The sequence below is a fragment of the Haemaphysalis longicornis genome, unplaced genomic scaffold (genome assembly GCF_048455015.1).
Source record: "Haemaphysalis longicornis isolate Haplotype H1 unplaced genomic scaffold, Haemaphysalis longicornis Haplotype H1 scaffold_13, whole genome shotgun sequence".
NCBI classification, from domain to species: Eukaryota; Metazoa; Arthropoda; class Arachnida; order Ixodida; family Ixodidae; genus Haemaphysalis; species Haemaphysalis longicornis.
In genome coordinates, this window is record NW_027526233.1 from 34293162 (window position 1) to 34365250 (window position 72089).

General features: G+C 45.9%; 1 pseudogene; it reads left to right on the forward strand.

Moving 5' to 3' along the window:
* Nucleotides 1-2074: 2074 nt before the first annotated feature.
* On the forward strand, nucleotides 2075-50099 carry LOC144163772 (uncharacterized; annotated as a pseudogene).
* Nucleotides 50100-72089: the final 21990 nt, after the last annotated feature.

Consider the following 72089-nt stretch of genomic DNA (forward strand, 5'->3'; position numbering starts at 1 on the left):
TCCTCTTAGCCGCTCTGCTCGTCTCGTGCCGGCTCAGGAAGACAGAGGCAACACTGTCGCTCCAGGAGCTCTAACCAGCTGTGATAACGCCGCTCTCCTCCCCGCCACTCAGCTCGTCTCGTGCCGGCTCAAGAAGACACCGGCAACACTGTCGCTCCATGAGCCCTTAAAGGGGAAGTGTGCTCTTCTCGTACCGGCCCAGGAAAACACCGACGACACTCTCGCTCCAGGAGCCATCTCATGGTCGGGGCTATGTCTCTCCCTTGTTGCGCCGTCCACACCCCCACTGCGCATGCGCGTCTCTCCTCCATTCTCCTCTCCTCCAGCTGTATAAAAGCATGTGCGCGCGCGGCGCGGGGTTCAGTCTGCTCCGAGACACCGCCTGCGCTGGTTCTGCTCCGGTGCAGAACCTACACGGAACCCCCATGCTTTGCATCCCCACGTAGTTCCCTTCGGGCAAATGGTGTAATTTTGTTATTGTGATTAAGTTAGTATAATTATAATAATAATATTACTAGTAATATTATTTGATTGGTCGGAAATTCAAGAACTTCCTGATTGCAATGCACAGGTCGAACGGTTCACCGAAATTGTCAAAAGCGGTATGGACCAATTTATTCCCAAGTATAAACCAAACCACTTCAAGCACCCACATTGGTTTTCGAAAGAACTTCGTACGACTCTTAAATTAAAAGACCGCTGCCACAGAAAGTATAAGAAAACCGGGAGTGACGAATGGAAACAGAACTTCTGCTCTTACCGTAAATTATGTAAAAACCTTTATGAGCGGAACCAGCGCTCCTATCTCGATTCTGTAGAGAGTAGTGCGAATTCTCAGCCTGAAACATTTTGGAGATACATCGGTCCCGTAAGAACAACTCACATGATCTTATCAATCTTGTAGATTCCTCTGGGGAAGAAGTTCATAATGTCGCCAACCACTTTGCTCAGCACTTCAGTGCCACATGCGGCCAGCGTGACGTCTCTGAAATGAACATATTGTTAAATCGCGTACAAGGCTCCAGCTTAGTGCTTTTGGACGAGCAGTTGGTTTTGGAGAGCCTAAAGCGCATAAAACCGTCATTGTCATGTGGAGCTGACGGAATACCTCCAGCTATTCTCAAAACATACGGCAGCATTTTTGTACCTGTGTTGACGGTGATATTTAACCAGTGTCTGAAAACAAACGTGTTCCCTCTCGCGTGGAAAATTTCTCGAGTCCGTCCTATTTTCAAGTCAGGCTCCAAATCGGATGCAACAAACTACAGAGCAGTTTCTCTCCTTTGTGCTTGTTCCAAGCTGTTTGAGACAGCGCTGTACAAATTACTGTCAAGTTCTGTACAGAATTTTCTTGTAAGTAACCAGGACGGCTTTATATCAGGAAGGTCGACAACAACTAATCTCTCCTGCTTTATGGAGCAGGCCTCGGCAGCCATTTCTGAGAGGGGCCAGCTCGACGTTGTCTACTGTGATCTGAGCAAAGCATTTGACGTTGTCTGCCACACGCTGTTACTTAAAAAGCTTTTACAGGTAGGAATTGATACACCACTCGTGGCATTGTTGGGTAGTTATCTAGATAACCGGTTCAGTTTCGTTAGCGTTAACCCATTTGGCGCCAATGTTCCCATTTGGGAACACAACACGTCTTCAATTTCGGAAGCTATAGTTAATGAAGTATACAAAAAAAGTGCTAATATTTGCTAACAACCACTTTAAAAAAGCTCAAACTTATATTCAGAAGCGAAGAAAATTCCTTTTTGGTTTCGTACTTCATGTTAAGCGGTGACAACTTCATGGGAGTTTTCACGTGAACGCCGCGCTGCGCCGCGCGGACAAACTCGGCGGAAAAAGGTAAGTTTTTAATAGCCTGGTCAGAATCTAATTATTGTATTTTCTTTTTGAATGTGTTTGTTATTACGACACGCGAAATGGAGTACCTGTGTGCATGGATAACGTATATATGAGGAGAAATGTTTGCATGTTCCCAATTGGGAACGTTGGCGCGAAGAGGGCTGTGGGAGCAGCCGTACTGCGGGTGAGTGTTGTCGTCTTCAACACCTCTTTTTTCTCCCAGATGCCTCGAAAAAAGTTTCTCATGCTGGAGAAAGCGGTGGAAATGGTTCTCCGCGACGATTCTGCACAAGCTGCTGATGTTGTGCTGCTACCTCCCCCGAACGCGGACGATATTCTCACGGATGAGGAGGAGGGCGACAGTGATATCGCCGTTGTAGCCTCTCTACCGAATGATGTTGCGGGTGAGGTTGAAGTTCACACGGCTGATGACGACGAATGTGGAGGAACTCTCCAAGAAGCAGCACCCCCGAGACCGAAAAAAGCATCTCAAAACTTCCCCAACTGGAGGCGAACTACTCAGTATTCGGGACCGATAGTAGAAACTCAGTTTCAGCCACTGCGAGTGACCCATGCCGAGCTTGTGGATGAGGAGCCCTTCAATCTCTTTGCCCGCCTACTCAACATGGAAATTGTAGGTTTCATAACTGAAGAATCCAATCGCTATGCCAAGCAACAGAACGACCACAGCGTCAACATAACTGAAAAGGACATACTTGATTTTGTCGCCATTATCTTCTTGAGTGGCTACCACAAGCTGCCACGCTCTGACCTGTATTGGTCGAAAGATGAGGACCTCAGTGTTCCTTTGGTAGCAAGCACAATGAGCCGCGCGAAATTCCGGCTAATAAAGAGGTATATCCATGTATCGGACAGCGAAAACCTTGAGAAGGGGTACAAGATGGCAAAGATAAGACCTCTACTCAGGCTTGTCAATAGCTCCCTTCAGCAGTTCGGCATTTTCTCGGAGAATCTCAGCGTGGACGAGCAGATGGTGCCGTATTTTGGTCGGCACAGCTGCAAAATGTTCATAAAGGGGAAACCAATACGATTTGGTTACAAGAAATGGATCCTTTGCTCGTCATCGGGTTATCCCTTCAACATTGATATCTACTGCGGCAAAAAGGACGATGATGATATGAATGTACCACTTGGAACACGCGTTGTTTTGAGCGCTCTAAAGTGCATTGATGTGCCTACAAACCATGTTATTTTCATGGACAATTTTTTCACGTCACACGCTTTGCTGCAAGAGCTGAAAGAACGTGGATTCCGAGCAACAGGAACCGTGAGGGAGGCCCGCCTCAAGAAATGCCCACTTCAGGATTCGAAGGAACTAGCCCCTCAAAGCAGAGGGACTTTTGATTTTCTGTGCGATGGCGACGTCCTGGCTGTGAAGTGGAATGACAATAAGTGTGTGTGCGTTGCCACAAATTATCATGACATTAACCCAACCGCCACAGCCACACGCTACAGCCAAAAGGAACGAAAGCGAGTACCAGTGCCCCAGCCGAGAGTCATACAACAATACAACAAGCACATGGGTGGCGTCGACTTACTTGATAGGTTCATCAGCGACTATCGTCCTTGCCTGCATGGTAAGAAGTGGTATTGGCCGTTACTCAGCAATACGCTAGTAACATTGCGCGTTGCAGCCTGGAGGCTGTACACAGAACTAGGAAGTCAACCGCCACTTGACCAGTTTCAGTTCACAAGGCTCGTCGTGCAAGGTCTGCTGACCAAAAAGCTAGTCACCAGAGAACGGCCTGGCCCTTCAGGTGTTCTTGTTTTCCACAGCAAGGAAGGCCATGGCCATCATTTGGTGCCGTTGGGAAAGCAGAGCCGCTGCCGCCAGTGCACCAAAAACACACGAATGAAGTGCCAGATGTGCAGCGTCACCCTCCACATTCACTGTTCGGCTGCCTACCATGAGGGAAAATAAAGCGCGCATGGAGTAACACGCGTTGCTGCTGGCCCTGCGGGGAGGATGGAAACCACCCGAGCATCGGTACGCTTAGGGCCATTGTTCCCATTTGGGAACACTGTGTATTTTGTAAACTACTGATGTCAGTGAAATAAAATAGTTTTTCCATGTACAACTCTACCCTCTAGCCAAGCTGAAACAGTTTTTTTTGGTTTTTTCTGCGCCACATCTAGTAGCGGCGTTTAATGGGTTAACGGGCAGACGTCTGCTCTGTACAGATCAACAAGCGGTGTGCCTCAAGGCTCCGTGTTGGGACCTCTCTTGTTCTCCATTTTTGTTAATGATGTGTCAGCCGCAATTAAGATGTCTTCTTTCCTTCTTTACGCTGACGACATTAAAATATTCAGACGGATTGAGTCCATTAATGACTGCATTGCCCTGGAGCAAGATATATCCTCATTTTCCAAGTGGTGCTCAGACAATAGATTAAATCTTAACTCTACCAAAACAAAGGTCATGTCTTATAGCAGGAAAACGAACCGCACTTTATTTTGCTACAGTATTAACGGGGGTTACTTGCCTAGAGTTGAAGAGATCAGAGACCTCGGCGTGCTTTTCGACAGTGCCTTAACTTTCTCACCTCATGTCACTCAACTTACTAGGCGGGCGCTACGCTCTCTTGGGGCTGTATGCAGGTTTTCTCGAGAATTCCGGTTTCCTTCTTCATTCCTAAAACTATTCAGAACGCTTTGTATTCCGCAACTAGAATATGCTTCTGTCGTTTGGAATGGAACCTGTAGTTCCAACTGTCAACGTATAGAGCGTGTACAAACCAAATTTTCATCAATATTTAGGCATCGTTTTCCTTCGGAGCCTATCCCTATAACTGTTTCTCTAAGTTCCCGGCGGACCCACTCACACCTTCTTTTCATGTACAAATTGCTTCATGGTATTATTTTATGCCCGGAACTACTTGAATCAATCAGTTTTCGCGTTCCACAAAAAGCTACAAGGCTCGCCCACCCTTTTAAAGCAGCTGGAGCTCTCAGCACACGTTCTCCTCTTCAAAGGATGCAGCATCTGCATAATGTTCACTCCGAGAAGCTCGATATCTTTCAGCGTCCTCTTCGGGAGTTTTTGGCCGGGTTGTCAGCTCTGACACACTAGGTTCATCTTGGCAGTGCTATTTTTCTTCACTTATCGTCCTGACGTGTGCATTGACCTCACCGAGCTTGTTCTTGTTCCTGGTTATTCATGTATTGTGCTTATACTGCGACTGTTATTATCGTAAAATTTTTCTTTTTCTGCCGTTTTTATCATTAAAAGTTGCCATATTCACTTCATGCGTCCATTTGAAACTGAAAATGTACGCTTCCAGAATCTTGTAAAAACTTTCTTCTTTTCACTCACCCTTCCGTATAGTTACGCTTATTGTAAGATGTCTTCTTGCAATTGACCAGACATTACAGTTTCTATTGATTGAATAATGTTGCCTAAAATTACACTATGGCATTTTTACTCTTCTGTGAAGTTGTAGTTTCTGCTTATTTTTTGCTCACTCACTGTTCTTTTACCAGCTGTTGATGCATTTCATTGCTGTCTTATACCTTTTCTGTGCGCCAGCACGACTTGATTGTGTAAAGTCGGTTGGATTGCACTATTTTATTTCTAATCTTGTGTGCCATATTTTGTAGGTCTTTCTTTCTTTTCTTTTTTTTTTGCTCACTGAGTGTTTATTAGCAAATTGTTGATGTACTACAGTGCTGCATTTTCCCCTCGGAGTGCTCCAGCTCGAAGGCCTCCGCTGTTCCTGGGCACTATAATAAACATTGATTGATTGATTGATTGATTATTATTATTTGTAGTAGTAGTAGTAATAGTAGTAGTTGTTGTAGTAGCGGCCATGGCTCCATTTTTGTGGTTTTATTTATTTATTTGAGATACTGTTGTCCCTTACAGGCTGTTACAAGAGTGGGCAAGTACATCATAAAGAACACTCAAATGCACAAAAACTGCTCAAATCACAGTGCAAACGAAGGACAAAAAAACTCATATAACTTTAGAAAAATTTCCAAGTGTTTCACAAAGCTATCAGTGGTATTTGGTAACACAAACACTGGCGGGTCAAGGTTATATCAGTCTACACAAGTTTAGACAAGAAAGGAATGCTTATAAATATCAACCCTTGGAGATATTTCATCCCCTTTTATCCAATTTCCACCATACCTTGCCCTGTTTCTGACTCTATTCAGGAAACGTGGCTTTTCCTTGTGTCCTTACTTTAGTGGTAGTGTTGTCCACGTTGAATTGATTTGTGACATCCTTATTCACCATAATGAAATGCAGCGCGAAAAAGGACGGGACAAAAGAAGAATTAACGACGACACGGCGCTGACTCACAACTGAATTTATTAGTAAAAACACACACATATATATACTCAATCCTCGTGGCTTCCTATCATGTTTCTCGCGATTGCAGCAAAACTACAACGTTGTCAAACGATGCCTGCCAAATACCACACAATACGCACTGCACCAGACAGTAAAACAAGAAATCACTCCATCACGTTGGCAAACGCGATAACACCACTGATACAAATCACGTGCCGAGGACTACCCTATTGTGCACTGCGACCATTCAAGAACACATATTCACTCTCGCCTAACGACATTGACGGAATGCTTACGCACTCTTCTCCCTTCTTTCTAATGTGATACGCTTCTATAATTTCCCGCACACGTTGGTCCTTATGTTTAGCAATTACAACAGTGTCTTCAAACACAGGAGCACACCCACACTTGGCACAATGCTGAGCAGCTTGAGAATGCTTGTCACCTTGCCATGTGCGTTTGTGCTCCAAGAGCCTCAGGTTAAGGCAGCGCCCCGTTTGCCCGATATACACTTTCTGGTAGCACGAAAACGGGATCATGTACACTACTGCCACGCTACAAGGAACGCATGGCGACACGTGTTTGACTTCGCAACGTGTATGCTTGGCGGCTCCTGATATATTCTTATCAACTGTGTTGCACAATCTACTTAATTTGTTTGGGGCAGAGAACAACACGTTTACTCCGTACCTTCCAGCTACATTTTTTAATCCATGTGATAATCTGTGTACGTACGGCATGACAGAGAATTTTTTTCTTTCTGGATTCAAGCTCACAATTTTCTCGAGTCAGAGATCCGCATTTCACCCATTTTTGAACTTTTTCTACCGCGAGACGCAAAACTTGCCTATCGTAACCAGCCTTACCCAACCTTTCCATTTGCGCACTAAAACTGTTAAGATACTTAAGCGAACAAGACTTTGCAAATACGTTGCGCAGATAAGAGAAAGCTATGCCAGCCTTCACAATTTTAGAATGCCCAGAGTTAAAGTTCAGTACCGGCTTTTGTGACCTAGGGCTATATTCCCAGCATACTTGACTAGCCTGAAGATCCAGCTTAAGATCCAGGAACTGGATTTGGTTGTGTTTTGGAAGTTCGAACGTGAACTTGAGCCCATGGCCACACTCCTTGAAAACTTTCAAGACATCAGGTTCCCTACTAACAATGTGACAAGGTTCTGTGACAATAAGGAAATCATCGACGTACCTAAACACCTTAGTGCACATGAAGTGTAGGTTACGTTCAAGATCCCTGTCAACTTTGCATAGAAAAATGTCACTCAGGACTGGTGCTACCTTTATAACCAATGCACATCCCGCTTTTCTGCGTGTACAATTCATTGCGCCACTCGACGAAAGTGGAATTAAGGTAAAAGGTCAGAATCTCTAGAAAACTGCCGACTGGCACACCGCTTGCACTGACAAACTTAAACTCATCATTTTCTTCTGTGATGCAAGCTTTTATAGTTGCCAGGAGCTCGTTGTGTGGTATGGCATAGTACAAATCCTGCACATCCACACTAAATACTCTGCAAGTGCCAGGATTTTCCTTTTGTAAAAACTCCACTACTTCTTCGGAGCTTGACACCTTGTACGGATATTCCAAGCATAAGCAATTTAAGTGCCTCTGCAGGTACGTTGACACGCAACACTGCCATGCCTTATGCTCTGACACTATAGCACGGAACGGTACGTCCGCTTTGTGTGTTTTGGCAGAAAAGAACACTTCTAAAACACTTCTAAAGAATTGTACACGCAGAAAAGCGGGATCTGAATCGGTTCCAAGGTAGCACCAGTCCTGAGTGACATTTTTCTATCCAAAGTTGACAGGGATCTTGAACGTAACCTACACGGCATGTGCACTAAGGTGTTTAGGTGCGTCGATGATTTCCTTATTGTCACAGAACCTTGTCACATTGTTAGTAGGGTACCTGATGTCTTGAAAGTTTTCAAAGAGTGTGGCCATTGGCTCAAGTTCACGTTCGAACTTCCAAAACACAACCAAATCCAGTTCCTGGATCTTAAGCTTGATCTTCAGGCTAGTCATGTATGCTGGGAATATAGCCCTAGGTCACAAAAGCCGGTACTGAACTTTAACTCTGGGCATTCTAAAATTGTGAAGGCTGGCATAGCTGTCTCTTATCTGCGCAACGTATTTGCAAAGTCTTGTGCGCATAAGTATCTTAACAGTTTTAGTGCGCAAATGTAAAGGTAGGGTAAGGCTGGTTACGATAGGCAAGTTTTGCGTCTCGCGGTAGAAAAAGTTCAAAAATGGGTGAAATGCGGATCTCTGACTCGAGAAAATTGTGAGCTTGAATCCAGAAAGAAAAAAATTCTCTGTCATGCCGTACGTACACAGATTATCACATGGATTAAAAAATGTAGCTGGAAGGTACGGAGTAAACGTGTTGTTCTCTGCCCCAAACAAATTAAGTAGATTGTGCAACACAGTTGATAAGAAGATATCAGGAGCCGCCAAGCATACACGTTGCGAAGTCAAACACGTGTCGCCATGCGTTCCTTGTAGCGTGGCAGTAGTGTACATAATCCCGTTTTCGTGCTACCAGAAAGTGTATATCGGGCAAACGGGGCGCTGCCTTAACCTGAGGCTGTTGGAGCACGAACGCACGTGGCAAGGTGACAAGCATTCTCAAGCTGCTCAGCATTGTGCCAAGTGTGGGTGTGCTCCTGTGTTTGAAGACACTGTTGTAATTGCTAAACATAAGGACCAACGTGTGCGGGAAATTATAGAAGCGTATCACATTAGAAAGAAGGGAGAAGAGTGCGTAAGCATTCCGTCAATGTCGTTAGCCTAGAGTGAATATGTTTTCTTGAATGGTCGCAGTGCACAATAGGGTAGTCCTCGGCACGTGATTTGTATCAGTGGTGTTATCGCGTTTGCCAACGTGATGGAGTGATTTATTGTTTTACTGTCTGGTGCAGTGCGTAGTGTGTGGTATTTGGCAGGCATCGTTTGACAACGTTGTAGTTTTGCTGCAATCGCGAGAAACATGATAGGAAGCCACGAGGATTGAGTATATATATGTGTGTGTTTTTTCTAATAAATTCATTTGTGAGTCAGCGCCGTGTCGTCGTTAATTCTTCTTTTGTCCCGTCCTTTTTCGCGCTGCATTTCATTATGGTAACTACGAACCAACTGGCCGAACTTGCCATCCTTCTACATCCTTATTCATTTGCGGCTTATTTCAACGCCTGCGCGCACGCTTGACCTTGGCTCTGTATTGAATAGCTAAACAGGTGCTGAAGGAGTTTGTGAGGACACCACTTGTCCTGTTTCTACATCGAAGCTCAATTGTTTTATCTAACTGTATCCTCTGATCGCATCCGTAGTAAAATCGCGCCCCTACCTGTTTGCGAGAATATCCACCACCATAGCAGATCATCAAGCTCTAGCAAGAAGCTCTCTTTGAAAATCTGCAAATGCGGGATTGGTTGCAAGACGCAGTTTCTTTAGAAACACTTTTTTTCTGCCGTCCGCAAAACCACCGTCGGCACGCAAACCACGACTGTACGTTACGTGACACGTTCAACAATTCAGAATAGTCTGTTGGAGAGGGAAGCGTGCGTTCTAGAACCCGTAATATCCAACATATTAACTACCTTATACGACTGTACATAGTCTCATCAAGGGTAAAAAAAGACGAAGAAGAAAGACTGCTCGTGCAGCACGAGGGTGCGATGTCTACTATTTTTTTTCCCGCCATTGAACCTGCGTGTTCCGACAGCCGCTCGGTCTCTCGTCTCCATAAAACGATGGTGCCGTTACCACGTGTGATGGTGAATGGTCGTTTGTCACGCGTTCGTGCGCTGTTCGACGAGAAAGGAGGTGACAGCACACGAAAGCCTGACGAACGTCCACTCACCATCACAATTTCTGGCGTCCGCCACAGGACAAATATTTCTCGCTACATCTGAGAGCCTCAAGCTGTTCTTGTGTATAGACTAGAATGGAAGGATAGAGAATGTTAGTGGATTTAGGAAAGGATATGGGTCTGAGTGGAGGGGCGTTGCGGGCATGGGTGAGCGATGAACAAAACGATATGGGGGCATAATGAACAAAAGAAAGGGAAGAGGCTCGCATAGCAGCACAGGCTAAGCATGAGCGAGAAATGGCTCGCATGGAGGCTGAGACACTCCTCCTTGAATAACGACGCCGAGGTTCGGAGGCGCAGCGTCTGAGCACGAGTTCGGTGGATGAGAGTGTAGGTTACGGTGAGAGTTTTAAATGCCCGCACAAGATGATTCCTCCCTACAATGAGGGGACGAATGAACTGGACGCCTACATCCAGAGATTTGAAATGGTTGCCACGAGCCAAGGGTGGCAAACACACAAGTGGGCTTTGTCCTTGAGCTTGTGCCTTACGGGAGAAGCCTTGACCGTGATCGGATGGATGCCTGCTGAAGACAGCACGGACTACACAAAGCTCAAGCCAACGCTGCTCCAACGGTTCCGATACACGGAAGAGGGATACCGGTTGAAGTTTAGGGATGCGCTGCCCGAGAATTTCGCGGGAAGACTTCACGCGCGAGAAAACGACTTGCAGATAAGGGTGTACGCTATCATTTTCAACTGTGCAGTCACAAAGGGTGTACATTTTGAATTAGTACCCTACATGTCCACCAACAGTTTTTTGCAAGCGTTCAGGCGGTTTGTTGCAAGAAGAGGTAGACAAGCTGTAATATACTCGGACAATGCAAAAACATACAAGAAAGAAGCGAAAGAAGTCAACAGAATGATTCAAGCCATCCAGGACGAGACATCGCAGGATTTCTGCACCACATGCAAGATTCAGTGAAAAACAATTGCAGAGCGCGCCTTAGTGGGGAGGCTACTACAAACGCCTAATACGGATCATCAAAAGATCAATGAGGAAGATAATAGGAAAAGCAACGATCCCCTCAGAAGAACTGTGGACGATAGTCGGCGAAGTGGAAGGCGCGCTAAACAACCGTCCTCTTGCCTACGTGCACGCAAAACCTGACGAACCCCTCCTTACAACACCGGCTGACGTGACTGGAGGAAGAATGAACCTTCAGGAGGAAGGAAAGTGGACGCAAATCCAGGACATCAAAACGACTTGGAAAAGTCGGTGTCGCACCATTCGGTTTCAGTGAATCAGATGGCACTGGGAGTACTTGAGGGAAATTGCAGCGATGGTTCGCACCAAGACAGTAATAACCAGACGCATGTCAGTAGGGGATGTAGTTCTCCTGGCACGTCATAGACCAAAAGGAGTCTTTGAGAAGTGTTCAGTTTAGAAGGTGTATCCCGGACATGACGGAAAAATTAAGGCGTGCCAACGCCCCAATACCAACAACGAGCTACTACGTCGGTCTACAAGACACATATACCCTATCGAAGATTGCTTTAGTAGACGCGCCGATTCCCAGATCATCTGGCGCGGGCGGGAAGCTGTAAAATATTCTCATAAAGGGTCAAAATGAACACGAAGAAGAAAAGCCTACTGATGCAGCGGGATTGCGGGATCTGTATCATTTTTTTCGCCATTAAACCTACGTGGTCCGACAGCCACTCTGTCTCTCATCTCCACACACATAAAGGTTTCTGGACCTTCATTAGGTTAAAAAATTCTCGGCGATTTTCACAATCGTGAAACTTAGGGAGTGGCGAAGCAAGGAATCTAGAAGTGCATTCTTTTCGGTTTTCGTTTTTTGCAAACGGAGATGAAACCATTGGGGGGTACAGGTATACAACTTTGCTGTAAAAGTCTAAAAAGTCTTTTGGCTTCGAAGCACGAAGTTCTCTAGCGCGAGGTGTAAACGAGTTTCCCGGTGTTTCTTTTTGGTACGCATTACGAAGCGCTCCAGAGTGAGGCATAGGCGAGTGTCGCGGTGTTATTTTAGTGCTCGTTTGGTTCTAGCGCGAGGCGTAAAAGACTCTTCCCGAATTTCATTTATGTATTTATTAATTTATTTACCTTATGTTCCTTAATGTTCTAGAGGGCATTACAGAGAGGAGTAATATTCAATTCAATTCAATTCAACCTTTATTTCCAACAAGAAGTTTAGGGTTTCCAGGCGAAAATAAAAAGTAAAGACCACTTGCATCAGGATGCTGTAATTGTACAAACACAAACATTGTATACATCATCAACACTATGCACAAACACTAAACCACTAAGTATGCAGCACCGCGCAGATATATACAAAGGCATTATACAAATCTACACAGGTATTGCACGTAGCATAGGAAACATAACAAACTACCGGTGGTAATTCCATGCCAGCTAAAATAGCACCTTGAAAGGAAAATAAACACAGTGGCAAAAAAGTGTCACAAACTAGGCAAGAGTGAAGTAAAAAGTGAAATTTTTCCTTAACTGGTCAATATCGTCAGTACGCATTAGGGCTGGTGGCGGGTGATTCCACTACGATGAATTTCTGTGAATAAAGAAATTTGAATACGATACAGTGTGGCATTTCGGGATAGCGACTTTTCAGGAATGACCTGTGCGCAATGAAACGTCAGGTGGGGGGAAGGTGAGATAAGATAATTTTCAAGGGTGGCGTTCAATTTACAGATTTTAAAGAAAAGACACATGCGCGCTAACGTCCTTAGCACTGTGAGTGGTTCAAGAGGAAGAGTTCTTTATTTGCGTTATGCTTGATTAACGGACATAATCGTGAAGGATAAAACGCGATGCTCGTTTCTGAATTACTTCAAGTACATTTATCAGCGATTAATTGCGTGGATCCCAAACTCAAGACCCGTATTCGAGTTTTGAGCGAGCAAGTGACCTATACAATAAGTGTTTAACCGAAGCGGGGGCCAAGAAAAAATGTCGCCTAATAAAACCAAGCATACGGTTAGCATTCAAGATAATCGATGAAACGTGCAAACTCCAATAAAGGTCTGCTGTTAAGACAACCCCGATGTATTTTTAAGACGACACTAGTAGCACTGAAAAGATGCTAATATTGTAACAGAAAGGGGTAAGTTACGTTGGCATAACAGCTGTATTACTGTACATTTAATAATATTAAGTGCCATATGCGAAGTCGTGAACAAATTATCGATACCGTGAGGATAATGTTGAAAAAAAACGTCGTTAGTATTTTTTCATTTCGCCGTAAAACCAGAGTCATCTGCAAAATGTTTTGGAGAAATAAGATTGTTGGGCAGATGATTAATATATTTAAGGTAAAGCAGCGGACCCAAAACTGAACCTTGTGGATATCTGAAGTGACAGGAAGAGTTCGATAGTTTAGTCTTTAACTTGAACAAGTTCAGAGCGATTTGTTAGAAAACATTTATTCCACTTCAGAACACTGAAGTCTATATTCAGTTGGCCTATTTTGCGAAGAAGCAGGCTGTGGGGCACTTTTTCGATCACCTCAGTAAACTGTATAATTATGCAATCAGCCGGGGAACCGTGTTCAAGAACAGAGTGAAGGTTGTTTGTGCAGGCTACGGACTTCGTTTCACAGAAAAATATTTTTCTGAAGCGGTGTTGTTCAGGTACAAAAAATGAAAATGATTTAAAAAATTTGCATGTGAGAAGCGATGACGTGTTCAAATGTTTTACAAGAAATACTCGTTAACGACAGATGCAGCTGTGTCTTGCGTCTGGAAAAGGGGATACGTCACCGCTGCTGTCGTCACCGGAGGAGCGGAATATGAGGAGCACTCAGCGGCCATCCACCTTGGGCACGACACCGTTTCGACGATGGTTCGCTCACCCGTGCTGTTATTCCAGGCAGTTCTGCTATGGACCTCCTGTCCTTGGCCGCATGGATCGGAGCTTGCCGCTACCGGTCACCAATTTCGGCCCTGGAATGCATCCCAGCTCCCGCCGCCAGCGTTGGATGCAGCTGTGTCTTGCGTCTGGCAACGGGGATACGTCACCGGAGGAGCGGAATATAAGGAGCACTCAGCGGCCATCCACCTTGGGCACGACACCGTTTCGACGATGGTTCGCTCACCCGTGCTGTTATTCCAGGGTAGTTACCGGAACTCTGCTGCTTGCGTAAAGAGTAGCAATCGTTGTTTGTTAGCGGTGTCGTGCCCACCACAGTTGCTTGATGTGAAAAAGCATGTAACTTTTTTTTTGTATCATTTGCCATCTGTTCTGTCAAATCTGCTCTTGATGCTATCGGGGGACGTGGAAGCCAACCCCGGTCCGATGAGCAAAGCGGAGGCAGAGGCGTTTGATTCCGCGTTAGCAGCAATACGCAAGCTGGAAACTGGGCTTGGGGCTGTACTCGCTGACCTAAAAATCGTCAAGGATAACCAGGAGGTTACAAGAAACGAAATTAAGGCACTAACAACGCAAATTGCTGCGCTCGGACCAAACGCTTCTTCGTCAAGTGCTACCGCTGCCCCTCCAAGTGACAATGCTTTAAAAACTATCGCTACCCAGCTTCAAACGATAACATCTAGGTGTGACGATGCTGAGAATCGCATGCGAAGGTCTAACTTGCTGTTTTTTGGAATTGAGGATGACGAAAAAGAAGATTGGGCGGGCTCTGAGGAAAAAATAATCACTTTTTGTTCTCAAAAGCTTCCAATTCCTACAACGTGTGCTCAATTCGAACGTGTACATAGATTAGGCAAGTTCACGACAGAAAAAAGCCGGCCAATAATTGCGAAATTCACCTCATTCAAAGACAAGAATAACATACTGGGTGCAGCTCACAAACTAAAAAACAATGATTTCGCTATCGGTGAAGACTTTTCCTTTTCTACTCGGCTAGCTAGAAGGAAATTAGTATCGTTTGCCCGAGATCTATACCAACCTTTCAAGCTGACTGTTGACAAACTGCACATCGATAAAAAAACGTACTTCTGCGACAATGAAACAGACACCGTCGTCCTATGTAAAAGATAGCTAGAAGGTGCCACGCGCCCTTAAGTTGCTAATCGGCCTCTGTCACCTCACTCACGTTCGTCACTATCAATTGCTTTTACCAATATTCGGAGCCTACTGCATAAACGTAACCAAGTCTGTTCCTTCTTAGACGATACTAATGTCGACATCCTTGCCCAAACAGAGACGTGGCTGAATCCTGACATAAACGATAGCGAAATTCTCCCTGATAACAAAGCATATAACATATATCGTAATGATAGGACTAACAAAAGAGGTGGTGGCGTTTTGCTAGCGGTTAAGAAAACCATTTCTTCATACCTTGTGTCGTTTGACTCTGCCGTCGAAATCATATGGGTTGCTTGTTTAATGTGTGCCACTTAAATACTAATAGGTGTTTGCTACCGCCCTCCTAATTCTCCGTTTTCCTTTCTCAATGACTTGCGCACGAGTGTGGCTACGGCTACCCAGTTATGTGCTGCCGATGAAACGTATCTCTTGGGCGATTTCAATTTCCCGGACATTGACTGGTTACATCTATCATCATCCTGTCGCGATTCTTTAGAACTAATCAATATTACTTTAGATTTCAATCTCTTCCAAGTAGTTAATGAACCCACCCGAGGATCCCACATTTTAGATTTATATTTACAAGTGCTCCTGAAAGCGTTGACTCTGTCTTGAACAGAGATGGTTTAAGTGATCATAACATGCTAATTATAACTCTTAACTTACCATTACCACCTCCCGGATTCAATGTAAAAAAAATTACGACTATAACAAGGCGAATTACAATAAAATGAACAAAGAGCTGGAGATATTCTATACTACAGAACTAATGCCCTCCTTTGAAAGTCGCTCGATTGATACTAACTGGTCGCTTTTTCGAAATAAAATATCTACTTTGGTTAAGAAATACGTGCCACTCATATCCATCTGAAATGATAGAGCTAACCCATGGTTCAGTAGATCTCTTCATGCACAAATAAACAAGAAGAAACGCTTATACAAAAGCGCCCGAGGCTCGGGTACCAAGGAGGCCTGGCAGAAGTACAAAGAGTGTCTGGCAAATTACTCGTTGGCCATATCTACTGCTAAAAATAAATACTTCTCAAATGACCTACCTTCTATCCTAAAAACTAACCCCAGAAAATTTTGGCAAGAAATATCCCCCCCGCGCGATACTAACAAGATTGTATTACACGATGATGAGCACATTCCCATTCCTGAAAGTGACTGCCCCATAGTATTTAACACATTTTTTTCATCAGTATTCACTAGAGAAGATTATTTCAGCGTTCCTTGTTTTGATGACCTAGACTGTCCATACAAGCAACCAATTTCCATAACTGCCGAAGGAATTGAATGTCTTATAAATAACCTTAAACTATCTACCTCCGCAGGAGTTGATAATATTAATTCGAAAATACTAAAAAATACCAAGTCTATTTCAAGTAAGATTTTGTACCACATCTTCTTGCAGTCCTTATCATCCGGACAGTTGCCGAGCGACTGGAAAACGGCTAAAATTGTGCCAATACATAAATCTGGGAATAAAAATTCACCCGACAACTACCGTCCTATTTCACTAACGTGCATATGTTGCAAATTGCTTGAACATATTATCGCTTCTAACATTTACTCTCACCTCGAAACCAATAACTTTTTCTTTGATAACCAGCACGGCTTCAGAAAAGGTTTTTCTTGTGACACGCAGTTATTTGAATTTACCACTGACTTGCACAATAACATGGACAATAACTTACAAACTGACTGTATTTTTCTTGATTTTTCTAAAGCTTTTGATCGTGTCGCCCATTGCCGTTTAATCTCTAAATTGTCCGCCCTTCGACTAGATTCTTTAACATTATCTTGGCTTCGTAACTTTCTTTTTATGCGGGAACAGTTCACGGTAGTAAATGATTATACGTCGCCGCTGTCCCCAGTCACTTCGGGTGTGCCTCAAGGCAGCGTTCTCGGTCCCCTACTCTTCTTAATATTTATTAATGATTTGCCTTCACGCGTCACATCTTGCATGCGCCTTTTTGCTGACGACTGCATAACTTACCGGAAAATAAATGACCCCACTGACCACGTAACGCTTCAAAAAGACCTAAACCTTATCTGCGATTGGTGTAACACATGGCAAATGTCTTTAAACTTAACTAAATGCCAGAAAATATCCTTTAGCCGAAAACACAATAACTCTAACTTTTCGTATTTCCTGAACAACCATTAAGTTTCTGAGGCACTAACATATAAATACCTAGGCGTGCTCCTAACGGCAAATCTTTCATGGTCCACCCACATTATTGCCATATGTGCTAAAGCCACACGATCATTAGGATACTTACGCCGAAATTTGCATGCTTCTCCGTCTAAGATTCGTCAACTAGCCTATAAAACATTTCTATTACCACAACTAGAATTCACGTCCTCAGTTTGGTCCCCCTATCAAAATTATTTAGTTGACAAACTAGAAGCCGTACAAAATCGCGCAGCCCGGTTTATATCCAAATCAGATGACTTCAGTTCAAGCATAACAAAAATAAAACATAATCTTTCACTAGAACCATTGCATATCCGACGGCAAATCGCGCTTCTATGCATGTTCCACAAATACATTAATCGTGCCAGACCCTCCCCATTATCCACTGTAACCCCTCTTTCCACATCACGCAGATTATTTAATAAACGCAGCTTCACCAGAATCTACGGCACCACAAACTCTTTAAATTCATCTGCTCTCCCACGTGCTATCCGGTTGTGGAACGATCTGCCTGATAATATCGTATCGCTGACTAACCCAGAAACATTCCGTCATCAGCTGCACAAGCATTTCTACATGTGAAACCACCAAACAGGAACGCTGGCATTCCTTTCTGTTAGCACCATGATGTTTTCCTTTTTTTTGCGGTTGCGGCTACCACACTAGATGTTATTATTGCTTGTTCTTATTGTCTTGCCACTCTTGCTAGCTGTTATCATGTTCTTTTTTTTCTTGTTTCACTGACGTGTTGCTGTATTATATATCTAGTTTTTGTATAATTTCTCTTGTTATTTTTTGTTTATCTGCTGTTTTTGCCCCCCTTACCCAATGCCCCCGGGCCTGTAAGGTATTTTGGATAAATAAATAAATAAATAAGGGGCGATAGCTCGAAGCCGAATCTTTGTCACCATGGTTAGGGAGTGCAATAAGTTTACCTATTTTGCTGTCACCTGGAATCTCCCCTGATGGAAGAGGCCTAATAAATATTTCGGACAATAAAATAGCAGAATAAACTGAGGTAATTTAGGCACTTTTGTATTCATATCATCTGGACCACAACTAGAGGACAACTTTACGCTCTTAATTATGCGTACAATGCCAACCAAATCAAAATAACTAGGATTCATGGGGAAATCAATATGACTGTGACAATGACGGGTTAGTACAACTGGAAAAGGCTTGACGTACCTTGACTACATGAGGCGACGCTTACGACGACTACGAGGACAGGAGACACCAACAGCCCAGCACCTAAGGGGCTTTGCCATTTAAGGAGGGAAGCACGCACTTCTGACCGCTGAAAAGCAAACTTGTTAATGCCAGTAGACTAGCATCGAGCACGGCGGCTCGATGGTTTGTGACAGGTGAACGAAATTATGCAATTTTGTTGTCACTACAAATTACGGCGACGGCAACTTTAGCTTTTGATTCTACAATTAAACAGCGAGGCATGCTGATGATGGTGACCTTTTTGTTAAGCTGATATATAGAGCAGCAAGAGCACAATAGTGCTCAGGAGTAACACATCATTGTGTCCGTACTAATGAACCTAATTTTTTTTTAATTCATTTTTTTGATGTCTGGAGTACTCTTTGATCATAAACATGTTTTCGCAATCTTCAGAAAGGATAGTTTTGGCCCTCAAAGAGTTAAGAGGTTTGCATTGGCGCAGGTGCACCGATTCAAAGGAGGGGTACCTGTTGATGACCTACAGTAAATTGGAATAAAATCGGGCCTTTTCAACTGCTCGATTGCATGAACTTCCGAAAGTAAAAATGCGTCTCCTGTGCTGTATCAGTGGCAAACTTTTGGTAAGCTTCCGAAAGAAATGTCAAAGGATTGAATATCGTTAGTTATGTAGGCACGGGCAACAGCGCCACTAGAACGCCTACCGCAAAAACCCTCTTGCCACGCGGTAATTCTCCTTTATATTTTGAAGCAATAAATTCAGAAGGGAGTTCGAAATAATATTGCTCTAGGATGTGTCTCTGGCACTTTTAGGTGCAGTTGGGAAGGTCACTGCTACGTCCAGTGCCTGTAATTTGAAGATAAATTTCAAAATATGCGTTTTACAGCAAAATGTATTTGAAAAAAAGGCCTTGTATTGGCTTCCCTCACAGCAATTGTCGCCGAAAGCCTGTAGTCTTCTTCAGCTGCAGCCACAAAATTCCCCCTCTTCTACACCTTGGACACGTCTCACTCATCCTTCCCAGCATCCCATCTCGTTTTTTCCAAGGTAAACAAGGTGGAATGTTGCTCGAGCAAATTCAATTTATCTTAATTCAACTGCTCGACCACCATATATGACATACTTCAGTAACTGTTCGACTTGGAATGCCCCGTCGCGGTGGAGGCTGAATCGAACTCTGTTTGGATGTTTATTTGAAAGTATTGTTTTGAAACTATGGCAAATATTAAGCGCATATCTGTTTTTAAATGAAAGAACATCACACAGAGCAGTGATGAAATAATGTCTGCCTAAAATATTGATAATCTTTTCTTTTTGGTCGAAAATGAAAAAGTATGCCACCTGATAAAAAATTTGGTAGTTTGGAATGGTTCCGCAAGTATAAACATCTAGTTTTACTAATACTTTATCTTTTGGCCGGTTGGCTCAATAAGGGGCAGATAGAGATGCATACCGATTAACATACGAAAATTGTCGGGTTTCCGGATCCCATGAGAAACTGCCGTCTTTAAAATCTATTTTCATCGCAGTGATGAAAAGTTGCACGACATATATCCACCCTATCATGATACTCTGGCCTGTGGGTATTTCATTGCACTAAACTTTCCTCCACGAAAGACCCCTTTTTTTCTTGAAGTGTATCCATACATTTATATTGTTGTGCACTCTCATTTTCACAGCACTTGGCTTAATTTTGGTGGCCGGCTTTGCTGGGATTAAGACGTAATCAGGCGCCCTCGTAGGATGTGACCGTGTGACACACGCTTGCGTCCTTTTGCAAACCGTCCTCACAATAAAAAAAAGATAAGCCAGGTAACTGGTTGACCCATGCGCTGATGGGACGCACTTCTCCAAAGACAGTAAGGCTGTGTTCGGCTTAGTGGAGAACAATTGCTTTCCGTGGAAGCCCTAATGCATGTTACGCGCGTGCATACTTAATCCTAAATGGGCTCCCTTAAACTACAACATTGTGAGGAGTCTCGCCGTTAAATGTAGAAGGTATTTTGGCTACGCATGTTTTAGTGTTGTTTACTTGTCTAATGGCTGAGAAGCCGAGCGTTCACGAGAAAGATCGACCCAGTCGGGGATAAGGTTCCACTAGGCGTGTTTGCCTGTTGAAATGTGAAAGCCTACGCGTGAGTGGCTTCGTCACTCGCCGTCCTTTCCACCACGCTTCCCACTTTATGTCTCACATTGACGTAAGGGACAGATAGGGCTGTGACCATACACTCATGGGATCTTTGTTTGCTGAATCCATTTTGCAATGTCTCTTGTTAGTTTGGGGGATGATATTTTATGCAGCTACTCGGCGCAAGCATTTTACAGGCCTATTCGAACACTGGCTTATGAAGGAGGTTGTTGCGACATGGGCGGGGCAGAATGTGGGTGTTCAGGCAAGGCGAGGCGCCAAGCATTCCAGAGTAAACGCAAAAGTACCCTTCCTTTATCAACATTAAAATAAAATCAGGGAATCCGCCAAGTTCACCTGCGTGGAGAAGTTATTTGGCAAAATTGTGCTCCCAAATGACAAGGAGGAAGAGCAAAAAGTGAGAAAGCACATGAGGATAACAACGCGCACAGTCTGCGGAGCTGATTTTGTCATAATCAATTTTCGACTTAACATTCACACAAAACGGTGTATTTCTGTTTAGACTTACATGGTATCAATCAATCACTTGCGTGCCATGTATTTGGCTCGACGTTTGTAACGCGGACTTGCAATGTATTTTTAGAACATGAATTTTATGATGTAGCAAACACTATTTATTATATTCGTCTGCAGTTTTATCAGTATTAAACAATGATTTTTGTGTTTGCAGCACCGCCGCGGTGGCTCAGTGGCTGTGGCGATGTTCAGCTGTGCCCAAGGGCGCGAGTTGGATTCCTGACCGCGGCAGCCGCTTTTCTGATGAAGGCGAACTGAGAAAACGGGCGTGTGCACGAGATTTCGGCTCCCGTTAAAGATCCCCGTGGGCCGAAATTACTCCAGAGCCCTCCAATACGGTGCGCCTGATCGCCTGTGGTGCACCGGCTCGAGAAACCCAAGAATCAATCAATCATTTTGTTTGCGTACGTATATAGAAGTATCCATTAGGCGCAATAAGTGTTGCCCAACGAAAACATGCAGTCAAAACATGAATAAAAATAAATGCGTAATATAATAACAAACTAATTACTGGGCGAAACTAAGGGCGTAGTTCATTAGGGACAGTAGTCCGAAAGGAAGCTCATTGACGGATAATTATGCTTCCAATTCTTGCCTTGGACAAATTCGGTACAATTCCGGGGAAAATTTCCGTTCTGCCTACACAAAGCTTGAAAAAAAGTGCCACTTCTTCCCTGTGCGTCACAAATGTATTGTCCCAATTATTCTCGCAAACGAAAACGGCAAGGTTATCTGTGCAGGTTTTCTGTCCCAGCGGTCGTATATGTCTGGGTACACCTCCCCTAGTTGTGTGGGTTGGGAAAATATGGTCAAAGCGGCTAAGCTGCGAGCTCGAGGCATGGTAAGCCCAGTTGATACTGACTCGCAAAGAAAGAGCTGCTGTGGTTCTATGCATTAACCAGTGCAGCCACAACTCTAAACGTATCAGCAAGCGAGCAGGGCCAAACGTTGAACTCTCCGCTTCTGGGAACCTGTCCAAGCTCCGCCGCATCGTGAACTGCGCACAAAATAAATAAAGTTGGTGTAACAAGATACACCAGAATAAGTTCGGGTGTATTGAATGATTGGTTTAGAAGACTCCTCTTAATTACACGAAATATATGTCCCCAAGGCCGGCATAGGTATAAACGATAGACTGCGGGAACTATAAATATTGCCACTTACGCATAGTAACGGGTACCTTTAAGTACATTGCCGTGATTGAAAATGTGTTTTTTTTTTTCATTTTAAAGACAACCGAGGGGCTCGCCAGGTGGTGTATTTTGCTTATTCGGGAGATTACAGAAGCGAGGGAAATTGCAAAAGCGGGTGATAAGTGAATAAGCATTGCTTCGATGTTTTCGCTTCCGAAGAAATCGCGTTTCTTGACGAGAACTTACCGGTCGGTGGCTGATTGCGTGTTACAGTGAATGCGTTTGCGTTTTTGCTTTTATCTTCTTCTTCTGTTCTGTTTGTTCCCGCCTGCCGAGGCGATGCAGTTTATATGCGGCACGATAATAAACTTATTCTGTCATTCAGGGCTGTGTGGTGTCTTTCTTCTTTTTGTCCTGTCCTGGTTTTGCCCATTTGTTGCCTTCATGTCAAAAGAACATCCTGGCCCTTCCTGCCTCCCCCCATATTGCTTTAGTAAACGTCTTAATCAAGCGAAAATTTTTACCTTTACCCCCAAATGGGACTGTCGCAACTGTTGATCTCAACAAAAAGCTCCCGCGATCGAATAAAAATGTAACTTGCACTGCACAGAATCAAACCTATAACGAATAGAGAGACGGAGCGAGAGCCCGTTGTCTGACCGATTGAGCTACAAGCCCACGCACAGACGGAGACATGCGGTGCACTCAGCGGCCACATCTGCAGGTTTACCCCCCGCGTTCTCGCTGAATGCGATGTGTAGTGTCACACCACTTCCCGCGCCGCTGTGCGCTCCACCGTCGGCACGTGTAGAGGCCGTGTGCAGGCCTTGCGCACGAGCTACGAGTAGTAAAAATTAATTTATGGTCACACCAACGCGTTGCATATAAATTATCATCCGTCTCTGCCGCCGTTCCTGTCGCCTGCGTAGGCGCTGGCAGAGGCGAAACAGAACGGCCATCTTCTAACACCGGGTTCGAGCTTCCTTTCATTTTGTATAAAAAATAGATTTTACTCGTGTGCTTCGCAAATACAACTCAACCAGCCACTGTTCATGAATCCTGCATTGATTCAACCTGAGCAGAAAATATTCCTTTTAGTAATAAACGGTGTGATAAAGTGCGTTTTACTTGTCTGTGCTTTCATTTTGTGGTAAAGCCACGTCTGTGAATTTAAGTGGCGTCAAATGGGTATCGTTATGGGTGTTATTTTCAGCTTCGCTTTCCAAGCACCTTCACAGAGTGGATTGGCGCGCATTATTTTCTGATTACAGCGAAGCTTTACTATTCTCAAAGATGTCGTCCGTAAAGCGAAAAGGGGGGAAGTGAAACAAAAAAAAAGCGCTTTCCGCGCCCGGAATCGAACCTGGAACCCTCGTAGTATGAAGACGGCGTCTATCCCTTATCTTCAGTTCGACATGGTCAAAGTGGTTTGGGTATCGTGAGTGCTGCAGGGAGGTGCAAAATTAAACACATATACTGCCGCCCCCCCCCCCCCCCCCCCGTGTGAAGACGAACATGATCCGTCACGGAAAAGCTTCACGTTCCACCATCGTCGTCGTTAGATGGAAGGGTGCCCGATTTCATTCCATCCTGGCTATACCTGAAATTTTCTGATGTTTTAGAACCCCGAAAGCCTGCAAGCCTTATGGGCAGAGAAACCTAGCGTACAAGTAAAGGTTGGCCCATTACAGGCGACGCGAGAATTCCAGCGATCATTTCAATATTTTCATTTATTTGAATATTTGTTCGCAAGGTAAATATTTCAGATAACAACATACAAGCGTAAACACGTAAACGCACCACCGTCATTGTAAACGCCGGGGAAAGAAAATATGTGGAGTTACTGGAAATGAAAAACATTCGTCCACTTTCGTAATCGGGATGGGAATACTGGGGATACAGCGGAGCTCATGGTCTTCACAAGCTCTAACTTGGCTTTTCGCAGGTCCGCCCACCTCATTGGTAGATCGGAAAGTGGTGCCGCCGAGCTCACGCCATCTCTCTCAACTAGAACAACACCTGCACTACAGAGCTTGCCTCATCACTAGGCGCAGCCAGTCCTCGACGCGCGCCACCCCACCCGAACATCTGTCCACTTCAACTGAGCCAAAGTCCAAAATAGCGGCCGCACTGCAGCGAAAAGGTCATGCTGAGGGCCCCGAATACGATGATAGTGCAAACGGATGGAGGCCGGTTTTATGGTGCGATAGACACAGGTTTGATACCAAGCACGAGAAGCGTTGCTTTCTTATGTGCAACCTTCATCTGCCATACTGTTTCCGCAATTCCATAGCAACCACTTTCCGCTGGTAATCAGTTGTCTCCCCTCATTGCCGTGCCATGACAGATTTCACGCACACTTCGGCCACGGTAATGATGGCAGCCGCATGATTAAGAACGAGGAAGGGTTTTTTCGAGATTGAGCGAAGAGCCTAGCAGAAAACGGTTGCACTGCCAGAATTGTTCGGTACACACCAACAACTCTCGCTCATTTTACCACTTTTCACCTTGATAAGGCGCTGATCTATAGTAGTCTGCCGATGCTCCGCGTTATCACTAAAAATTCGCCGGCTGTACGCCAGGTCAATGTAGCGTTAAAAATGACGATAGGCCAAGAAGCGGCAAAAACAAGCGGTAACTTCCCACAAAGGCATAAAGTGTCCCCGAATGGCAATTGTGTGGTTTTTAAACGACTTTAACATGAAAGGTTTGTATTCCGTTATACACCACGATATTGATGACGTCAGATCCGCCACAGAAAAGACGCCAGGACAGGAGAAGCGCCAGAAACACAGGAGAAACGCCAGAAAAAGTTTCATTGACGCGGATGGTGCTGCAGTCTAGGAGAGGTTAATATTATCGCGAAGACAAGGACGATGAAGTTGTCTTGAATGAGAAACACGTTTATTGGAGCGAACTTGTGCTCCCCTAACAACTCAAAAGAATACAGAGGCGGCGAAGCACCGGTCAACAAAGTTACTTGCACAGGCGAGTGTCGTCGAATCGAATGCCCTGGCGTCCGCACTGCAGGCTTTTTATCTTTCGGCGCGCGTGGTTCTCGAAACGTCGATTAGCATCGAGAACATAGTAGATCCAAGAATATTATTCTGGGCTGTTCACGTTAGATCGGAATGCTCTCCCTATCACGACAGATAACACATGCGGCACAGAAAGAAAGAATGGAACACGCGCTTCCCTTGGCGCAGAGATAACACAGACCGGCGCAGCCGGGCGGTAAAAGGAAAACACAAATAAACAAACCCAATTTATGGTTCGCGGCATTACCCCCCCCCCCTCTAAGAGTGCATCGACCCGATGCTAACATAAGCGACAGTCCGAAAAAAAAATAAAATTCGTTATCGACCGTAGAAAGGTTTTAAGCGAACCACGTGGACGACTTCGGGCCGCGTGCGTCGTCGTGATGTTCCGCAATCACCATCGGGTATCACCTCGTAGGTAAGTTGGCCGACACGTCGTAGAATCTGGTAGGGTCCGAAATACCGTCGCAGGAGCTTCTCACTGAGTCGGCGTCGTCGGATGGGAGTCCAAACCCACACACGATTCCCTGGTTGGTACTCGGCGTCTCGGCGTCGGAGGTTGTAGCGGGCCGCATCCACCAGCTGCTGGTCTGTTATACGAACTCGAGCGAGCTGGCGGGCCTCCTCCGAACGTTGAAGATATCCGTGGACGTCGGCGTTGAGGTCGTCGTCTTCTACATGCGGAAGCATGGCGTCGAGCATCGTAGTCGGCCTTCTACCGTAGACAAGCTCGAACGGCGTCAGCTGCGTCGTCTCCTGGATAGCCGTGTTGTACGCAAACGTGACATACAGGAGCACTTCGTCCCAAGTCTTATGTTCAACGTCAACGTACATTGACAGCATATCTGCGATTGTCTTTGCGTTTGTTTATTTGTGGTTTCCTTTTACCGACCGGCTGCGCCGGTCTGTGTTATCTCTGCGCCAAGGGAATCGCGTGTTCCATTCTTTCTTTCTGTGCCGCATGTGTTATCTGTCGTGATAGGGAGAGCATTCCGATCTAACGTGAACAGCCCAGAATAATCTTCTTGGATCTACTATGTTCTCGATGCTAATCGACGTTTCGAGAACCACGCGCGCCGAAAGATAAAAAGCCTGCAGTGCGGACGCCGGGGCATTCGATTCGACGACACTCGCCTGTGCAAGTCACTTTGTTGACCGCTGCTTCGCCGCCTCTGTATTCTTTTGAGTTGTTAGGGGAGCACAAGTTCGCTCCAATAAACGTGTTTCTCATTCAAGACAACTGCATCGTCCTTGTCTTCGCGACATCTGCTAGAGGTGCTGGGTAACATGATCATCGGCAATCCTTACAGCAGCCCGTCGTTCGGGGTTCGGTTCCGGCATCATGGAGTGATTGGGGGACAAAGTTATTGACTTGGTCTGCAGATCGATTATTGCACCGTTGTCCATCAAAAAGTCCATTCCAAGAATTACGTCGCCGGAGCAGTTAGGCAGAATGACGAACGCCGCAGGGTACGTTGTGCCGTCTATGGTGACGCGCGATGTGCACGTTCCACTTGGCGTCACGAGGTGGCCTCCTGCTGTGCGTATGTGCGGATCGTACCATCTGGTCATAACTTTCTTCAGTTTAGACGCAAATGGTCCGCTCATTACCGAATAGTCAGCTCCCGTGTCTACGAGGGCGACTACGTCAAAGCCGTCGATGGACACCTTGACGTCAGATGCAGTCTTCCTCGAGTTCCGGGTTCGTCGGGGCGTCGTATCTCTGCTTGTACGTGTTGACGGTCGGGCAGTGTGCATCGTCGTTGTCGTCGTCTTCTCAACGGACGTCTCGGTCAGGTCGGGTACGCGTCGCGCCGTGTAGCTCTCGTCGTGTTCAGGTGTCTCGTTAGGGCTAGGTCGGGTCGTCGGGATGAGGGCATGTCGTGAATGATGGTCTTCAGCGAGTCGCTGCGTCGTTGGAGGGTTTTCATTTTTCCGCCGTTGTGCAACTTTACCTCCCGAAGTTGCTGCTTTTAGTTTCCCCCGCGTGGGCTGGGGGACCTTCCACGTGAGAAGTCAGCAGTGCTACGGCGGTACGGTGATTGAGACAGGTAGGGCGACGGTGAACGGTTGAAGCGGGCTGGTCCTCGGTTGGTGTTGGAGAGGTATTCTTCGATCTCAGCAGGGCGCTGGCCGTATCGGGGGCGTGGGGCGTCGACGGAGAACCCTCGCAAACCGAGCCTCTTGTAGGGACCGTGACGGTATATGTGGTCGGCCTCTCCGCAGTGGTAGCACAGCGGGCGATTATCGGGCGTTCGCCACACGTCGGTCTTCCTTGGCGTCTGGTATTGGTCTACAGGGCGTCGGGCGGGCGGCGTTGGACGGCGGTATGGCTCGGCCTCTTGACGACGGGTTGGAGCAGGGCGGGGTTGACGAACAGCCGAGGAGTAGGTCATGGCTTGTGGTTCTCGGGGTGCTTCCGACGGTGTAGAAGTTCCCAGTGCGTTTTGGACTTCTTCTCGGATTACGTCGGTCAGGGAAGCCACTTGAGGTTGCGGCGTCGTTGGAAAAAGCTTCCGAAGCTCCTCCCTGACCACTGCTCGGATGGTCTCTCGCAATGTATCGGAGCTTCCATTTGCGGTACCGCTGGTCTCCGAGAACAGCGCGTTGACAGGGCGGTCGTACTGCCTCGTTCGAATTTCTAGCGTCTTCTCCATCGCGGCCGCCTCAGACGCGAATTCCGCCACTGTCTTCGGAGGGTTACGGACTAGACAAGCAAAAAGCTCTTGCTTCACTCCTCGCATTAGAAACCTGAGCTTCTTTTCCTCGGTCATTTCAGGGTCCGCACGATGAAAAAGTCGCTTCATCTCCTCAACGAAAATCACGACTCCTTCGTTGGGGTGCTGCGTTCGAGTTTCAAGCAAAAGCGCAGCTCGCGCTTTTCTCACCACGGTAGTGAAGGTCTAAAGGAAGTCCCTCTTGAATTGAGTCCAGTCGGTCAAAGAGCTCTCATGTTTCTCGAAACAAGTTCGAGCAGCATCTTCTAAGTAAAAGAAGACATGCCGGAAAGTTTCTTCGTCGTCCCACCTGTTGAAGATGCGGACGCGCTCCAGCATCTCCAACCATTCTTCGGGGTCTTCTGCGGGTGCTCCCCGGAACGATGGCGGTTCTCGGGGCTGCTGCAGGATGATTGGCGACGTTTTTTCTTGCACCATGGAGTTGGTTGCAGCGTTGCTTCTCTTGGGCCCTTCGGGCAGAAGACCGAACTCCGGTAGCAATCCTTGCAGTCGGGGGCTTTCTCTGGTTGGACTGGATTGGCGGCTTGGAGATGTCGTAGAGAGCATAAAGGCTTAGTACCCAGCACCTCTACCAGATGTCGCGAAGACAAGGACGATGCAGTTGTCTTGAATGAGAAACACGTTTATTGGAGCGAACTTGTGCTCCCCTAACAACTCAAAAGAATACAGAGGCGGCGAAGCAGCGGGCAACAAAATTGACTTGCACAGGCGAGTGTCGTCGAATCGAATGCCCCGGCGTCCGCACTGCAGGCTTTTTATCTTTCTGCGCGCGTGGTTCTCGAAACGTCGATTCGCATCGAGAACATAGTAGATCCAAAAAGATTATTCTGGGCTGTTCACGTTAGATCGGAATGCTCTCCCTATCATGACAGATCGGTTAGCACAGATCGGTGCACCGCTTGGTACACCAGATGGGAATGGCTATGGCTGTATGCAACGAATGTGAGAATTCTGGAGACAGCAGTGAGAAAGAACACAGGAGGGAACAATCTAAAATGTCAAAAAAGTGTATATGCATTTTCGGTTGGCCGGGCTTGAGGACAGGTATGATCCAGGTGATCATCCAGGTATGCTCAAGGTGCTCGCTGAGCCTAAATAATTTAAATTAGAGAGTTTGCTAACCAACTATTTTCGCTCAATCACCCCTAAAAAACAAGTACGTGTTGCTATCAGCGCAAGCCGAGAACAGAAAATTCGTATTAATAACGCCATCGTGAGCGTACCAATAAAAAACTGCTCATCCATTGGCGCCTGCTCAGTGACGTAGCATGTGAGCGCAGAAATATCTCATGACTGTTACTTCGTTTCTTCGATTGTTGATTTTCTGAAAAATTTTGCCGCAACTCATACTTCACTAACGTGGTTCGTAAGTGCAATCATTCAATTCAGCGACGTTTCCTTGGTCCGTTTCACAACGTTCAAAAAACTTGCTATATACGTGAGGGTAGTTTGCGGCGTGCAGGCGTAGGCATGTTTTGCGATCTTGTGAGCTAGCGTGCAGAAGTGGGTTCGGGCGCGTGTAGAAGTTCGAATATTACCGGAAAACATCGCGTTTTTTTAACGCGCCCGTCCTGTCTCATAGATTTTCCCTTCTCCTATAAATTTCATCCTCTCTTAGAGAGGCGAAATACCTCGTGTCTAGACTCTGAGAGTGATTCAATGTACTGTGACGTTACTTCCTCGATGCCGCCAGAGGAGACCCCACCTGCGCTAGTAGTGAGGCCAGGGTGGTAGGGGTAAAATCGATTGAACAGATATGAGGATCCACCACGCTTTCGGTGAAAGATTCACGTTGTTCAAAAGGAAGCGGCTTTTCTACAAAGCGTGCTTCCAAGCTCTCGGTGACAACCGCATTGTGTCTGCCGTTGACATCGACGGGAAATAGTTGTCAGGCTGGTGGATGACGCAGTAGGGTTCGTTACAAAGGCCCTGAGTAGCTTCAGTGCAGAGTCAGGAGAACAACAAACTCACAGAAAGTCGCAAGCTTTTCGGAACGTGCTAGGCAGTGTTGTACGAAATGGTGTTCCAAGGAACGGCGTTCCTGAAACTAGTTTTCTTTGAGGAGAACAGAGGAATGCTAGCGTTCCATTACCATTATCTGGAACTGTAACGGTAACTCGTTACGTTTACGAAAAAAATGCAGAGGGGACGTCGTTTTTTCTGAAAACGTTTCATCAACAGGATTTAGCTGTTTTTGCGGCCGAGGCTTTAGTGCGGAAGCTAGTACAAAAAGCCACAGGACACTACGGCGTTTCTTCCTATAAGCTGCACAATTTTCACTACCTTCCGCAGAACGTACTTCCTCAAAGGTTGAAGGCAGAACAATAACCACGCACCGCGCCGGAGCCTGTCGGGCGGGCTGCAACGGGTGCGCACGGCAACGTTGCTACGCCGGATGCAGATGCGCATGAGACGGGTGCTCCACTGCCGCTCTGATCGTCTTCTGCCTGCGACCATTTCTTTTGTACAGAAGATTGGAAAGGGGAAGCCGAGCAGGAGAAGACGTGACCGCATCGTGTCTATCGCGCGCCTGTTCTCTGCAGTACAGACAACAGAGCCAGCTAAATGGGACGCACGAGACGCCTCGGCTGGCTCGCCAGCGTTGTTCTCACCGCGTGTAAAAACAAGGCGTCAAGTTGCAAGCCTCAGATTCTTCAAACATGGCCGCTGCCGCCCAACGCAAGGCGGGAGCTATCTGTTCTCATGCGCAACAGCAACCATCCCAGAGCCTGAAAGCCGAGTTTAACCTCGGACATTCAGTTGCCCCACGGCACGGACATGGCGTATGAACGCGCCGCCGTAAACGTTCTCACGTACAGGACGGACTTAGTTTCTTGGTGTGCCAGATGTGCTTTCACGTTCGGGTTTGAAAATTTTCTGGATATTATTGCACCACCTTTGAGGATGCTTTGCGGCTGCTTTGTGGCTGCTTTTTTAGGGGAGACGAAAAGCAAAACGCCCATGTTTACGAGATTTCGGCGCGCGTTGATGGTCACCAGATGGTCAAAATTTATCCGCAGCCCTCTACTGTGGCGCGCCTCATCGCCTGCGTTGTGTCGGCTTGTTATAAACCCTTCAACCAATCAATTACGCACCCGTTCCGTCCGGGGCTTCAAAAGGGCTCCCATGGCGAGCAGAGCCCGCGTAGCCAAGCTGGTACCAGCTCCGGTGCGCAGGTTTCCTCAGTCCTGACGGCGAGGAGCTAGAGGCCAAACCTAAAAATTGTTCAATGCATGGCTAAAAGAATGGTATCAAGTTAAAGAGATAATGCTGCAGCAAAAAGGCGAAATTTCTGAATTCGGGAGAGCAACACTCTGAAGCACTGTTGTTGACGCACTAGCTCCGATGCCCGCGTGAGCTCAAATTTAAGGGGCACACCACAACGGTCAAAGCTCTGCGCCCGACACCACAGAGTGGTTTACGGCTGCCAAAGAAAATATTAACAAAAAGAACCACTAACCGCGGAAACCGTAGGTTGCTTGATAGCGCACGCCTATGAGCACATGCGTAGGCGTCTCATGAGCCTGAGGGATTGAACCAACTTATCCTGAAGTACAACGCACAAGTACCCTCAAGAGCTTTGGTGGAACGGCTCCTCGGCATTGCCAACGAAGCCTTTACGAAAAAGACAGGTTCGGGGTATCAATCAGAGGTATCAAAACCGAAGCGCGAAGTGTCTTCCAAACAAGGACTGTCATTTTGTAATATAAATTATGGTGAGACAAATGTATGATGCGGTAAGTGAGGTAAGCTTTCGGAGAAGGATTACCGCAACGAGATTCCCCGAACCGGACGGGAGCTGAAGGATTCGTCATTGGATCAGACTTCGGAGGAAGTCACCTGACGTTCAGTTTGAGACAGTTGCACTGCTCAAATTTGCTGGGCGAAGTTTCAGTTCGTTACGCGTCCGAGCCGGGCGACTCGGCGGCTGGTATGCGTCACTAGGTTAGCGACCAAGCTTTGTGAGGCGCTGCACGCGTTAACAAAGGAAAGGAAATTTTGTTGGCGTGGAGCACAAACATAGGCCTGCGCGGTATGATAATACTTTACGAGATGTCACCCGAGAGCCGATTCCCGGAATGGGTTCTGCTTGTAGTTTGGCGGTTTTCATTTCTGTTATATTTGTGTTTTGCAGAATACCTTTGAGTTTCTGTATTCGCTCCAGTATTCTAGCTTCGCTCCAGTATTTTTGAGATTCTCCTATGAAGGATAAACATTCGTATGATACGTACCAAGCAGCGGCCCCTACACGCGCATCGCACAGCAGGAAATAAAGCGGCTGTCCTCTATTTCTTTCGTTTCCATTGACTTTTAACAGATGAACCTTTTTTTTCTGTGCCTAACGCATTATATTTCTGCACCGTCACAAACGTCTTATTAGTAGGTTTGGGGATGTTTGGGAGGCTCACGAAAATGGCGGGGATATTTTTTGTCGGCTGCATGGCATACATTCTCCACTTCACAAATTGGCTTATGTTTTGGCTTCATGCAAGAAGGCTGATATCCCCCGCGTGTGTTGTTTATTCACATGCAATTACCATGAGGTATTTGCTACACCATCGCAATCGCGCCCCAGACGACCTTATCTAGAGTACTCGAAGGCCGCTCTTGTGCTCTAATTTCTATTGTAACCATCGTTACCATGACGAACTGACTTTTAAACCAAACAATTAGGAAATGATTACGGTGTTGAATGCTTGATATACTGGCTCACAAGTGCAATAAATATTATTTGTGCATATATTAGAAGAATCAAGACCGATGTCTATTTCAAAGCAGCTCTTCATTGTGTTCCTACACTTCCAAGCGTAAAGAACAAATTATGGTGTATTAGGAATGGCGTTCTATGAATTGAAGAAAATTCCTCTTATTCTGTGGTCCTGGACTGAGGACCCCGCTTACTAATCAGAGCGATTTTACGGTTAAATAGTTTTCTGCTCCTCCTGCACCTCATCCTCTTGAGTGCTGTGTTCCCATAAAGCATATCTGAATATTGGGAAGATATGACTGGGGGAAATGTACTGAAAAGTACTGACTTCAGGTCTGAACAACCACAGTGTTACTGTATCTTTACCGCAGACGTGAGTCGTTTTCCTCAATGAACCTCCATATATACTGCTTAGAAGCCTGGTATAAAGCCACCACGGGCCTGTACACAGTGAGTTTATGGAAATCAACCTATGTTTTTGCAGCCCATAGTGCATGTCGGCATACTTTCATACCATGAAAACGTAAAGCGATGAGATACAATACTTTCGAGCGTTCGGTAACGTTGCAAAAAGTGTTTCACCTTACGAATGATTACTGGGAATAGTAATGCCAGCCCCCAAACCTTATAATTTGTGTTGGTATTGTATTTTCGCTGTTATCGATTAGTAGCAGCTGGTTGAGTTCTTTGTTCGAAAGATTGTTCAATACAGAAACTGATGCCTAGCTCCGACTCGGGGCGCTCCGCACAGCACCAACTTCGCAAAAAATCGGACGACACCGGCAATGTTTCTTCGGTATCCGACGTTTCTAGCGGTATCCAAAAACAACACTTTAACTCACGCCTTGAGCAAGTGTATTTGATTTTAAGCCTAATATTAGGATGGAAGTTACGCACGCGCAAAATCTGGTGCTGGAAAGCATCAGGCGTCAATCGAGAGCAAAGAAACAGCCGGGAGGCCGAGCCCACGTGAAGCAGACGACCAATGCGAGACTCCCTAAGCCGACGTCACGGAGGTGAGCTTCGCAGCGCCGCCAACGGTCGTGCTCACAGCCAATAGTTCCCATAACCCGAGCTCACCTGAGCAACGCTAGCCGGTGGCGGGCTGTCGTGGCTGAGCTGGCTCTCATTGGCTGTCGCCTCACGACAATCGCAACAATGCCACGACTGCATCTGGCTTGCCAGTCGCACGTCATGAGCCTCCTCCGACCAGCCAACGACGCCAACACCGCTCCTAGCAATAGGTCGTATACGAATCGCGTACGCCAATCGTCCATGTGTCTCGCTTTTATTGCGGTAGCATCGTCCGTCGAAGCTCTCCAAATCCCAATATAACCCATAAAACTGGGAATAAACAAGTTCCTTTTAAAGAGTTTTGGTGTTCTGCTATCTGGTTAAAACAAAGAAACAGCCGAATTTTTCTTTGATTTCATAATAAGTAATGTAAGATCATGCATTCCAAGGGAACATATCATGGCGTATTCTTCATGGTTCCTATGCGCATGGTAGTTATTATTGTGTAACGCTTAGGATTTGTTGTTAACACAGAATGCACCCGTTCTCTTTGAAACCGCTTTCGGGTACATGATCAAGAACAAATTTATGCCTTCCACCTATTCCACTGGAGAAACCGTTATACGCAAAGAGCAGTCAGGCAGAAACACTCTAACTCCACTACACCACACAGCAGTGCAGTTCCTGTGCAGTGATTTTCAGCTCGTTGTAACGGAGTTAATAAAGGCACTGTGATTTGGGCGAGTTGGTGAATGTTCATAATTGACAATCCAGCGCGCAAAAACACCGCACAAAAAAAAGTCCTGTCTAACTCTCGTTCTTTTTTGTGCCGTGTTTTTGCGCGCTGGATTGTCAATCATTAATAAAGGCAATCGAATTGTAACGGAGTAGGAGAATTTAATAAGCAAACGAAAACTTTCTGGCATTTTGCGATCATCCCGAATCTACTCAGCCTTTCATATAAGGGGCGCATGAAATAAACTTGATTAACACAGTTTCGGGTAGACTAGGCTATATAAGTGCGTCAAGGGGGGGAGGAAGATTAATTAGTGGAATGGGGGTGTTTTTAAATTTGGATCAGAAGAAATATCGATTTGCGGATAGGGACACTGAAGCCAAAATAAAAGTCGCGCTAGATCAATATATCAGCTCACCGAGTAGGGGGGTATCAATCTATTTTGCAGGTATTTTCTCAAATAAGGTTGAGAACAGCGAAAACGGCAAGTCAGGTGTTTCCACCCCTAGGCAATAACGCGTAAATTTCACCGGAAGTGATTAAAATTGCGAGGCAAATATTTTACGCTACACCTTCTGAGGTTGAAAGGAAATATTAACTTGAAGTTTGGTAGTGCCATTATTGAGCGTCGGCGAACAAAACGAAAGCTAGAAAAAATATGAAAGCCCAGCCCATATCTCACGCGGTGACCTCAAACACCAAAACACTCGTTACGTTTCAGTGCAATAATCAGCCAAATAATTGTGCGACCCTTACGTAGTACGTTGCAGATAGCCTCATTTATTATGATCCTCTGCGAGCATTGGCTGCGCTAAGAAGCATGAAAAAGATTATTTTAGATATGGTCTGCATTTTAAAGGGTGCGCTACGCCTGGCGTACCCAACGTGTTCCCTAGCTACCACTGAATGGCGCTAGTCGCCGAAACTTGGGGCGGTTCTGTTATTGGAGAAGGCGTGCGGAACGATGTACGCACAAACGGTTAATTCGACGACAAAACAGAAAAGTTCGCGTGGTATAAAAAAACAGTGCGCTTTTCTTACAGAATGCGTGGAATACTGAGCCCGGGTTCCACGAAGAAAAATATCGCTGAATGATCTGAAGCAGCCAAAGACGTCCCATTTCGGGAAAGAACAAAACCGTGCGGTACGTTGTAGCGTTGTAGACGTTTGCTTATATTCGGTGATACATAACCAAAGCACTGCTTGTCTGCAGCTTATCGTGACAGATACAGCGGCTGCTTCATGGAAATGCTGGTAGAGAAATGAGGAATGAGAATTCGTCGTTTGCTTACAGACTTCTCAGCAATTAATGCATCTGTGTCACGGAAGAAGCGCTAAAACGGCTAGGAGAAGGTCAGATTTCAGTTTGAAATTAAAATGCTACTTTCTTTCAGTGTCCCTTTAATGTGTATGCGTGAGTCGGGCCGACGCCGACATTTCCATGGTCTTTGTCATGTACAAGATTTCGCAGCAAATGTTTGAGCCTCCCCGCTTTACCAGTCATACAATTCATTGGGGTGCAAAAAAGCCGAAAGGTTTCACGTGACGACTACATAAATGTTTTAAAATGTGTTCATGCACGTGTTGTGCTTCTCGTGGTATTTATGAAACGTCTTTCTAGAGAAGTATTAATATGAGTTAAGACTTTAGGAAGTAACGTAAAAAGAAATAAAACGAGGGGGGTTGAACTAGTCTGATGCAAAGGAAATCCTCAATCCCTTCTCTTCTCGTGTGCTGCAGGCCTGCCGCCTTAGAATATCACTGCCACTGCACTGGAGGTGACTATGCTACTAGCTCTAAAAAAGTACGCCATGGCTGTCACCTATTGCTGAAGCTTTTTTAGCAGATTCTATCGACGGTGTTCCCTATAGCAGGTGGAAAGTGAGGAGAAATAAATGCTTCTCTAGGGCCCCCGCCACGATTGACTGGTGGAGGATGACGTCGACACCATAGTTTGTGCATTAAAACACTGCTAAGGCATTTGCAAAAAGGTAATATCGCAGTTTACACTATAGCTACTATAGGTACATCGGTACACTTTTGTCAACCATTTTTACTGCGAAATCACCACTTGCATACTTGAGCGAAAATAGTGTGCTTCGTCTGCGTGCGCATATACGTTTGCGTGTATTTGCGTATGTCTGTTAGCAGCGATACGTCTGTTAGGAGCGATAAGTCACCAGCCCGCCAAAGAGGATTCGTTCTTGGTAGTAGACTGAGTGCCCGCCTTCCTGCCTACGAGCCAAAACATTCCGGCGCGAATTCGTCACTTGGACACGAATTGCAGTCAGTAACGACCCGGCCAATCCTTTGAGACTCCGTGGTTCTAGTGTCAATACATTGTCACCAAATGAACACTTGATGTACTCTCGATGGCACTAGTGTAACTAAACAGTGACACTCGTTGGTATCAAAAAACGTTTCTGGACGTACGGGTCGTCTGCTTGCCAGGGGAGCTATCCTCCTGCCATGGAGGCTGCCCGCCTGTCGGAAGATTCGGGTGGGGATGCCCTGCTCGAAGAACGGTGTAACGGTCCGTATCTGGTCAACAGAAGGGGGAGGGCAAGAGGTGGCATCGGGGCGCTGCCAACTCACCAGGAGGCTACATATGGGCCTGCCCAAAAGTTGCGGAGAGGATCCATTATTCAAAGGTGGGGTGCTGCCCATTGCTCGTCCACCGGGAGAGTGCGGCTAAGTAGAGCCATTGTCGTTGTTTGTAGTTAATAACAAATGCGGGCTTATGAGCGAAAAACAAAAAAATTATTTTTAGTCATAAAAATGTTTTGTTAGTCATAACTTTGAGGAACGTTTTATCTAAAAATAAAAATGCGGCAATAAAGGAAAATGTTCATATGTTTACGCACATGAATAGCAATAAGTATATTTGAAAATCCTTTATTTTGCTTCAGGTGGTGTAATTGTTACTCTTCCATGAAAACTATGCTCCACTGCATTTCGATTTTGATTACCCCCTTACCATCCAACAAAACCTGCATTTTTTCTCCGACCCCATTCGAGCAGATAAAAACCGTAACGGAATGGTGATCCAGAACCAACCGTGGAACTAAACCCAAGGTCCTTAGCCAACACCCAAACCGAATGTGAACCGACACCGATAAAATTTTGGTACGACATCATGCTGTCAACACCAGGATGAATTTAAACTCTTCAGGGCAACGGGTTCCAAAAAGCTTTAGCCATTACTTTGGAATTCCCAGAGCCACGCCCTTCCTTCCAATATTTTGGACATGAACAAAATGACTTCAAGCCCATCCAGACGGAAAGCAAAACAGCTAGTTTTCTCGGAAATAGTTCTTTATTGATGCCTCGTTCAATACTTGTCACCTTGTTTTAGGTTTTGCTAAGGTAAAGGTTAAAAAGAGAAAGGCGCTGCGGTGAAGGCCAAACTGACATCAAAATTACCCCAGGGACCGAAATCCTAGTTTGATGAATTACTGTAAATAAAAAAAAAAACTAGCGAACTATTTTATGTATGTGAGCTCAATAATATTCAAAAGTTATTTTAACACATAAGTACATTTTTCTGCGGTAAATTTAAATTTGAGTTGCCAGATGACCTAATTAAATGTCATGCCTGTAAGCCGCTACTACCTGCATCGCAAGCTCAACGTTCCGTTTGTGATTTCGTAGAGCACAAATGGTAAATAAAACATACAGCAAACGTTTTACCATAAAAATGTAAAGTTCAAATGGTTAAACGCGCCATTCGCTATAGCCTAATAGGTCCCAGTATTTCAGGTTTCCTTATCGTAAGTCATGCGGAACGCAACTTTAATTTTGAATCACAATTGTATATAGATCTCGATGCCATTATCCCACACGGTTGTATAACGGGCACAGAATGGCTTCTTACATAACTGCTATTTCTTTAATGGATCGTCGACAAGAACAGATAAGAGCGTTATAAACTAACTTACGTAAATGATGACCCCGTGTTTACGGTAAATGATGTGTATTCATTTTATTAGATGCACAAAAACCCGACGTCATCATTCCAGACAAGGCGGTGTATAAGGAAAACGGCGCTTTCGACTACCGCTGCATTGACTTCCGTGCCACAGATACCAATTAATGAATCCATCTCTACAGTTCTTCCCGCAGGTGACTACGCTTTTGGAATTGCACCACCGTATCAGTGTGTCGAACAGAAAAAAGTACCAGTTCGGTTAGGGTTCTGGTTCAGGCGAAATCATTTGGTTCGGGTAAAGTTCCGGTTCGATAAAATCACGTGCCTAACAGGTTCGCGAATCGGTTCGATGAGTTGAAATATCACTGCAATTAAAAAAAAACATTTAGTAGATTTAAACGACAGTCATGTCAATATACAAACAAAAATTCTCAAATGCTACTGTTCTCCAAGGGCAGCGGCGCAATAAGAAAGCGAACTTTAAACAATTACGAGATATAAGAAGAACAGAGGAAGTGGCAACGATTTATCAGCTACTTTCTCGTCAAGATTTTATGTTTGTCCTAGCAACTATTTATAAAGCCATTACCGAGAGATATGACGGTGGGATATATTATCTGCCCTTTCCTCTTTTGTTGAAATAGCAATCGTCGCCACGGAATCGCCCATCAAGCTAACTTTAAAGCCTTAAATTATGGCCTGCGTGCTGGCGCGTTCAAATACCAGCGCTTAATACCAATGGCGCACACTTTTATATTTGTAACAAAAAAGAGAAATGCCTACAACAGGCACATAAAACTACCAAGGAATTAGATTATTTGGTCACTCTGAATAACTTGTTAGCTGTAACCTGAAGGAAAGTGCTAGCCAGACTTTTGTTAAAAGTAAGCTTTAGGTAACGCTCAGTCACTGCAGTATTGCTCTGACCACTGCAATTCCTTTTGCGATAGCTGTACCGGATGTGTGCATTACAATCAGTATGTCATTCTACCGCCTTACCCCCGACCATCGTTCCGTGTGCTACATTGCGGAATCCTAGAACAGATTATGCTGTTGCAAAACGAAACGGAAATTTTACGCGCGGAGGATGACATGGGACTTTTTTGAGTAGACGCTCTTTAATTCGTCTACCGCAGTACTATCCTCTGGAACGAGTACCAGTAGAAGTAATGTAGCGAGTTGGGAAGTCACTAGAAGTGCACGTTCAAAAAAAAGCAGATCTGAAAGGGGCAAAACTGCCGAGCCGGCATAAAAGACGATCGCTGTGCGAATGGGGCAGTGTCAGGTACAGGCCTGCTTTTCTGCACGTGTCATCTCCATTATTACTGTATCTGCTTCCAAAACAAGGTGGAGAGCTGCCATTTCCTGCCAAGGGATTAAGTGCGCACCTTAACAGTTTTTCATGACATATTTGTTGTTATTTGTACCTGTAAAAAACGAAACTTCTCCACTGTACTACTGTCCTGAAAAACTGACCCCGGAACTCTCTTCCTGCGCATTGATGACACGTTTAGTTGTGAAAGGCACGGCAAAGAAAGGATAGAGGAATATCCACGTTTTGGTGCTTTTTTGACTTATTCGGTTTCACTTACTTTTTCGTAATATTTTAAAACAATGGGATTCACGTTTTCTTTCTTGATGTTTTCCGTGTAAAGAAATAAAAAAATGGCGGATTTGATGCCCCGCGCTATATATTTCCTCTGAGGAACAGCATATGGTGCTGGCCGATAGACGTATTTTACCAGCTGTTGATATGAAACGTGGATAAGAACCTCGATATGCGGACGTCCTCAATTTCCATCTACATCAAAAAAACGGTTATGGGAAAGGGAGATCGAGGCCACTTGTGGTCAGCAGCAAACGGATTAGCATCTGAGCAGCTCCCGCGGTCACACTTGCCAAGTATTAACAATTTGCAGGTGTCGGACCTTTCAACGAAATTATGAAATGCCACAAGGTTGCACAAATCGGATGCGGGCTTCGGCTGTTGCGCAGTGGAGCGCTCCTGCAGCCCCAATAGAGTCGCAGCTAGGGAAGGGCAAAGTCGTTTTATATGCCATGCAAGCTGCCGAAAATGACATTTCGTTTGGTCAACTTGCACTATGCTCGCGCTTCAAACAGCAACAGACCATTGCTACACTTGTGCTCATTCATTTCCCCTGTTGTTACATAGAGCGTGATAATGTTCAATTGTCTGGAGGGGAAAGTGCGCGAGCAGGTATGAAGTTGATGGTGCGTGAAAGAAAAAAAAGGCCAGAATTGCGTTGACTCCGCAATATCAACAACGGTGGGTCGAAATGTCCCGGCACGAATCGGTAACCCTTATTTCTCCTTTCGGTTTAGTTCCGGTTCGGGTTCAGCGTGCTCGTAAAATAACGGTTTGGTTTCGGGTTCAGTTCCGGCAAAAATACCAGTTCAGTTCCGGTTTTCGGTTCTGTACGGTTCCGGTTCGAGACCCTTCGCCGTATACTTGAAAAGTTAACAGAAATATACTTGTTAAAACAAATTTCAGAAACATTCATCCGGAGTTGACGATGCACCGTACCCAGTAATATGCAGGCTAACTAGTGTGGTGGACACAGGATATCCCGAAAAGTACACCATCAAACATGAGGAAAGTAATGAAACGTAGTGCAGGATTGAGGGCGCAGGTACTCTTTCTCAATATACAACGCGGCGAAAAGCAAAAGCGAGGCACTCAGGAAGTATGTTTCCTTCAGCCAACGCCCAACTATGCGCAGCAATATTAAGAAAAGTACACAAATAAAGATGGTGTTCTGTGCGGTTCAGTCAAAAGGAGAGAGAACAACCTGCCACAAAAGGAGGAAGCGCGGAATTGGCAGGTCTATAATCGCTGCGGAACGCAAAAAGCCAGCTGTGTGTCAGACAGAAGGTGACATTAAAGTTCAAATGCCCAAGAACGTGGAGAAACGAGGAGCTGCGTCCTCAAAGCAAAAGTCCTCCCCTTCCAGAAGCGCCCAGTAATAGCCACAAAGAGCCTGTGCACTGCCCGTGTTCCGGGCACAAATTGGACAATGATGACTCGTAGATACGCGCCCAAGCAGAGTGACGGGTGCAGTGCAACCCAAGTAGAAAAGATCTAAGGTCAGGTGAGTTTGTTGAGAAATGACATGCAAGACAGGAAATAAACAAAGAGATCCCGCAGACAAAAAAAGTAATAATTGAGCGAGCCTTGGGCTTATGACATAAAATGGGTAGATATAACTAATTTCTCGCTTAAGTTTCATATTCGTGCCAGTGCCAAGGTCTTGCATAGTATGAAAACATGAAGAAGAAATAAATGTGTCACGCCTACGAGAACAAATTCCCCGGAACTTACCAAACAAATGACAATGCGTGTCCGACCATCAAGAGCAGTGTTAATTCTCACACAGCATAATTACACCAGACAAACGAAAATTCAAAGTTCCAGACAGGAAGAACCAGAATTGTGAATAAAACTAGATTACAAAGTCGCACAACGAACATAAAAAGCAATGAAGCTTGTTGACAAAATTAAACCGAATAGTGTTTGGAAATGTGAATGATGTGATACAGTAAGATTTCGTGCATAACAAGGAATTACGTTTAGAGATAAGTAACCTCTTGACAAAACTATATCATCCAGGGCTTGAGATTTGGTAGGATTTGATGCGTGCCTCTACAATGACTAAGCTTGAAAGCACGACAGTCTTCCCAGAGACTTTTTGATACCCCTTGAGACGGTGTTATGTTTGTGGATCAGATATGATTGGCTGGCTTCCCGTTTTTAATGAGTTTTAAATACAGATTCCAGCACTGTGGCTGTATATTGGTCGATTGAAATGTTCGGAGAGTTGATGTGTTTTGAAAGGGTAAGACTAGGTTACGTTTTTCGGCCTGTGATTATTGCTTTGTGTTTTAAAAGATTTTTCTGTCTGTCGAATTGGTTGCGCACAACAAGCACCATGTTCTAGGAGGTAAGCTACATTTGCAGTGTCACAATTGAAGTTGCACCTGATTTGCAAAAAAAGGCAGATTCTCTGCTGTGAGCGCTCATTGTTGGCCCTGTCATCAGACAGTTTCTACCGGGGCTTTCCGTTTGGGGTGGGACCATCGAAACTAATTTCTTTTGATCAAGATTCTGTTACAAAATCTTTGATATTTCTTTGGCGATACACCACGAGTGGCTGGTTGGGCTGACCTGCTTCATTCTTTCACTCTGCAGGAAGATGTTGAGGGGTCTCCTTAACATTTTCTTGACGTTTGTGCCGGATGCGGAATATGTCACAATCAGATTTATTTGTGGCCCCTAAATTTAGGAGCTTTATGTTTGACACGTATTGATTTGATTATCCTAGTGTTTGATCCGTTGCAGGAAGTCGTAAGACTTGGGAATGCTGCTCATGACTTCGATGCTCCCACCGCTGCTACAATTTTAGTCTTAGTGGCTTTATGCCCTTTTGTCTCTGATTTTATTCTTTCATCTTTTATTTTATTTGCGAAACGTGTTGATGTTAGAATTGGTGTAAACTAAGCAAAATCGGTTTTATGGTGCGTGCTGTCTGGTTACCCCGTTTTTTCGAATTGTTTTGTTTGTTGTATTTGACACGTCATTCTTGTTACGGTGAAGTACGGCTGTTGATATGATTCGGGGTGATACCGGTTGGACGTATATAAGTGTGTTGTCATTTCACGCAAAATAATGTTGGTAGTTGCAGTCGTCTTGTCCTCTCTATCTTCGTCAGCGTCTTTTGCACAAGCTTATTCTTTTTTACATCATCAAGCAACTCACCAGATATCAATTCCTGCTAAGAGGATGCCTGCACTCGCAAGGATTCAGTGTTGTTCTCAGACTAGCAGAGTTGGGCTCAATGAGAAGATAGCTACGGAGAAAATTGTCGAAAGGAAAGGAGGGGGTAGAGGATCTCGGGGTCGATCAATTCTATCAACTCACTCTTAAAGTACTTGCTCTGAATGTTTTTTAAATATAAATGTTGCGTACATCAAGAAATATGCGAAATGCGCGATGAAAAACATCTAGGAGTAGAAACGGCCAAGAAAACGTTTTTAAAATGTTTGAAGATTTTTGATCCGCACTTTTAGCAAGTTCGTATTACAGAAAAAGGGGGATTTAAGGCACAGGAAGTATGGACCTTTCTGTGTAGGGTCGCAAACTCCCCTTCAATGTGGAAGCAATATCAGTGTTCATAACTTTTTCTATTTTTTCTGTCGAAAAATAGTTTGGCTTCTCAGGCCTTCATTCGTATATTTTTTGCCCACCCCGATGGTGGTCCCCATCGGAGGGAACTTTCTCGCTACCGCTTCTTTGAACCAGAAGCCGACAGAACATTGTTGTTTGCAGATGTGCAATCAATTTGTCGCCCTACGCAATATTTGAGGAGCGTACATTTCTAAATCTTGAAATTTTGGCGCTGTGTTTGAATAAAAAAACGCAAAACGAAATCCGGACTTGTCCCTCTGCAAAGGGGCTTGCACGCTTGGCTCCAGCCATGCATCGTTTCTTGAGCTGAAAGTCTCCCAAGCGTACTGCTGCACAGATAACGCTATTTCGAGTGGCGGGGTATGTGTATGTTTTTACAGCTTTTGCCATTAAAATACAGGTTTGAATGGTACAGCAATATTGTGCCCCCCTAGAGAAATCCCGCCGTAGTGCAGGAATAGTCGCTCTTCGCGTAAAAGTGCAGATAAACAAATGTGCCTACACACGACCGGACTCGTTAAAGTTTCCTGGCTTTTTCTTTTGGTAGAACGGGCTTAATTTGGGATCTGGAAATAGTGTAAAATCATAGAAAACTTCCAGCCTTTTACATCAACGATACAGAAAAACGCTACAAAGCCCACATACCGAAAGGGACACATTTGTGGGTACTTCAGGTAGGGGTCTCGCCCGAATTCACACCCAGTAGAAGAGGAAATGTTTTCATGAAGCAACCATGATGAACAGGAAGAATTACAAAAAAACGTTTTTTCTTCAAAATGATTTCGTTGGATCTATTGAGAAAAATCACCCGGACGAGGACAGTCCACCTGTGAGAGTCGAGGCCCGATCCGCTGATCTTATTCCGTACCTGAAGGCGTACCCTGGTGGAGCTTCGTCACTTCCGTCATGCGTGTGGTAGTATGGTGAGGCGAGCGGCAGCCAATGCTGCTGCCGTGAATAAGACCAGAAGCCGAAGGCAAATGTAACTTGTTTGTTGCAGGACGAGAGATGGGCGGAATCCAGACAAGAGCAATGTAAAGACGGGCGAGGTTATAGTACAGGACTCGAGCAGCGCGAAAGCATTGATTCACTGTTTGAAAAGGTATTAACTCCAGGCGCGTTGTGCTCTTATTTATGCTCAAAGCGCAAACGGTCAAACAAGCGTACCCTCTAGATTTTGAACACAACACGAATGGTACAGACACACAAAACACTCTTTCCAGAGTTCGTTAGCGGTCGGTTGTTCGGCGCACGCTGAGTCGGAGAGAGGAGACAGAGGAAGACTCCGCGACGGTCTGCGTGTCCTTCGGGCAAGTCTCGGCATGCCTCGTCTGCCACCGCCGAAGTTTGAATCCCTCAGATAGATAGGCTACAGCGATCCGCACTTTGCCAGGCATGTATCGGCGTGTTCGGATCCGTGGGCTGCCAATGCAATCTTGAGTCACCGACAGAGGGGCGCACGAAAGGCGCACGAAGCGGATGCTTCTACACACAGCCGCGGAGTGCGGCACAAATCTCTAAGCACTACGGCGGGCTAATAAGTAACATTGCCAACATTATTTAAGGAATGATTTGTAGGCCAATCGGGCGCAGTGTTTCGTAGTATAAAATTTAACGGTACGCAGATAAGCATCAACGACATTCTTTAAAAATCGGTGCTGTGTATAGTAATTTTGACGTACCTGTGGCACGAAGCCAGAATATAGTTTGTATGGGACCCATGGGGGTTGTGAGGAGTATTCTGTGTCGCCTTCCTGCTACACCGGATTACAGTATGTAATTTCTTTTGCAGATTTTTGGCGGTGTACGAGGAAGATTGACAATTTCAACAAAATATTAGTACTCGAGCGTATGATCAATAATACATGATCACCATTGCGTTTATAAGAGTGCTAGGTAGAGGGAGATATTTTGAACCGTTTTTGTAAACGCAGGTGCATTGGAGTGACACAGATATATTTATCCTGTTGCGATAAAGAGCGAATGTATGCAGAAAATTGTATTTGTTAGTGCACGCAGTTATATTTGTTGTGGTTTAGTTTTGGTTAACTCTACTTGATAGCGAGAGCTCCACTGGCCTCGCTAGGCACATTGACAATGTGCTGCCGTGGTGTCTTTTGGTATTTTGTATTCATATGCAGGCATTTTTGCAATGAATACACTTTTTATTTATCATCTTTTTTGGCGTTACAGTGTTTTTTAAGCGTAGCGACTGAACGAGCGACTACAGCTGGATGTTCATCTTTCTCCATCGCACACGGCTCTGTGCCGCACTTGGGCGGTTGTCCCGTAAAACCTACTCTTCACCCCACACATTTCTACCTAGGGATCACGAAACATTATGGTGTGCCTTGCAGGTCAACACCTTTCCACATCCCACCAGACTTTACCACTTAGACGGGACACACTTTTGTCCCCTTTGTCGCTTTTGCGGAGAGGCTAAGGGCCTCAGACATATAGCGGGCGGCTGATAAGTAAATGCTAGACCTCCCTAACATCCACCTTTACACGGACCTTTGGGAGAGAGCCTTGGCCCGCTCCGGCCTTGAAGATCAGCTGCGCCTGATTGAAGGGGCTTTCGACGTGGCCTGAGCTCGAGACATGCTAGAATGAGGACGCCACTGAAGCATTTTCTGGATTTATTTAAAGTGTGTTGTGCCTCTTCCTGGCTTTTCTGTGTGGCGCGCGCTTATCGCTGCGGTGGCAGCCTCCTCGTGCTCCTCCCCCAGTTGGCGACTGGGGTCCACGTACGTCTCCGTTTCGTCCTCGCCTCTCTCTCTTACCCCCTATCTCTCCGCGTTATCGGCCCGCTGCTCAGTGTCAGGCGCTCCGCGAAGTGGCATAGAGCAAAGGCCGGGTTTCTGGTGGGCCTACGTCACCACTTGTCGGAGGTAGTGGGCTGACGCTTCCCGCCGAACGACCCTGAGCGGCCGCGGATTTTCACCGCGGCACGTCCGGAGATGTCCTGTTCGCGTCGGTGGCGGACAGAGACGACAATCGTCTTTCCTTATTTCAGGACGGTTCGAGCCAAATTTTCCAGAGAAAGTTGAGTGTGCGGTGTGTACTGTACTGTAGTGTGTGTTTCGTGATGTGAAGTGCACCGGGAAAATGCCCGGCAAAGGTTGTGTGCCCCGCTGCAATCAAAACTAAGATTACGGTCCAAGAGTGCACGTGTTTGCGTTCCCCAAAGATGAGCTAGCGCGACAGCGATGGATACGAGCCATACCGTGGGATACCTTATCCGTATCGAAACACTCGAAGGTAAGCACATTTTGCCTTTGCGGCTTATTTCACTTGTAGTAAGCGTTATAATGTTACATTCATTAATTTGTAGTAGAGGTAACTCGTATTTACGTAGCGTGCAAACTGTTTCAGGTATGCGAGCGCCATTTCAAGCCGGGCGATATTCTCGCTGAAGGCAGTCATTTGGACAAAGTGACTAGACGCACAGGTACAGCGCCACTTTCCCGAATATGACTGCGCCCAGACGCGGTGCCGACGATTTTGCCGTCATGCCTGAGCTACATGAGCAAACAAGAAACGAGACGAGAGGACCCAGAGGCAAAACAAACACGGTCAGATGCTGTGTCCTTGCAAAAAGCGCTGGCTCAGTCCGTTCTTACTGCCCGCAATGAGGAGGAAGCAGACAATATTCATTTCGTACAAGATTTATTTGTGTGTGTCAGTAGCATGCACTCCAAATTCTGGCGTGCTATTGAAACCAACGGGAACCAAATTTTGCTGCACATAACTGACGATGAAGCGCCCAGCATCAAGTACTCAGTTGTCGTAAAGCAAGACCTTACAATTACACTACACGTTGCAAACAGAACGGTAAGGCGACTGGGGTACAACCTGCTTGTCCCAGCGGTGGCAAACAGCAAACGGGTGATGCTAGAGTTTCTTGATGGCGTCGAGCAGTATGAGAGTGGCCTGAACGCCTCCTCTGAAGATTCAGACAATGATGCCCGGGCAACGATAATTTCTATTATGGAAAAATTATCACAAGAAAAAGAAAAAGCGCCAGGGATGACGCTACTGATTGAACAAGTAAACCTACACTTCCTGAAAAAGGAACGAATGCGCTATTCAGTAGACTTCATGGTGTTTTGCTGACTCCTGTTTACTGTTTCGGCCAATGCATATAGATTCCTGCGTAGCCATGGAAGCCTCATCCTACCCCACCCACGGACAATTCGTTCCGTTGGCTCATCGTTTGAAATGAGTCCCCAAAATGAGCAGCAGGATGCAGCGTTCCTTAGCTACATTGCTAAAAGAATTGGCGACTTAAGTGAAGATCAACGTTACGTCACCTTAATGGTCGATGAGATTCATATCAAGTCATTCTTTGATTACAAAGGCGGAAACATTTCCGGCGTTGCAGCGGACTCCGGCCAAGCAGCGAACAGCGCGTTCGTCTTCACGGTGCACAGCTTGATGAACAAGTTTAGGGAAGTTGTGCACATTGTTCCCGTCCACAAGCCATACGCCAAGTTTCTGCACAAGTTGTTGAGAAAAGTAAGCTGTGGCTGGAAAAAATTGGCTTCAAGGTGATCTGCGTTGTGGCAGACAATAACACAATTAACAGAAAAGCGATGCTGCCATTTAAACCCACCCTCATCCCGGCCATTCCAACGTCCTCTTCAAAGTCCCCCACAAATGATTTTGTGTTTCCACATCCATGCGACGCGCAAAGGCCACTGTTTTTTTGTGATAGACCCTGTCCACATACTCAAATGTGTGCACAATAACTGGCTGAAAACCAACGACCAGTGCTTCTGGTTTCCAGCGTTCAAACCGGATGAGACAGGCAGCGGCAAACGCTATACGCATATTTCCAAACAATAAGCCGCTTATGAATTGGAATTGGACCAGCTGCTTCGATACGGGCACACTGTGTCCAGGAAAGCTGTGTCCCCATCGGAAATTGAAAAACAAAATGTACAGTTTGCTCTGCAAATGTTCAATGAGTCTGGGCCAAACGCACTTCGCGCGATCGGACCAAAGCACCAGCTGATACACTACGAGGATACAGCGAGCTTCATGGAAACCATCGTGAAATGGTGGAAAATTGTCAACGTGAAAACGCCCTTCAAAGGAGCTCGCTTTCATGATGACTTCAAAAAGCCCGTGTTTCCTTCGAAAAGGGACCCCAAGCTGTAGTTTCTGTACGACTTCCTTGACTGGCTGGAGTACTGGAAAGAGAAACAGGCCGACACTTGCAAGCTGACAAAGGAGACACACGGTGCTCTACACCAGACGACCCAAGCTCTGATAGAGATCTGCAGATACTGCTTTGATGAGCTGCATATGTCGTTCGTCTTGCTCGGCGAATTCCAAACGGACCTCCTAGAAAATCGTTTTGGAAGGTACAGGCGGCTGGCTGGCTCTCAATATCACGTGTACATAAGGCAGCTGTACGAAGGGGAAACCAAGCTTCGGCTTGAAAACACACTGCCCCAAATAGGAACGTCATCCGAAAGGACTGGAAGTGAAGCCGACGAAGATACACATTGGGAAGACTTTCATAAGTGAGCAGACGTACCGCGGCCAAGCTGCAACGTCGTTGTCACCGCGCAAGCGCAGTCGAAACTCACAGACATCGTCCCCGTCCTGGCGTATGTCGCCGGGTACGCAGTGAACATCGCCCTGAAGCGGCTGAAATGTGAAAGTTGCAAGGACGCCCTGACTGTGGATAAGAGCATCGCGGTTTCAGCGACCGATCCAATGTACAGCCTTGTCAAGGATATTGACACGGGAGGACTTATTACCCTGCAATGGCAGCGGTGAACGCGGTGGCCCACAACTATGTTGTCGTTGAGGAGCTCTCTAAACGAGCAGAGTTCTTAAATGTTCCCAACCAGCGACAGCTCGGCACTGAGCTAACGTCACAGCTGCTGAACGACGACAACACTTCCGATTTCGACGACTGCGAACAAGGACACAAAAGTGAAGTTGTTTTAAAGCATGTGCTGTGGGGCACTACCAACATCCTACTCAAGAATTTTTGCCGAGTGCTCAATGACAAAGTTCAGGACGAAAACAACAAGTCCAGAAAAAGGAAACAGCAGACACTGACAAATAAATGAGCCACCGTTTCATTGCTCTCGAAAAAAACTCATTTGTGCGAGTTTTTCCTTTTTTGTTTAGTATATCATAAAGCGCGAAGCAGGCGGCTGCGGCAAAAACTCGTGCAATTGCTTGTCAACCGCCCTCGCGTGCGGCCGGAGCAAGCCTACTAGCTCTACGTCACTGAACAAGCCCCCCGGCCTTAAAACCTTCTCTAGGTGGCGTTGAGTGGAACCGCTTGTGCCGCGCACGTCTCCGTGCCCAGAATTGATGCAAGCTCGGCTACTTAAAAAAGCATATTGTTGGATGAAATCAGCGCGAACTTCAACAAAGACAAAGGAAGTGGAAGACAATTTGTATCAAATAAAGTGCATCCGAGACACCATGAATTGTCCTAAAGGGCCCCGCATCATCCTATCTCACAATGTAGTAGGTGCCGCAGACGTAAATATAATTTTTCTTTCCCTGGGATTTTATATAGGCACCATGAAGCAACACCACGCTAAGTTATGGGAGCGCGTCATACAGCAGAAACAGTGTCAGCCAAGCAAGCGTGTGTCTTCATCAAAACGGATTTAATATCATTGTGGGGCCTGGGTGTAGCTCGTGTCTAACTAGATGCCTTATCACCGTGGCTTTTGTAATCTTTTTTTGCACATACGCAGGGTTTTTTATTGTTTTGGGGCAACTGTTTATATTCACCATTCCAGATAATAAACTTTAGCTTTTAGGCGAGCGGCTGTCTTCGCGCTCACTTTGTTTTTATATTCGCCATTGATTCATATAAGAATAAGCCATTATTTTCCCTATGGCCTATCTCTCCCCTCCATCTGGTCGCTGCTTCGTGGCGACCCACTTTAGGAAGGGGGTGTGGTTTGACCTCCAGCTCTCAAGGTAAAAACTGGTCGCCCCGCAAATAGCGCCGAGTTAGCGTAGGGTAGATTTCTCTACACAGTACCAAGGAATTGCCCAGTGCGTGAACGTAAGCTGGCCTCGCGGCGACCACCCGGAAAGTAACAAAATAAAAAAAAAACACCTGGCGCTCGAAAGTGTGCGCCTCGCAACTATCGTTCAGAGTGGCCTGCGCACGTTTCTCAAGCCAAGCACACCGACTAAAGAAGAGTGGCCAGGATTGTGGCGACTGCGCAACTTAAAAAAAAGGCACAGCGCTCATGTGTGCGTGCCTCGGAACGACCGCCCAGCGTCATGGGCGTACGTTTTCCAGCCAGGCATATCCACTTGGGAGATTAGCCCCTATTGACAAGAAAGGCTCCAAGACTCCCTGTAATCGTAGCAACACTTGTTTGGAGAAAGAAATTCATGCCAGAGCGCACGGCCATCCAATGTGATGTGCAATGATTTTTATTTCCGAAAAAAAGGAAGCACACATACAAAGAAACGATGATGGGGTAAATGTCGTTGCGACAGCGTAGAAGAAAAGGGCGGCAATCATGGACTTCAACCGTCGTGAGCGTCGTGAAGGTTCCGTAGAACCTCGCTACCTTCAAGTTTTACGCGTTAGGGTCAGCTCTCTTCATTTTTAATTTGCTAAGGGAGTAACGTTTTACTGCCACTAAAATATGAGATTTCAAGGTGAACATTGGGCGTATATTATCTTCTCATATAGGAGATTTTTGGAGGCATGTTGGGAGTGCTGTTCAGCTGGAGGGGGCGTATTTTTGCTGTATGTTAGGGGTTTTAATGAAGCGCTGTGGGGGAATTTGTGACTGTATTTGCAGCCTGCTTTAAGGCTCATAGCTCTGGTTTATTTTATTTTCGGGGCGTTGACTAACCGCATTGGGCGGAAATATTGGTTTCCTTTCGAACAGTTCAATTGCACTACGTGCAAGGTCTGTTTTCTGCACACGGACAATTCATTGCTTAGCAACTGCATACATACAAGCAGCTTTCTTAACGCAAACATAACCCCACAATATTAAAACACTCGAGTAACAAAACATGTACATTGAGAATAAAATGTATTTTGCTAAGAACTACTGCAGCTTCCTTGAACAACAAATGTCAGCCTGTTGCTATCAGTGAAGCCAAACAGGCATTCATAGTTGCTCTGTTCGCTTGCCCTTGCTCTCCAAACGCCGAATTCGTGGCCGCCTTTTGGCATGTTTCTGACGAATCCACGGAAGTACCGGCCTTATACAGGGACAACATAGTTCTTTAAATCTTCTCCAAACCTTAAAGGCATACGTTGTACAGTCGAACTGAAATAAAAGAATGAGAATCGGCATTGTAATGACGCGGCACTGGTCACTCTGCTCGAAGTTACGCAGTGGCAGAATTTTTATTTATGGTATGCACAGCTGCAATTTCGTCCCACATACCTCCGTTGATCAGCTGGTCAAGACCACGGAGATATAGAGGACGTGTGGTTCGAAACGGAATGCAACCCTTGTAGCGATGAACTTCTGCAAATGCTTTTACATGCAAGGAATCTCTTACACTCGGCCTGGCCCGCGTTGACCGGCGTAGTCCGCACTCCTCATTACGCTTGCGCTAACTCTCCCCCGTTCTTCTCCCCGACAGCTGGGCGTTATGCGCTCTCTCCGGCTCATTATCATAACAACAGCTGGCGCGCTTCGCCTACGTTTGCATGTGCGCCAGCGGGCTTGTGCGCGCATGTGTGCGGATGCGCTACTTTCCTCAGCTGTCTCCTCTCGTTCAAGCGCGCATATAAAGCGGTGAGTGCCTGGTGCCTTGTTCAGTTAAGCGCGCGCTTTCGGCTGACACACTTGCTCGACTCCGCTTCACTTTGCTCGTACTTCGCTTGACGACGACGACTCCGTTGAATCTTCCGATGAAGACGGTCGTTACGTACTTGGAACTCTTGGTGTGATTGAGCATCATTTAAGGTTCACTACACTTCAACAACATTTGTGTAACCAACATAACGGAAACGCGAATTGAACCCCATGATATGCTTTGCATCACCCCAGGGTTCCCCTCGTGAGAAGGTGGCGGAATGTTTTGTTCGCCCTCTTTCCCCCTTTTGTAGTGTTGTGTTAGGTGTTTTAGTCCCTTTTGCGAATTTCCAATTTGCTGCCAACATGGACGATGATAACGATTGTAGCGACCCTGAGAAGGAAGTTGCACGTTGGCAAGCATGAGGACTGCGGCAGGCACACCCTTGAGTTCAGAACACAGCGCGTGGACCAGCGTGCACGGCTTTGTGTCGCTCTCTGAACGACGGCAATAAACCCTGAAGAACGGCCGGCTTCCTCTTTTTGTAACATTGGTGCCACAACCCGGGAATCAATCGAGCGTTGCGGCGAGCCTTCTCCTGGGGAGCTAGGTACGCCACTTGGCAGCTACGACCGGCATCAAACGGAGCAAGGACAAGCCCACGTCACGCCGGCGTATAAACACGAAGATCATCAGCGAGGTGACCCAGGTCCTACAGTCTCAACAGTTGGACCTTTCCGCCCTTTGCCTTTCACGGGCGTCTTCGAGCAAGCAATGCAGCATTGTCCGCACTCAAAGGGACACTGAATTGAATTCGTCAAGCTCCCGTTTTTGGTTGCACTGCGTAGACTGGCTCAAATTAACACACTTTTCATCGTTTATCCGGTTGATACGTGGGTAATTAGTATATAACGCGAGAAAGAAGAAAAACTATCATGCGTGGTCTGCGGCGGCCGCACCAACTAAAGGCCGTGACGACGGGAGGAGATCCACCGTATGATGTCCAAGACGAGCATTCAAACAAGTTTCGGTTTCGGATCTGTAACACAACATGCTTGACATCCGACGGTATCGTTGGATGGGCATTCTCGATATCTCCGTATTAGTGGTACCGCGCTTCTACCATATTGTTGGCTGTAAACTGTCTAAGGTAAGCCTCCCAGAATGGCTTGGAATCGTAGTAATCGCTAGCTGAGGCCTATGCAGTCGACGAACGCCCTCCGCGTCCCCGCAGATGCTCAAATGCCACGCGCTTTTCCCCCGTATTGGGAGCTTGCCTCACTCACGTCTGTATCGTAAAAGCGTGTTCGCACCAAGCCAAAGGTCTTTTGACTCTTGCCAGTTTTCAATTCCCGCAAGCAATCGGTGCTTAGGGCAACAGCACGCCAAAGGTAACTCGCTAGCGCGTAAGGGCCAGCCTGCGCGCGTTCTGCGAACTAGTTCGTTTATCATTTAATGTTACCGCCCAAAAATGGTGAACTCAGTATCGAAAATATTGGCCAAACACGAAAAAGTCTACTAACAAAAAAAATGTAACCTCAAGCATTCGAACCTGCTACCTGCAAAATAATATAACTAGTGCTCCAGACCACTCGGCCACGGGCCAGTTCTGGTGACCTCGGAAATCTAAGGTATATAATGTATAACTAGTTTACACTTTTTTTTAGTTTTAGCATTTCAAGCAGTTTAGGTGAATATTTGTTGTATAGCGCTCGTAAAGTAAGCGTCCCCCAAATTTCCACAATATCTCACTTCTAGCAATTGCATTTCCTAGACAAAAAAGCGTTCGCAGTTGTGTGGTCATGCAGCTGACCGGTCTGCTTGTTCACCAAGGGAAAATAACTGCTTCCTGCTCCCTAGTTTTACGCTGTATAATAAAATTTTCAGTTGATTTTATTCCCTTAGTACCTGTACTGACATCACTCACTCTTCTCCTGCCTTCAAGCGGCCTTAGATTTGCTGCTAGCGCACTAGTCCGCGAAGCTTCGCAAGTGCTTTTGTGCAGCCCTTGTGTGGAGACCACGGAGCAAGATATAAAGAGGAGCGCCGACTGTGGCCCAGAAAAAATCTTTTGCTCGGGCAGATAATGTCCACGCGCCGCCGGCCGCCCAGCTTTCCCTTTGCTCTCTTCCTCCTCCGTTCGCCCTCTCGTCGCTGTGCCTCTGTACATGGCTCTTCCCTTCTTCGCTCTCCCCAGAGGCATCTTTTCTTGCGCAGCGACGTCTGTCTTATGCCTGTCCTACTATGCAGGAGGCATGCGTGCACGCGCGGAATTTAAACACCCGTGCGCGGCCGCAATAGACGGCGCAGATAAGCGCACGCCGCCGCATACATGGCGATCGCTTATTGCCGGAACGTTTAGTCTGACATTACGAATATCCACTAACAATATTGTACTACCCCAGCACATGTAAGACGCAACTGAACGACGACGACTTCAGAAGCACCAAAGAATGAGCAATAGTAATATGGAACGCCACAACATAGTCTAGCGTGATTCTGCTTACGACGAATCGATGCAGCGCAAAGGTTACCCTCTGTTGTTATCCCGCTCTCCGGCCGCGTGCTTAATTATTTATGCTGCTTCTGCGCACGAACAACGCTTACAAGGGTCGCCCGGAGTCTCCATCGGCAAACGGCAATGAGACACATTTCTGTGCCAATGACTGAATTGGACGGCTGCCCTGTTGTATCAACTGTACAAAAACACTGTCAGCTTGATAAGGAACCCAAGAATATCAAACGCATGCTTCATTTTAACTCATGCCGCAACTTACCGCGCGATGTTCACTGTCGCTCTACGGTCGTGTTATCTCGTCGATAACACCGCGGTCTCCAAATAAAATGCTGCGATTTGTATGGCTGCAATTTTTTGGCCTACCAGGGTTCCCGGCGTTTTTTTTTTTTTTTTCGTTAAGCGACTGACCAGCAAAACAACCGGCTCGTTAAACCTTTTCTTTCGGCGAGTTATCGCGAAATGAAGGCTTGTGAAAAGACCGCACTGTCAGGGACTTGATCTTGAGCAGATTGCTACGTCGCGGACAGTCGCGGGTGATGTTATCGCATTTCTGTTCTTTTCCGATGAGCGTGTAAGTGCCGGCCTATGTTCTAGGCGCACTCTGTTTTGGACGCAAGTTGCAGAACTGCGAGAAAGCTGAGGGAACTTTTATAATCGCCATTGATCAGAACCAGTTACTCCTTTCGCCTTTTGTAAAACCTGCTAAAACAGAGCCAAATTGGTATTCCCAAATTTACAAAACGGAGCAATTGGTATTCCCAAATATACAAAACGGAGCCACATTTTCGGCAAGCACCGCGCAAAAGGTAGTGTTTGTATAGCAGCCATATGTTTGTATGTGGTCTCTATATTTTGTTTTCCCGCCATGGAAACCAATCCTTAACGTATCTTTGCCGTACGGCCACTCAATTCCTTCGGGTCCAGGTTACCCGGAAGGTGCTGTCGAACAAGTTAATCAACTGTGCGAAGGAGGCGCGCAATGAACGCGAAGCGGCGCCAAAGCAGGCCCAAAGCAGTCCGTGCCCAAAACTACCGTCGCCGAAGCAGACGACAGAGCCGACGGAATGCGTTCCGCCAACTCGCCCGCCGGCGCACGGGGAACGCCGGCCGCTTAGCCGCCGCCGGCTAAGGTCCCTTTCGCTGCGCCATCTACATTGTGCTCCGCGAGTTATGGACATTAAGAGCCCGCCGGAGAGAGCGAAGTCGGCGCTCCTGTTTATCTTGCTCCGTGGTGGAGACCTGTACTTGGAGCTTGATCCAGTGTACAAACTAAGAAAGTAAAGGAAAGCACATTCTTCAATCCACAAACGTGTCCTGGCTTAGTTTCAACTGAGCGAATGAATTTCTAAGACCCATCAGCGGCCGGCGGATTAAACGTTTGTTCGAATGCCTGTCTGAAGGTCATCGAGCTGTGCAGTAGCGCATTCAAGCCATCTCATTTCACCCTGACGTCACCAAAAAACGCCACAGAAAATGGGTGAGGATACAGAGACGAGGACAGCATTTTTGAATTGATTTTTCTACTAAACAAATTTCTGTAAGCGCACTCAGAGTGGTCGAAACATGGCCTATGGACTCCGGACTACAAATTCCTGTAGTAGTCCCGCAATGTTCACAAATCACTTTTGTGTCCCTTTAACACCGAGCCTGAAGCCTACCTGACCGACGAACAAGCAGAGGAAGACTACGCTTCTGTCATGGAGTATGACGACGCAGCGACCAGCGCACTGGCTTTACTCGAGCATCACATGGTGGTGATGAAGTCATCTTCGATGCTCCAGACTGCTCCTTCATTGCAGGACGCCAGCAGAGACCGCCGAGGTGCGACCCAATCAAGAGTGTGAAGTACGTCTTCCGGAGATAGTACTGTTGCGCTTTGACGGAGGGATAACGCGATGGAAACCTAGCTGGAACATGTTTCAACATTCCGGACTCAAAAATCTACGGCACTTTATTATCTACCGTTTTGACTACTTGGTTTCGCTTCTTGACGAAGCTGCTGCTGAAGCCGTTTTTGGTTGGCGATTGACAGTGTCGTGTTATCAAGATTGTCTTGCTACCTTGAAGAATCGGTTTGGCAATTCCAAAAGAATGGAACAGAATCATTTGATAAATCTGCAGAAGCTCCGGCCTGTCGAATGAACCAGCAACGTGGCCGCTTTGAGGAAGCTGTACGACCATGTGCAAATGAACCGGCGAGGACTAGAAAAGTTATGCTTTGGAAGTTATTCTTACGCGGCTATGCTGAATGAAGTGCTTTTAAAGGTGATAACTGAGCAGACAGAGTTCTTCTGGCCAGAACGTAAAACATCTGCTGTCTTTCCTGCGAGTGGAAGTCGAGTGCAGGCAAAGAAGCTTCAAGATCAGCAAGCCTCAAAGAAGTCAGGATGCTGACCGAGGACCCAAGTAGCAGCAGTCGATTCTGACCGATTCCGACCCCTGCACAAGGCACACACTTAGTCTTGCTTCTTCTGATCCGCCAAATATCATAGAACGGCAAAATGTACAAGCGAAATCTCCTTTCCTGGCAAGTGAACCAGCCTAGCAACTGACGGCCGATGCTCTGGTTGTACTGTCAAGGGCATGCAGTACGGAGTTGCCGAAAGAAGACCCTGTGTGGGACATGTTCACTGGAACATGGTACCACAATGTTCACTGCTGACCGCCCTCAGAAGCAATTGCAATCGACTCCAGAAACGCGACATGCAACAATGAATGTGGCAGCGCGCTAATTATCTTTTCATCAATTCGTTAGCGAAGTCCTACTACAGGCGCTCCGGGCGTGGATTATGGCTTCATCGCATTGATTCTACGAACGCGGAGTTTTTCATAATGGCAGCCAGCGGACTTGCATCAGAAAAGACGTTGCCTGTAAGCTGAAGTTAGGTGTAATTGGAGAAGTCGATCTGGCTATCAGGGCTTGCGGCCGATCTGGAGGTCCCAAGAAGTTTAAAGTCGTGAGGACGACCCTTCGTAGACAACCTTAGAGCACGTCTTCAGAAATTGAATCCATCGTCGTGCCTTTCATTTGAGAAGAAAAGGCTGAAGCACCGAACGGCAACACGGTTCTGCAGCGCCTGGTCGCCGAGGCGAAGCCACTGTGTGACACCACCGCTTTCCCAGGCATGGAGTTCCAACAAGAAATGAGCCTTCTGGTTGGGTGAGACCAGATGTGGAAGTTAATTCCAGAAATCAGCCAGGTGCTTCGGGCAGAAGCGAATCCTGCTTTGGTCGCTGTAAATACACGCCTAGGATGGATCTTACAAGGACCGTTATCGCTGAAACAGACCAATAGAAGCAAAGGTGGTACCCTGGTCTGTGTTCATCGCACACACACGCATGACAAAGAAGACCTACTATGCTCTTTTTAGCTGTTTCGGGAGGTAAATACTGTTGGTCTCAAGAACTCTTTGAATTCTCATCCCTATGAAGATGCATTTCCCAAGTTTGAAGAGTATACGCTCGACAACCACAAGAATGGCCTGCCGAGACCTTATAGGTTACCTCGATGACACACTAGAAATGAAAAAGTGATTAGTCCATCCGATAAGGTATTGGGACAATACCAGAAGGATGACTGCTCAGAAAAAGTGAGACGTCTTTTTTGTCTCGGCCAGGCCCACTACGCGCATCACCGTGCGGTCTTGCTAGATGTCTCAAGAATAAAAAGCTAGTCTATTTTGTGTCATTTGGGACGCGTCTGCACATGCTTTTGGGGCCCATTTCTTGAAGGGCCACCTTAAAAAAACAACGAATCTCAACTATACCTCGCAAGAAATGAAACACCCGCTACTGACACCCGGAGACCACTGCTGTAAACACTGCATTAACAACGCTTGCAGGCAACTTCTTCACAGTGGAGTCAGCAACGCTCTTGCTAAAATACGCGAGAGTGACGGGGATGCTACAGCCGACAAAGCGTAAACAAAGTTCTCTAATGCTGCTAAACCTGCCCATGTGTTAAGCGGTGAGCTTCGTCAACAAGCAGTGTCCACGTTACCAAGTGGTGGAGTCAGCAATATCTTTGGGCAATCGGCGAAGTGTATAGGCAGGAAAGGTAACACTAGGACAGGCAAAGTGCAGCTGGTATGACGTAGAGATTGGGCTTGAATAGTGCAAATGTTGGGACTGATTTTGTATCTATGCCAGTGAGCATAGGATGGGTGCGGAGGATATTGCGGATTTCCAATTTGCCGCCAACATGGACGATGATGATGATTGTAGAGACGCTGAGAAGGAAGTGGTACGCTGGCACGCACGAGCACTGAGGCAGGCACACGCTAGAGTTCGGCGCGCAGCGTTTCGGCCACCGTGCACGGCTTTGCCTCGCTCTCTCCACGGCGGCAATAAACGCTGAAGAACGGCTTTCCCTTTTGGTAATGCCGCCCCCCCCCACGCGACCTTTTCGTTGCTCCTGCTAAAGTTGCGCTAAGGTTCTCGTCTTTGTGACGCGCACGTTAAGTTAACATAGTTTCCACCACACTCAAACAAAACAGACGTCCGCTGACCCAAAATGGTAAAATTTGCACCCGCCTAACGCATAGAGAGCTCCTTTTGTCGACCTTCCCCTAGAGCGTCCAGACCCTGTACCTCCCAGTGAAGCCAATGTGGCCGACAGTTGCACGCGGTGGTAGTCCAGCACGTGCTAAGCGTGGCAAGCACCACACGCATTTCTCAAGAAAATCGGTCTGTGCGCTCGCTCGGCCATCTTGATCTTCTATCGCAAACGATGAACCACGATGAACACTCAGCCTTAGAAGCTGACACTTCCTTCGCTGTTCAGAGTGCGAAAAATTTTCATTCTGTTTGTGAACCGCGCAGAAAAACAAGACGAGTCTCATGACTTACGCATTGCTTTCACACCCTTCGGCCTCCTCATTGACATTCCGGGCATGATGCCCTCTGTCATGCACTACGCGCAGCTCGACAGGGGGAGAATCTCCAGTACAGTGACGCGGGAAACACTGATTTTAATTTGACACTTCAGGGGTCACCGATCACCTAAAGTGTTGGTTACAATAAAACACGTGCAACGCTTACATTGAAGCGGCTCGCAGAGGCGGAACCACATTGTTTTCAACGACCAGCCACTCCCCGCCTTGGCAAACGCACGAAGACCTGGAGCTAGTTCTTTGGAGCCCTGCTTTGGCTCGAGAGTCGTTCACTCGGAGGAGATGTTGCAGTGCGTCGCACATTATTAAAGGTTGGTTCCGCAATGTTCAAAACGAGCGTCGGTTGGAGGGAAGCACCTCACATCTATTCGTGCAGCTGCAATTGCAAATCGTCACAAAAAATTTAACGACGTTAGAGCATACCCGACACACGACACGAACTGGCAGCCTTTTTGTAAAGAGGCTTAGGAGTAAGGGGTGACGCAGGAGGAAGAGAAGAAGGAGGCGTGGGATATTTTTATGCTCCAATTAGAAGAAACGTAGTATTCACAGCCAGGTACTACGTTTTAGGGGGAGGAACATTCGTGGTACACGCGGCTACATACGACGGCTCTCGGCCACCGGGATAAACTGGGTGTTTTCCCGCCATCATACTACCAAACGTCGATGTAAGCATCCTGTCGTTAGGAATTTCAAAGATGTATTTCAGCCAAAAAACGCCCATTCTTGATAGTTTGTGTTTTGTCTGTATACGGATGCGTTGCTCCTGAAGATCAAATATGCATATCCTCAAAAAAGCTTCAACATTCCGAGGTAGGGCCATAAACAGAAAAAAATTGTACACTTCCCGTAAAACCGGCTGCACTACATGTCGGACCGGATTTTACAACTTCTTCTTGAGGCAAAACTGCATGAAAGCGCTTTCAAACGAATGATTAAAAGGGCCACAGACACTACACGTGCTCATTATGACGCATTCTGAAATGGCCAAGTGCCCTTCAACCTACTGTAAAGTTCCGAAACAACACCGAATAAAACTACAGAGCTATCCAGTAAAAATACGGGGCAGGTGAACATTTGGGCCAGGGGCGAAAGTCTACAAACAAATTATGCACCCGTCCTCCAAATTACGACGATAGGAGAACACGAAGCTTTCTCGTGATGCATTCGATGGTTGTCGTCTTCATTTAGAGATGGCTTCACCCACGTCTAAATGTAGCAATCAGATAGGCACCGGCTTCATAACGCCAGGGAAGCTGGTTCAATTCTGGCCAGTGAAGGTTGTTTTCCCTTTCACTTTCCCCACGATCATTCATCATCATTGCGGAGACCAACCGGTGCAGACGACGTGCCCGATCTCAATCGCTAGCGCGCCACTACGGCAATGACCCACATGGAAATAAGGGTTGATGGAGAATACTTCAGTGACCTTAGATTTGCTGATGACGTTGCCTTGCTAAGTAACTTGGGGGACGAATCGCAAACCATCCTTACCGTGTTGGACAAACAGAGTAAAACCATGGGCCTCGAAATTATTATCCAGAAAACTAAAGTAATGATCAATAACCTCGGGACAGCAAAGCGATTTCAGATAGGTGGCGAGGAAGAAGAAATGGTACCGAATTTATCTACTTAGGCCAATTTGTGACCGCAGCTACCCACCATAAGGCAGACATACTTAGAACGATAAGCATGGGGTAGAGTGCATTCAGCAGGTATTCTCATATAAGAAATGGCAGCCTACTATTTTCCCTGAAATACAAAGTGTATGACAATCGCATCTTACCGGTGCTTACCTTCGGGGCAGAAACTTGGCGGCTCACTGAGAGCGTTCAACTTAAAGTGAGGGCTACTCATCGAACCATGGAACGGAAGGGAATATAGAGAATAGACGTAACATTAAGGGACAAGAAGGGAGCGCTGTGGACCAGAGAGCAAACGCGTATTAAGGACATATTGTAGAATTTAACACAAAGACATGAACATGGGCTGGATATGTATTGCGAAGGCAAGGTAACCGTTGGTCATTAAGGGTTACAGAGTGGATTCCTAGCGAACGCAAGCGTGGCAGAAGGCGGTAGAAAAATAGGTACGCAGATGAGAAAAAAGTTTGCGGTGGTGAATTGGCCACAGTTTTTGGAGCGCCAGGGTAATTGGATATAAAAGGGAAATGCATTTGCCCAGCAGCGGGCGTAAATAGGCTGGTGATGATGGCGATGATGGGTATACAACTATTGACTGAACAACCAGCCCATTTCGGCGAAATTGGCAGTGAGGGATAGACGAACATTTCGTTTCCTCGGCGAATACTACACCCACAATGGATCTCAACACCACGTGATTTCTCTGTGTCAATCTTACTAAAATGAAACGGCTGCATTTCAAGCAACACTTCTGGGTGAGGAACTGTAAAAAAGGATTGCGAAAACAACAATGACAAATCCGTTCTACAAGTTAGCAGCTTCGGTTTTGCATGGTTTAATTACAGGGAGTTCTAAGGGCTCCAAAAGTATTTAGTCTGAATTTTTAATAAAATTAAATCCTACGCCACGTCTCTTTTTCGCCTCCTGTCCTGTGACTGTTCGTAGTGTTTGCGTGGGTTTCAATAGTCTAAGGTTCACATGATATCGCAGAAAACGGTATTCGCGCGATGCATACACAGCGTCGGTACATATGATTGCCGAGTGCGCGCGTTTTGCTGTTTATCAAACCGGGAGTACTTACTATGACATGTTTCGGTTGGGCACAGATTTCAAGAAGTCCCCAATAGGGCACCCGCTGGAACACTTTATGCATGGAAATGCCGAGCCTTAACGATTTCATGCAGGGGCAACACAGGACCATCTGGCAACGTTGCCACTGTCTTTACGGACAAATAAATAATTCTTAGGTTTCACTATTCAGGAATATAATGGCATTCGAAAGATTTAAATTTTTTATTTTAAAGCTTGTATTACAATTGTTCAGGGGTTAGGTACAAAAGATTGTCCTTGTGGTTTCGCAATCGAAATTGGAATTATTGGTTTTCTTTGTCGATGGCTAGCTTCGCAATTTTCTAGCTTTCACTGCGAATCAGTAGGAAAGAGTAAGACGAGTCCGAAAAGCGTATTTGCGGCAAGAATCAAGCACTTGAGCTTTCGTCACGTGTCAAGAAATGGTTTTTAGGTAGTGTTTTTTTCCAAGGCCGGTTTTGATATCGCCAACGCACTTCCCACTCAGGCGCAACACAGTGCGCATAGACCTGAGCTGTTGCTCAAAGCAGCCATTGGCGTCTTCCTGCTTTGCATTTAAAACCTCAAAGCTGCACCGGGCAGGTCGGCAGCTTGAATAGCTCCGCCACGTTCGAAGAGCAGCATGTCCTGCATATACAAAAACGGGAATTAAAATGTTCAACAGGGTGTCAGTTGCAATGTAACCCTGCCGTTCATGTAACACGAAATAAAACTTAGTTGATCCCTAACCAAGCTGAAAAGCCGAGGACTGTAACCGCTCCACACGATACATCAACTTGTGGAAGATGATATAAATTACTTTACCGGTGAACATACTACAGCTAATCAGAGTTCAGTGACTGCACACCCTGACTTATACGCTTGTTCCACAAGAACATTGTGATTCTGCTATAATATGAGGCTGTGAATGCTCTCTACAATGTGTTGCGTTTCATCAATGTACAAAATGGTGGTTTTTGGTGTTTTTATACAGGTGTGGAAAACCATACCGTTATTTTCTATCCATCTTTCCGCACCCACTCACATAAGACACATCACGCCAAATGACAAAGGCGTCATTTTGGGCCACACAGATTTTGTATACCAGAATTTAAAATATAGTTTAGCTTGATTTCGGCGCGTGATTAGGAATACAGGAATATCTGCGTGAATGTTTCAGTCGCGTTGTGTCCGCGTGGAGTTGTAGAAGCGCATTGTAATCTTCCGGTTTGCACGCTTTATCGGCCATCCGACTTTCATGCTTTAGAATCAGATCGTTACGTGTCATGTGATTTCCTCAACCGCTCGTCCGTGTTACCTTTACGCTCTTTCGGGACCGCCGGAAAAAGTGACGAAAAAGAGAGGTCGCGGTACAAATTTTTTATTACATAAAGCAAAGGCACCATCCTGCCTTAGCATATACCAAAATGCAGCTAATTATACGTTCTTTGACATACAGTACCAAGTTTTACTTCAACACTGACGATAGAACCATGAAAAAATCTGAAAGTAAGAACTTTGTAAAAAACTACAGAAAAAGATAGAAAAAAGTGTAAATATAAAAATATTAAAAAATAATAAAATTATTTCAGGATATACAAAATCTAACACAATGCTTTGTTTCTTCATCGCAAAAGTTTGATGCGGCTAGGTGTAACTGGTTTTTTGTTTTGTGTGTGATCTCTTTGGCACTAAGGCGATGGCTACGTCGTCGCCCAGGTACACGCCGGGCTCTCGTCTCGGCGAAAACTTCATCCGTTTCTGCACTGGTGGCAGGAGATCACCACCATAGGTAGTTAACACCCTAGCGAACAAATATAAACCAGCCAGAACATATTTCGCGCGCACATATTTACTCCAGAACCAATTGAAACCGAAACCAACACCCACGTTTGAGCGCGATTTGATGTTCCAGGCTGATCGACACCCGAATCCTCACTCGAGCTGAAATCCGATCTCTAAAGCCACATTCCGACTTTTCACTGCCTCTCTCATCGTTAAAATCCACAGTAGAAGGCGAAGATAAGCGAGACGAGACGAGGCGGATTTCTTATCGCGCTCGCGCGAGTATGACGCCATGTTTGTTTAACTTTGAAACCACTGCCCGTCAGAATAAAATATCTGATACGTTGCCGCCTGGCGATAAAAAAAGAAACTTCACAAAAGAGAAAACTCCAGTTTTCAAACTATCTCCCAGATGTCGCTAGGTGTTCCATCGAGCGAAAATTTGTATTCTGCAGCCTCGCGAAACCATCGATCATATGGGATCGATTAATTGGGGATTTGAAAAACAGAGGTAGGTGCTTGTGTACTCGCTCATTCGGCTGCGTTCCTCCCCTCCCTATGCTGGTGGTGCTGTCGCGTGGACGGCCACTACACCATATTCCCACGTTTCAGCGGTCCGTGGTGTGAAATGCCTGGCGCTATGAAACACGAACAAGAGACCACCTTTTTTGCTACGGCGGAGCACATTCTCATGCTGCAGAGCGTGTAGCGGTATACACACCTTGTTATATTACCACTTCTGCAGCAACCGCTGTTCTCCTGTAGGAGATCCGCACGACGAGTCTTCTCAATATCAGTAATTTACAACATTCACCTACAGAAATAACCTACTTAATTATTGTACTTAAAGTACGATGACAAGTTAATAGGCTGCACACCGCTGTATTTCACGGGAACCATCCAACTTCAGAATTCAGCAAAGTAATGTATTTACAGTGCCAGAAACGCTCCTTCTTGCTGAGCTAAACTCGCAGATAATCTTTAAACCAGATCTGACAAGACAAAATCAGCAAACGGAGTGAGAGACTGAACATCAAATTAAAAAGAACGGGCTGAGTCCGCACATGGCAAGTGCCATGATTGCATGGGTGTAAATAGCCTGCGTTCAGTGTTCTGCATTGGTCCCATTGGGTCATGAAACTATTCGTGGAGGACAACGTGCCCTCTAGTGTACTCGTGGCAAAGTTTTTAGATACTGTATTGAAACAAAAATTTGTATTGTTATAGTGTTGTAGTTTTATTTTTCAGGCCATCTTTATCACGATACAGATATAGCAGTTTTGTTTATATTTTCAATGCTTTCCGGGCTCTCTTTTGTCCATAGTTGAAGTGCCTCGAACGTTGTGATTCATGTATATTAACGTAGGGCAATCATTTACCCAGCAAGCCATCAAAGCCCGTTCCTTGGCTCTATTCCTGTTATGCGGAGGTGTTTTTTGTTGGCTGGGTTGATAACATCAATTCTCTATCTGCATTAAAGTCACAGCTGGGGTGCGCGAGGATAAGAGAAATAAGCCGAGTAACCATCGGCGTTCCTTAGCTATCCCTCTAGCACGGTCGAAGTTTAAGGAGTTTCAGGAGTTTCAAAAACAACTGTTGTCCGTCGGTAAATCAGTCAGAAACGTGATATGTACCCTGTAACTAATGCTACGAAACCATGGTGGTATTTTGTGAATAGTACCTTCTGATGAGTATATGAGCTTAGTGGGAGGAAGGTGTCAATGACAAGTGTGGGTCAGAGCATACCAACACAGAATGCAAAAGAGCGTCGAAGAAAATGTAGCTGAAACAAAGTGAGAAGCCATTGTTAAATATCATCATCATGGCACTTGAAGACGAAGAGCAAGGAGACTGCTCCTTGATGGCAGCAACGTTAGCATCAAGGCTTAAAGAATACATAACGAGTCACTTTAGTGAAGCAATTCAAGATATAGCCTGCTGAACCGACTCGATTATTGTTCTTCATTAGATTAAGGGGACAAGCAAAAGAGATTCATTCACAATCAACCGAGTCGCAGAAATAACAGACAAGACATATCAAGCTAACAGTTTGAGCGGGCATGGTTGATACCACACTGCAACAAAGCAAAATGTCTCGTTGCCATCGTTGGGCCCGTGCACAAATCCTTATCGGCGCATATTCAGCGGTAATTCGAAATGCGTCAACCACTTTCTGTGGTGAACTATCTGATCTTGCAAAGCGAACCATTTGTGCTTCCCACATTACTCATATAGCAGGTTCTCGGCGCAGTTCATGAGGCGCATCCGGGAGTGGGCCAACAAAATCGTGGTTGTGATAAACACAATGGTGACCAGCAATGGACCGCCGAGTCGAACTAGCTATCCAGAGCAGTAGAATATGCCAGGAAGCAGAGAAGAGCGTCAAGGTGCGAGCTACACCCTTGCAACCGTTCCAATTTCCATAAACGCCATGGCTGAAACTAGTCATGGACAATGTGGGTCCATTTGAAAGGGCACCCTACGATTGTAGCTATTCAACCACACTTGTCAATCTAAATGACCCAAAATGACTCTAAATGACCCAAAAAGCACTTCCGTAGCTAGACAACAACCAGCAAAGTAATACGCTTCTTAATGTCTGTGTTCGCGCGCGAAGGCTACCCTGAAGAGGTTATTTGCGATAATTTTCGGCAGTTTGCATCTCTGCAGGTTAAGGCATTTCTGAAAAATTGTGGCATCCAGCTGAAACATTCGTCGGTTTACTATGCACAAGCCAACGACCGAGTGGAGCTCTGCAACAGAGTATTGGAAAGTTTCATTGAAGTGATGCTTCTTGAATCGCCACCCTTGCACCAGGCGGTAACCGAGCACCTGGGCGTTTATCGATGTACATTGCATGCTACCACGGCAAGAGCTCCAGCTCTTCTGCTACACGGCGGCTGACAAGAACTGGGTAGGATGTCGACCGGAATTCGTCGGTCAGCTTCGTTGATATTGGAACTCCAGCGGTTACGTGAACGGGTGAAGCAAAAGCAACAGGACAGCAAACGATACACGGACGCTAAGATGGATGCAAAAGAAACCAGAGTTGACGTTGGTGAATTCGTCAGAGTAAAGAAACCCACAATGAGGTCTAAAGGCGACTTGGAATTCAGCCGCCGAAGGGAACTGATCAGTAAGAAGGGACCATGCTCTTTGCGTTCGGATGACGTTGTAACTTGGAACACATCGTAGTCCTCAAAGGTTCCACGTGCCTCTGCCGCCTTTTACACTTGGGGAAGAAACCGTGCAGCTAGTTAATGAGCATCTCCGCCTACATGTGAGGGCCCTACCTCAGAGATAACCACGATGACTTCAGCTGCGGCTACTTGCAATGCGCTGGCGCCCAGGTCTTCTTCAGATGCGCAGGCGCACTGTTCGCCTACTCGGAAGCAGTCCCGAAAATCTCCCATAACAGTCACGTAGCAATACAGGGTGCAACAGCCAAGATGGAGATGACCCCAGATCGGTATGTCTAAAACGTGTACTGCGCAAAGTTGTGCTGGAGCGAATAGAACTGACACTCCCCCAGAGTGGTGGATTTCTTTGGCAAATGGTGTGATCTTGTATTAGTATATAGCTATGTTCATTGTACAGTTTTTTAATTTTGTATACCTTGTTGGCCTATGTACAAACTTCAGATGTTTTATATTTGTATTTATGGTTTCGGTTCCGCGGTCACTGCCGCTGGTGATGCCAGTGTTGTTCAGGTATATAAGCAAGAACACGTTAAAATAACATAACATAACAAAACTTTATTTCAGAAGGTGGACGCGTCGGTCAGCATGGGGAAGAAAGGAAGGTGGGGGGGGGGGGAGCTTAAATGACCCTGTAAATACGTTGGAATAAACAGGTGTTTTTTCCGATGAGTACTCAGGATGTCTGGTCATTCATTTTTCGGCGGCTCATGCCCCCACTACAGGCCGTTTAGGGTGCTACCAAAATGGGGCTCTAAGTAGAAAAAGACGGATACATCGCCGCTGAACGCTATTTGTTGCGCTTTATTCTACGTAACAGGACCTTGATGAGCCAAGAACGGTGCTCCGATACAAGACACCCCAATTGACACGAACGGGGTCTCTGCTGTCTATTTAATAGGAGCAGCTGCTGAACTGAAATGTTTCTTCTCTGTATAAATATCTTTACACAGAACCCATGCAAAACGCACCACGCAGTTGTGGCTGCGTTGTGTTCTTTTTGTGTCTTCACTTTTGACTTCTGCTTGAAATGTGGTCTCAGATAGGACAGGAAGGCTCTAGAATGCTTTAAAAAGCCATATTTCGAGACGGACATGAACACAAGTGTAGGGGTAGGTGGAGGCGGTGTCGAGAAGCTTCTTCGAGACCGCAGTGCCAGATTTAGAGAGATGTGGTTTCGTGGTCGTAAAAAACTTGTAGTGCGAGATCTTCTTTCGGTAAACGGGGATGCCAAATCGCATAAGTATACATTCTTCACTATTCTGAAGGGAACCGGAGTGGTCTTTGTGACGCTCTTTTGACTGTCTCTGCCCTTTGGTTTGTATGGGAAGCTTCGATTATTGGGAAGTAGAATCGGATGTCTTCAGACATGGGACCTACCTCGTCTTGGTGGTGATTGCGGTTGTATTAGACGTGTTTGAAGGAAAGTGTCGGCTTTGTGTGTTTTGTCAAATAAATGACCTTCAGGATAGAGTGCTGAGCACTCGATAGGCCTGATCGTATACGTCAATTAAAGGGCACCCGGGCTCCAAACAAGATGTAATTTTTCACTGGAGTGGTAAGGTCTTAATCAATGCGGGAGCAATTTATACCTGATGTTTTGAACTCTTAACTGTCTAAAATGTTGCTTACCTCTGTTAGGCCACAGGCTACATGAAAGATGAGTATTGTTGCTGATGTGTCAGCTATATAGACATCGTTAAAACGTGGTAAGTAACAAGGAGACGATGATGTGTGAGGCTGTGCTGCCTTACACGCGTATATAATTTAAATTCCTTCACGTCATAAACAGAGCCGTAATGACAACAACCACAAAACACAAGTTGTTACTGACTCAACGTGTGTTGCGCCGCTGTTAACAGTGACGCTGCCTGGCATTCGCTAACGCAAGGCTAACCTTCAGAAACATTTTCAAAAATAGCACATTAATTCTCGTTCTCGTGAAGTAATTTATTGCGTGTTATATGTGAGGTCACCCTTTCTCTACTTGATAAAATGTTTGTGCTAAAATCGATTCTTTTTCTTCCCGCAATTTGTCTGCGCAAACGTACTTCAGAAATATTACACGAAGCGGTAAACATTACCTGTACTTCATGCCGACCTGATTTTTCTTAAAATTGTGCGAAGGTTTGTGAACATGTGGCATTACCACAGCGTCTGTGTTTACGTTGTTTTTCTTGTCGCATCCTAACAATTTTTGGTTTTACTGTTCAATCACATCATGTATGCACTCAGCAGCCGCTTTTAGCTTTGACGCCAGAAAGGCAGCACTAGACAACGTCTGAATCTCAAAGCCAAGTCTTTCATGAATGACGTGAACGCAGCTTTTCGGAAACGCTTTCTTAAGACAGTGTGTTGCTGCGCATCGTTTTGCTAACCTAGAGTGGCTAGAATGAAACTGCAGTAGACACTTCTTAGTGCTAGGAGAGCAAATTCAGCTGATATTGCTGTCGTATTTAAAACGTAAATTAAATATAAAAAACCTAATGCTGTGCTTCTCAAGAAGTGCAAAATTAAAACTCAAGGCGTCAGAACAGCATTTAAAACACGTAAAAAGTTTGAAACTACGAGTTCGAAGCTGTGAGAGGGTAAGACCTCTAACTGGGTAAAAAATCATCAGCACGACAAAAACATGAATAACGTTTGATTATCAGCTGTGCTTCATGCACGTTTTGGTCAAACTTTGACAAAACGTTGCAAATTGTGACGTATGACGATGTTTATGTCTGCTAAATGCGCCGTTAACTGAACACTGCACATTGACAAACTATCATGGAGCTTCTCACATTGCTTTTCGATGTCGCAAGAACACGTTTGCAAAACGTTTTGGAAAAATTCCTATTCTGAGCAAACCTGCATCATAAGAGGGGAGCGGGACAGTTGAGGCGTTATTCATCAGACACCAAGAAGCAGGAATTGGCTTGAGTGCACCATCTATTGCCCGGAGTGATAGAGAATTTGCATACCTACAAGGCTCATAATGCTGCTTGAAATCGTTATGGCTTGTATTTATTTTTTGAAAATCATGGCGCATGCGTGGAGGTCCGTTGACGGTAGTATGTATTATTCTTTAAACATATGTTTCGTTTTTGTCGAGCGAATGGGCTGTCCTATCATTTACAATTGTATCCGTGTTTGGTCGTTTGTTCTTCCGAAAGTTTTATGAGTGTTTTTTTTGAGCGACAATTCTGCGTGGGCTACTGAAGTTGCGAAATCCTCCCAGCCAAAAGGTTTCAAATTGTGAAAGCTGCAGTTACACTGGCAAATCCTTTTCAAACTACTCAATCTGTCACCATACATTACGCGTGTCTATAATATTGACCAAATCGAACCAACAGAATAGTTGACGCAGAATTTTAATAGGCGCCTGGTTATTGGCAGTGTTAGTTCACGCTAAAATGCTTATTGGCTGATATTTGCTACAGAAAAAAATACAGGTTGAAAACATTTTTTGTCCCAAAAATTTCAAAAACGGATCGCGGCAGGGCGTAGACGTTTTTGCTGCATTCCAAATCCAAGTGAAGAAGCACTTTTATTTCATGTCGCGCATAGTCAACACCAAAAACTTGAATTGACTTTACCAAAAGCTCCAACTATGTATCGTGTGGGAAGCGAAACAGGGAATAATAAGCAGGAGAGTTTTGGTGGGGGGCAGAGAAGGGAGAAGGTAGGTTGCTTGGCAGCCAATATAGCGACGTCTTACAAGGATGTCTCCTGCGAACTTAGCAAGAACGTGACCACGTTTTTAAAATTGTTTCGGAAAAATGAGCACAAGTTTCTTCTGAATGAAAGCTAAACTGCTAGTACTTGTGTTTAATGGTAAGCATCAGAATGGGTCTTTTGGTTCAACGAGCTTTCAACCATAAAGTGTGGCATTAGATTAAGTAGTTTCGATGGGGTTTGGGTATATGATCTACTGTCGGAAGAAATGATTTATCCTTTTGTGCATGTGGCTCAAGTGCTATTCTGACACCCAGATATACAGACGGATTTATCGGGTTTACGAAGACAAAACAAAATCCTCCATAAAAGAAAACATACAAGCCCTACGCACCATCTGGTTATTGCACATGACGCAATCTCACAGATAAGAGTGCAACTGGCTCCCGATGGGCACTGCGCTTTATGAAAGATCAGTCTTAAAAGTGTTGTTATATACTGCTAAGGCGATTTCTGCTAAACCGGAGAATTTGATGTTTTTTTATTATCTCTCCCAGGAAAGTAGCGCACAAATTCAAGCATCAAGTTTACACCCTTGAGAAGTGACATCGACCACATTTTGCTTCTTATTTCCCTCAGCAGCACAGACGTCTTCTGTCCACAATTGAAATTCCACCTGTTTAGAGGCCTCCACCGGCTGAAATCTATCTCACAACAGGTTCAAGCGACGGCGATTTCACGCGCCATTTGAAGGAAAGTGCGATTGGCATATTGACGGAAGCAGGTGGCGAGCCTTGTTTCGGCAGAGCTAGAAAGCGCCGTTGGCAGCAGCAGCGAAGGTATGTTCACCGAAACTTCCGCACTCCCTACGTTCTGTCTACCGGGTTGCCGTTTATAGCCACACAAAATCTTTCCCGAGCACAC